This window comes from Vulpes lagopus, chromosome 11 (genome assembly GCF_018345385.1).
Source record: "Vulpes lagopus strain Blue_001 chromosome 11, ASM1834538v1, whole genome shotgun sequence".
Classification (NCBI taxonomy): Eukaryota; Metazoa; Chordata; class Mammalia; order Carnivora; family Canidae; genus Vulpes; species Vulpes lagopus.
The window spans coordinates 62,931,499-62,983,654 of NC_054834.1; the positions used below are offsets into that span (position 1 = coordinate 62,931,499).

The following is a 52,156-nucleotide window of genomic DNA, read 5'->3' on the forward strand; positions in this document are numbered from 1 at the left end:
TTTAACGCCTGCCTTTGGCCCAGGGCGTGATCCTGGAGTCCCGGGACGGAGTCCCGCATCAGGCTCCCTGCAAGGAGCCTGCTTCTCCCCATGCCTGTGTCTCTGCCCCCCGCCCCCTCTCTGTATGTGTCTCTCACTGATAAAATCTTAAAAAAAAAAAAAGAGACAGATTGGAATATAAAGCGCCTGAGAAAGGTATTGTGAACTGCACGACTCAAGAATGGCACGGCTAGCGTCCCCAGCATGTGACTATGTACGTGCGTGCCCCTTTTGTGGCTGTGTTGCATCTTAGTTATCGCCCGCCCACCCGGTCCTGGACGGTTGTGCCTCACTCTGTCCCCCTCTGCTGCCTGAGCCGGGGTCTCAATGGCAGTGAACCACGACAGCAGCCCAGGTCAGCAGACAGAGGTTGGAAGTAATAGTAGAGCTCAGGGCCAGATGTCACCTTGGGAGTTTCTATTTTTTTTTTTAAAGATTTTTATTTGTTTATTCACGAGACACACACACACACACACACACACACACACACACACACACAGAGAGAGAGAGAGAGAGAGAGAGAGAGAGAGAGAGAGATAGAGAGGCAGAGACATAGGCAGAGGGAGAAGCAGGCTCCATGCAGGGAGCCTGACGTGGGACTTGATCCTGGGTCTCCAGGATCACGCCCTGGGCTGCAGGCGGCGCTAAACCGCTGAGCCACTGGGGCTGCCCCTTGGGAGTTTCTAAAGAGTGACACTGCCTCCGTTACTCGTTGTCCATCAACCTGGTGCCAACTGTTCTTTAGCTAAAGGCGTTGGCTGCCAGCTTCTCTGGATGTGAAGCTCGGAGCCATGACCCCTCTTCCTGCCAGCCCCCAGGGGGAGGATGCTTCCCAAATGCATTGGGCGAGACTCCAGGAGACAGTGTCTTTCCTCTAACGTCTCTGGGATGACACTTCCATCTGGGTTTCAAGGCACACAGTCCTTGTTTGACGACGACAAGGAGTCCGGAGGTGGGACGCGCCTGATGGCTCACGCACCCGCCACAGGCTGCGTCCTACTGGCCACCATTAGTCACCGCAGGGCCAGCTGCCGCCTGGCTAAACCCAGGACCACAGCTTTTGGTCATGCTGGCTGCTCTCCACAGCTTTTGATTTTTTTTTTCTAACCCCAAGCATATGCTCATGGGTCCCTCATCATTCTGTTTCCTGGGCCCAGTGTTCCCTCCCAGGCCCCAGGTGGACTTGTGTGGTGGGCACATGGGAAAGGCTCTGGGCCTCCCAGGCACTGGCTAGCCGTAAGACCTTGAAGATCCTAAACCCTGCAGACCCTCAGTTCCTCACCTGCAGTGGAGACGGGAAGCACCGGGGTGCCTCTGGGAGGCCTGGAGGGAACGTGGGGGATAGTTGAAGGCATAGGCTTGGCCTCTGCTGTTTGGACTGTCCACAACCAGCTTCCATCCCCTCCTCACACGAGCTCTGGGACTTAGATTCATGATGCCTCAATTTCTTCATCTGTAAAATGAGGTAACAATGGGACTATATCACCGAGTTGTAAGGATTATGTGGGTTCATGAATGCAAACCGTCTAGCATGCAGCAGGGCTGCCTGGCTGGCTGCAGGTGCCACTGGTAATGACCGTGAGCGCCGGTGGGGGACAGGGGGGTTGGGGAGGGCAGAGCAAGGAGGATCCGGGGTTCATTCCTGCTGGGGTCAGCCTGTCACCAGCCGTGGTTCAGGACAGGAAACGCCCTGCCAGGCCAGTGTCTGCCTTACAAAACAATACAGATTTCCTTGTATTGTGTAGAATGAGATTTCAGAGACAAAAAAAAAAAAAAAAAAAAAAGACTATCCCATTACCCAAAATCTTAAGCCAAAGTCAATGAAAAATATTAATCTTTATGTTCAATGTTTGCAATAGACGTTATTTCTCCAGCAGTGAGGGCAGAAATGCCAGCTGCCAGGGGCGGAGCTGTGTATTTCTTCCTGAGCCCGGGGACTCGGGGCCAGAGACGGTGGGGGCCAGGGGAGAGTGTGGACAGACAGCGTGCACCCTTCCCACAGTGCCAGGCAGGGTGCCTGAGCCGGGCCCAGCCTCTCGTGCCTGTTTCCTCACTGCATCGGGGCTCTAGTGCCCACCCCAGGGAGTGGTGAGGACCCACGAGGTTCCATGAGAGAAGTCCTTGGCCCCGGCACACAGTAGGTCTTCATAAGCAGCTGCTGTTAATTCCTATTGTAAGTGCAAAGTCATGTTAAAAGCTGAGGGTACTGTTTATTTAGTTATTTATTTATTTTTTAGAGAGGGAGAGAGCAGGGGAGGTGGGGGTAGAGGGAGAGGGAGAGACAGAATCTGAAGCAAGCTCCACGCCCAGGGCAGAGCCTGATGCAGGGCTCCATCCCACGGCCCTAAGATCATGACCTGAGCTGAAATCAAGACTGGGATGCTTAACCGATGGAGCCCCCAGGTGCCCCCCCCTGACATGCACTATTTTAAAACCGAAATGGTGGGGTGTCTGGGAGCTCCATCAGTTAAAGCATCTGCCCTCGGCTTAGGTCAGGATCCCAGAATCAAGCCCCACATTGGGCTCTCTGTTCAGCACCGAGTCTCTTTCTCCCTCTGCTGCTCCCCCTGCTTATGCTCTCTCTCTCTTTCTCTGTTGAATAAATAAATCAAATCTTAAAAAACAAAACAAAACGATTTAATTCTCCTTGCTTGGAGCGAGTGCCACCCAACCACAGTTAGCTCCACAGTTTACTGCTCTGCTGGCTCAGCTCCACCTGCCTTCCTCTCCAGCCAGTGACCTCGACAGGGCTGCACGGTACCAGGCGCCTGGCCCGCCCAGAGCTCCCCACGGCTGCAATGCAACCCGTGGACTAAAAAGAGAATTAACTGGGAACTCCGTGCGGGCAGAAAGTGTATCTTGTAATGTTCACTGTAACCCCGGGGCTTTGCACCCTACCCTGCTGTAGGATGGGAACTCAAGAAATACCAGATATATATGAAAGAGTGAGAGAGACACGCAGACAGGGGAGAGACACACCGACAGGGACAGAGAAAGACACACGTGCACATATGCACGCACAGACCGGGAGGGAGAGCAAGAAGGAAGGACGGAAGGAGCTGCCTCCACCTCCCAGACTCAGACTCTGTCCCCATTCATGGGGACTTGCTTGCAGAAACTGTAGGATAACTTGAACCAGGAGGCCTCGGAGAGGTGTGGGGTGATTTCTGGGGCTGTTGTATTGGGGGAGGGAAGGAGAGGCGGACAGGTGGAGTCAGAATGTGGTCCCCTTTCTGCTGGCCGGGAGAGGATGGCCTATCTTGGAGGAAAGCCTGAGGCCTGCTGCTCCCTTCCCCTGCTGTTGCCTCGTTTGTCTCCAGGAGTTGACGGCAAGAGCTGCTGCTGAGATACTGTGTGTGTGGCCAGTCTGGTGCAAGACCAGTAAACCTGAAAGCTGCTGGCAGCCGGCCTCTCCCATTCGTGGCCTCCTGCCGGGTAAGCACTCTGGACAGACCCGCCTCCCTCTTTGTGTCTGGGAAGGCACCCCGTCTTCCACCCTCAGGCCCTTCCCACCCAATGAACTTCAATCACAATCACCATCTCTATCTTAGGTCTGAGCTCCCAGCTGGAGAGAGCGAAGCTGCTGTTTGGGGTTCCAGGTGCTCTTGGCTTGGGTCCTCTTGGTGGGCTGTGTGTCTGTCCCACACAGTGAGGAGCACACGAAAGATGCTCCGAAAGCTCTCCTTGAGGATGGCGGGAGACTTAGACTTCCTTTTCAAGCTGCCATCATTTGCTACCACGTGAAATTTGGGCCATCCTTTCACCTTTCCAAGACTGTCTTTCTCGGTCCCTAAAATGAGGATACTGTTTAGGGTTGCTGTTCATTGAGGACCTAGCAGGTGCCAGGCACCTCCTGGACTCTTGCATGACCACCTTCCTGGCTAGGCTTCTCCAGACCCCGTAAGGTTGTCATCCCTAACTTAGCTCATGGATGAGCAAATGGAGACGGGGGAGATAAGGAGTCTGCTTGTCCAGGGAGCACACCCCCATCCTTCCCGTCTCCTCACCTGCCCCCCACACAACCTTACAGGGCCGCCTTGAGCACCGTGCACACTGGGGAATGAGTGGGCGTGCTTTGAGGTAGTTGCTCACTGCCACGGAGGCTGAGTATGGATGGGAGGAGTGCAGGCTCTCTGCTCAAATCCTGTTTTTTATTTTTTTAAGATTTTATTTATTTATTCATGAGAGACACACACAGAGAGAGAGAGAGAGGCAGAGACACAGGCAGAGGGAGAAGCAGGCTCCATGCAGGGAGCCCCATGCGGGACTGGATCCTGGGTCTCCAGGATCAGGCCCTGGGCCGAAGGCGGCACCAAATCGCTGAGCCACCCAGGCGTCCCTCAAACCCTGGTTTTGATGCTTACCTGACAAGTACCCATTCTGAGCCTCAGTCTTTTTGTCTGTGATTTACGGATGACAGTGGTGTGTGCCTCACAGGATCGTAGATGAGATTAAATGACAGCGAGCGCATAGCACCTGTAGCCCATGGGAAGTGCCTCCTGACTTAGCTGGTGCTGTTGTAATGGTTATTAGAATTCCTGCCTAGGGTCTCGTTTCAGATAGTCTGTGCCCTGCTCAGTCTGTGGAGATCTTAAACAAGAATTGCTTTCCTTCACTCATTCACCTCACTGGCAAATACGAATTGAGCCCCCAGCGCGTGTCCATATAACTGCACGGGTACCAGAGATATGCAGGTGAGCGTGCCTTGGTCTGCTGAGGAAACAAAGCAAGATGAGAGCTGCAGTGAGATGGGATGGGGCTGGGATAGAAAGAGATTGAGCCCCATTAGGCTCCCTTCTATCTCTTCCTGGGAGAATCAGGGCAGGCTTCATAGGGGAGGCAATCCTTGGTCGAAAGGTAGACAACAAGTAGGGGTGGCACAGTGGTTAGGGAGGAACGGGCATTCTTGGATGCAAAAGTCTGACGCCAGAGAGATCACATGTGACAGGGAAACACCAGGGAGCCTCCGGACAGTGTATCAGGGGCAGGGAGAGGTGGTAAGGCTGGGGGCAGGGAAAGTAATTTGGAGCCATTGAAATGATCCAGGTGAAAAATGGTTAGTAGGTGATTGGGAGAGTGGCAGATGGGGCAGACGGGTGGTGCTGGGGTTTGGTGAGACGCTGAAGAAAGAGATGGCCCCAGGGTCCTAGCGTGGGGGTCTGGATGCAAGGGGGTGGTTTCTCCTGAGAAAGTGACCACGGGGGAGGGGCAGGGTTGTGTGTGTGTATGTGTGTGTGTGTGTGTGTGTGTGTGTGTGTGTGTGTGTGTATGTAGGGGTGAATTCATTCTGGCATGTGTTGAATTTGTGATGCTTATGAGACATTCAGGTCAGGAACTCGTTGGGTGGCCATATATGTGAATCTGTGGCAGTGGCCAGACCTGGTGAGGAGCAGGACTGGAGCTGGAGTGCTCGGTGCATATTTGATAGCTTGAGACAGGGGCATAGATGAGATAGCCCATGGAAAGTGTGTAGAGTTAGAAAAGAAGGCAAACATTGCCAATATTTAACTTTCTGGGAGAGGAAGAGGAGCCTACCAGCAGAAACTGGGAAGGAAAGTTGCTAGGACAGTTTTTGAGAAGGAGGAAGTGGAGCGGTGTCATGTACCATAGAGGCCAAGTGGGATAAGAACCTCTTCCAGGATGCCCTCTCTGCCCACCCTCCGGTAGCACTGAACATGTGTAACTCCCAATTTGTGTAAGTTCTGTGCTTCTAAGTGTCTTGCTTTATTGACTAATAGGCTCAACACAGTGTTTTGTTTTATTGACTAATAGGCTCATTCTGTTTGTCTTGCTGTCTTAGCTACATTAAGCCAGAGATGATCTCTGAGTATTTGGTGAATAAATGAGTGTGAGTGAACAAATGAATACATACACGAATGTCACAGAATACAGAGCCTGGCTCAGGGTTGTGCCCATGGCAGGTAGAGGTCAGAATGTTAGGTATACACGGAGCAGAACCCAACTGGACTTTCTCCATGTGTAAAGTTCAAGTTGATGGATTAATGGGACGTGTAATTGGAAAACTCCTTCCATGATCTGAGTAGAGTTCTCGGCAGTAAATGAGAGAGACAAAATCCCTGTTCTTGTGGAACTTACTTCCTACTGGAGGAGACAGACCATGGACAAGAAACCAAGAGAGAAGCAAGATCGTGTGATTTTGGTAAATGCTTAGATGGCAATAATGGAACAATGTGGAATGAAATAACTTGAGGTGAAAGTAGGATGGGGGAGAGTGTTTCTTTAGAAAGCATTCTCAAGGAGGCTTCTCTGGGGAGGTGGCCCTTGATCTGAGACCTGATAGACAGAAGGAGCCAGTGTGAGGCCTCAAACTTGGCCGATGGAGCAGAAACCAGCATGACAAGGGTCTCTCACACCAGTGAGGTCGAGCAGGTAGATAAGAGCCAGACCACCACTTGCAGGCAGTGGGAATGAGTTTGGATTCATTGTTGGTGCAGAAGGAGGACACTGAACGGGGAGCATGGGAATGCCAGGCTCTCGTGTATGTCATCCAACGTGGTGGCATGGGCTAGGGTGGTGGCAGCAGACATGAAGGGATGTAGGTGGACGAGTGAGATCCTGAAGGGTGGTGAGTGGAGTGGAGGAGCCATGCAGCCTATCCTGCAGCAAGTGTCTAGAAGGGGAGGTGCCTGGAGGGGATGGAGGGGAGTCTCTTGAGGGAGCAGGAAGAGCAATGAATCTGGGAATGGGGACATCTGAGCCCAACCTGGGGCACTCCCCATGGCTGAGACGTGGACACTGGACTGGGTCATTGCCAAGGGCCCTTTCGGCTCTAGCATTCTTGGTCCATGTCAATCACTGGGACATCCAAACAGGGAAGTGTCAGAGCAGCTACTGTTGAGGCTGATTTCACAGAGCAACGGCCTGGGTCCCTATCTCCCGGGTGCTTAGCCCTGGGATGATGTTATAGACCTTTCTCCATCTCTTATCTGCCCCACAGGGATGTTGGCCAAGCCCAGTTATCAGGTAGTTGGTTAGCCCAAGAGGTCTAGCTCCTGGAGGACATCACTCCTGTGGGGGCAGAGCTTCGAACTAACTAGAAGGGACTTCCCAGCCTGTTATGGTCTAAGGGGAGAAGTGGCGGGGGACCTCTGGCCTGGACTGAACCTCTCTTTCTGTGTTCATATTTCCTGACCTGCTGACCCTGGATTCTTTTCTGGGAGGTCCTCAAGCCCATTCCTTTAGGACACCCCCCTTGTGCCAACCCCCAACCACCAATGGCAGTAACTGTAAATTTCATCTTGGGAAGGAATGGGTCTTGATGCTCCACAACATCTTCTTATTACTCTTCTATGCTGTATGACAAATTGACACAAATTTAGCAAAATTTGTAGCTTGCGAGGCAGGGAGAGAATGCACCGGTCAGAAGGCCCTAAATGGGCCTCATGTGGGTTCAGGTCAACCTAAATTATGTCATTGGCACCAAATATGGACATTGGTCTCTTGAGAGTTTGATTAATGTGGGTCAGTCCCAAAGACCTCCATCACTTCTAGACCTAGTAACGCGAGTAGTTGTCATTTATTGAGCAGTGACTAAATGCCAGTTCCTGTGCTAAATGCTGCATTAGTCAGGGCTCTTCATGGCAGGCAGACATACCTCTCCCTGGCTGATCTGAGCAGAAAAATGAGTTTATTAAAAGGGTACGAGTTAGCTCATACAATTAAAGGAAAGGCTAGAGAACCAGAGCCAAAACCAGGCCACAAGATGGGTGTGGAGAGGCCCCGGCTGCTGCTGCTGCTGCTGCTGCTGCTGCTGCTGCTGCTGCTGCTGTGATTCAGGCTCTGTGGCTGGCAGTGTAGTGCCTGGACCCTGGATCCCTCTTCCAGTGCTGCCACCCCAGGAACTGGGTCTCACCATTGCACCACCAGGGAGAGGCCTTCTTGGTCATGAGCTCCAGATTCGAAGTCGTGGCTGGGTGGTCCCATTTGATAGAGCCTAGTCATTTGCCTGAGCTGCAAAGGAGGCTGGGAATCTATCTGGCACTTTCTTTTCAAGAATGAGAGGCTTGCCCGCTCCCCCAAGATTCACAGGAAGTGGAATTCTAGAAACCAGGAGGCAGTGAGGGGGCTGGGTAGCTCGCAGCATGTCTGCGACACATACACACTATCTCATTTGTTCCTTCTGACTACCCTGTAAGGTAGATATAGTTACTCCCACTTTATAAACAATGATCATGAGGTATATAGAGAAGTTAAGGAACGTGTCCAGGGTCACACAGCTATGGAACGGCAGACCCTAGATTCTTACTTGGACTGACTCCAGCACCCACAACCTCATCCACTGCTCTAACCCCTCACTGGATGTTGATGAAATGGAATTTCTAGGGTCACTAAGCTGTGGATTTCAGGCCCCGGATTGTGTGACCCAAAGGAGAGACTTCCCTCGCAGTTGAGGTACCTGAGCAGCAACTGGCCTCCAAGAATCGGCTCGATTCTGTCATCGTCTCACTCTAATAGCCTTGTCCAACATGTGAAGTGGCCCTGCAGGGAGGGCCAGGGGCTGGGGGTGAGCAGAATGCAGCTCAAAGCTCCTTGATAGGCTGTTTTTGAGTTATTTCCTGACTCCTGCATTCTATTCCCTTAAGTCAGTGGACATGGTGGGAAGGATATCTCCATTCTTTGGCTCAAGGTGGGATGTACTCAGGGCACCTGGGTGGCCCAGTCGGTCAAATGACTTGATTTGGGCTCTCGTTGTGATCTTGGGGTCCTGGGATCGAGCCTCGTGTTGGGCTCCGTGCTCAGTGGGGAGTCTGCTTCTCTCCCTCTGCCCGTTCCTCTGCTCTTACGTACACACACATTCTCTCTAAAATAAATAAAATAAATCTTAAAAAAAAAAGATAGGTTGTGCTCCTCCATGTTTTCCTCACCCCTTTCCAATGTGTACTCTGTTAACTTTAGTTGTGCAAGAGAGGACACTGTCCCCAGCTTAGGCCAAGGTCATTCTATCGCCACACCTTTGCTCATGCCCAGAACACTCTGTGTCCTTCCCTTTTGTTCACCATCCATCTATCCGGAGGAGAGTCAGCTCCTTGTTTTCATGGAGATTTTTGTTTCTAAAAATGGCAAAGTGAGACGCCTGGGTGGCTTAGCGGTTGAACATCTGCCTTCGGCCCAGGGCATGATCCTGGAGACCCCGGGGTCGAGTCCCACATCGGGCTCCCTGCATGGAGCCTGCTTCTCCCTCTGCCTGTGTCTCTGCCTGCCTCTCTCTGTGTCTCTCATGAATAAATAAAATCTTTAAAAAATGGCAAAGTGATACACAATCTTGTAAAAATATTCTTACTTATAGGTGCTTTTATTTCCAAAGGAGAGTCTCCAAAGAGTGAAATTGAGCAAGTGATATATGCACCTTTAATCTTAATAGATATTGACAGATTTATTTCCCAAATGTCTGCAGCAGTTCACATTCCCATGGGTGAAGCAGGAGAGCTGTGCATTTTGGAAAAGCTCCATGGGAGATTCTGAAGTGCAGCCCAGGATAAGAACCCCCAGTTCAGAGCAGTCCCACAGTGGCCCCCAGGCTCCTGAAAGGGGTGTCAGAAGAGAATCTGGAAGTGAATGAGTGGGCTCTCTAGGGAAGTGAGGAAACACTTCTTATCAGCCCTCTCATATCCCTCAGGCTGGGGCAAACCCTCCTGTCTCTGGGGAACTTCCTCCAAGACTCTTCTATAAAACATAACTATGATATGGAGCAAAGGAGAGTCTGAGCTTTGTGAATTTCTCAGGACCCAGGAGGACCTCTGAGTGGGTAAGTGCTTTCCCTGTTGCAGTGGAGCTGACTTTGGGTAAGTGTTCACTCTCTGGGGAGGCAACTGGTCCAGGCTGAGAAGTTAGGGAGGGCTAGCTGGGACTGTGTGTGGCTTCCAGGGGTCAGCAGGGATGAGACTTCCCATCCCTGCCTTTCATACTCCTTCTGAGGCATGTGAAAGCTCTCCCTGGCTGGGGAAGGCATGGCAGTGTGTGTGGCTTTCAGAGCTTTGAGCAAGGGACATGCTCCCTAAGCACTATGTGCTCCTGGAAAGGCCAACCAACACTGATTCTCGGTTCTCTTTTGTTTCACAGACTCTGAAGGGCCTGTTAAGTACAAACATATAAAGGTAGTACTCCCTTCTTCATGTGAGGCCCATAGGAAAGCCAGCCTTGGCTACGTGTCCATTCAGAAAGGGTCCCAGCATCCTGGGGCTTCAGGGGCTTCTTGTCATGCCTTCTCTTTCTCTACCTCACTCCCAAGGTGTGTGACTATGTGTGTGACACACTGTATTCTTCATTGCAGGACAAAGCCAAGATGAAAGTCCCCCTACTTCTGGCTCTTCTATTTGGGGCAGTTTCAACTCTTCATCTGAGTAAGTCTCTTTGGCCTTCAGTCTTTGTCTGCTTTGCTCTTTCCTAGGGTAGATGGGGCTAGAGACATAGAGCCACTTCCTTCTGTGGCCTTCCTCTACATCAAGATCTTTGCACACCCAGAGAAGAGAAGCAGAGGCTCTAGAGCCAGGAGCTGAAGGGACTCTTCAGGACATCTGTGTCTACGGTCTCGATTCCATCATGACATTCTCATTGTTGTCCTTTCTGTGTAATACCAATGATGAATATAATCATAGCTTCCTTCTACTTTGAGCTCACTGAGTGTGTCATGCTGAGTATTTTCTATACATTATCGCCTTTAAACATCGTAGCATCCCCATGAGGTATATGGTATCATGTACCCATATCAGACACGAAAATATAAAGCTTGTAGGTGATGGGCCCAGTACCCAAACCCACAGCTGCCTGAATCCTTGCTCTTAACACCGTGACCTCTTGTGGGTGTTTTGGGTGGGGGGAGGTGTCTCCTGTTGGATGGGTTCCAGGTTCCTCTCTTTCCAGGAGTGAATGCCCTGCCGCCTGGGGCCAGGCGGACGCTGTCCGTGGTGCTGGGGAGGAACAGGGGTAGATGTGAAGAGGGCACTTTAGGCCTTTCTCCTTGCTAGGGACTGTGAAATCTAACTCTGAGAGCTTCTTGGGAGATGAGATCACGCCTCAGGATGGGGAGATGCCAGAAAATGAGCCAAAGGAGGCCCCTACGGGGGAGCTGACGCCGCTGGAGAAAGAAGAGGAGTGGTACTCTGGAACGGAAGATGACCCTGAGGAGGAGGGAGCTGTAGAGTGTGACTCAGCCCTGGATAAGGAGGAGGAGGACTTTCAGTGCCCTAAAGAAGAGGACATAGTGAGACTGGAGGGCAGCCCTGGGTGCAAAAACTGTCCACGTTTCCTCCTGGTGGGGCATTTCAGGACATTTAATGAAGCTCAGGTGAGTGGTCTGAGGCTGAAGCTGGGGGTGGGGGTGGGGATGATGTCTCCAGCCTCTGCATCACTATTTGCCTCACTGAAGAGCCCCGGCAGTGGCGGCGGGGGGGGGGGGGGTGGCTGGGGCCCGCACAGGTGTCAAGGTAAGAGGGGAGAGGCATGTAGAAACAGAAGTGGCATTTTGACCTCCAGCCTTGAAATGGCCGTGGAGGCGGGCATGGGGGTGGAGAAGATGAATTTTGGAGGTTTAGAGACCCGAGACTAAGGTCACATGAATTCCTTTGAGGGGGCACTCCATTCTTTCTCTTTTATTCTGCCCTGCAGTGTGTTTGCCAAAGGTGCTACAGAGGCAACCTCGCCTCCATCCACAGTGCCAGCTCAAATTGCCAGATTCAGAACACAGTCAGAGGTCTCAACCAGGGCCAAGTCTGGATTGGAGGCAGGGTCAAAGGCTGGGTAAGAGGTGTTCTAGCTCTAAGTGGGGAGCACTCTTAACCCCAGCCAGTGCTCACCTTGCTGCAGATCTGTCTGTGCTTCCCCTCCGATCCTCCAAAGAACTGGGGACAGACAGACAGCTCGGGCAAGACACCCAGGAGGCTGCCTAGGCCCTGGAAGGAGCCAAGGATTTGGGGCCAAGTTCTGCTCAGCCTCTGACTCACACCCTATATGACTTGGGTGAGACCATGAGCCTGGCTCTGCATCTCTAGGCTGGGGCTGGAGGTCCTGCTTGCTTCTTGTTAAAGCCAGAAGGATGCGCATGTCCCTGCCATGCATAGAATGTGATGATGAAGATCACTGTGGATCAGCACTGCAGTTGACCAGGACAGTGTCCATCATGGCCCAATAGTCAAGGGCATATGCCTGGTGGGATAGTTTTAGCTCCGCCTATCTACTTTACCTTTGCCACCAGCACCCCTCTCCTGCCCCCACCACCTCTTCTGCTCCTGCTTCCTCTAGGGTCTCTGCAGACGATTCTTCTGGGTTGATGGCAGTTGCTGGAACTATGCAACCTGGGCTGCTGGCCAGCCTTCATTCTATGGTGGCGGATGTGTGTCCTTCTGTACCCAAGGTGAGGTGGGAGTGGGGATGAAGGATGGGAAGGCTGGGTGGGAGGGGGCCCTAGGAGGGCCTCATGGAAGGGGTGCCGGGAGGGGCCTGCACACCCATGGGAAGGGCCTGCTGAGTCTTGAGACTCCTCGCTGGAGGCAGGAGTGGGTTGGGGTGGGGGAGGGGTTGGGGGAGGCCTTTCTGTGGCTGAGTCAAGGGGAACCAGAGGCTTAAGTCCCCTTCTTGTTTTCTTCACAGGAGGCCGCTGGCGTCTAGATAGTTGTGGAAGGCAGCTCCCCTTCGTCTGTGCCTACTAAACTGGACCCAGCCAGGAGTCCAGAGCACCGGCTCCTGGGTAGCTGCCTCCTCTCCCCACGTGCTGTCCCTGCTTCTAGCCCCCAGCAATAAAACTGCTTTCCTGAAACTGACTTCTTTTTTCCTCTGGTCATCATTTTCTCTGCTTAGCCCCACCCATGAACTTTCTGCCCTACGATGACTGCCCCTCCCCACTCCACTGTCTCTCAGAACAAGGAGGCTGGAACATGGGGTGGGATCCATGGGGCCTTCCTGAGGATGGAAGAATGGGCTCACTTAGCTCTTTTTACACAACAGCCAATTACTGGTGCCTGCATAGCAGGTGCTATCAGGACCCCACCAGTTCCTTCATTGCAGGTGGACTCTCTATGTCCCCCATGCTTGCACTGCCACACCTAAGGGCCTTTTTTCCTTCCCACAGACTGTGGCTGCCTGAATGAGCCAGAGAAGTAACATGTCCTTGGAACAGGCCACAACTCACAGGAGTGGGAGTAAGAGTGCCTCAGTCCCCTGCCCTCACAATGAACTAATCCTAAGGCATGTATTGGGCACTGTTTCCAAGGGTTTCCCAGTGGGATTAACTTCTAGTTGTCTGCTGAGGCAGCTGGCTTTGTAGCACCCATGTTTTTGGCTGTTTTTCTCATCCATCTGAATTCTCCTCTTCCTTACAAATGTCCTTGCACCTCCCAAATAAGTTACTTGCACTCAAATCTTTGTCTCAGGGCCTATATCTGGGGAAACTCAGTATAAGACAACATGCTATTTGTCCAACTCTATATAAAGATGTGGACACATAAGACACAGGTTCCTGCCATTCAGGAACATATAGTTGTTTATTTTTTTTAATTTTTATTTATTTATGATAGTCACACACACACACACACACACACACACACACACACACAGAGAGAGAAAGAGAGGCAGAGACACAGGCAGAGGGAGAAGCAGGCTCCATGCACCGGGAACCTGATGTGGGATACAATCCCGGGTCTCCAGGATCGCGCCCTGGGCCAAAGGCAGGCGCCAAACCGCTGTGCCACCCAGGGATCCCTATGGTTGTTTATAATTGAAGCACAACAGCAGCTACTAATTTTTACTGCTTATTGCACACTCACCAAGTACCCTCTGCTGTGGCAGGCACTTTAGAAAGATGACCTTGTGTGATCAAGAATTATTACCCCAGGGCAGCCTGGGTGCCTCAGTCGTTTAGTGCCGCCGTCAGTCCAGGGCCTGATCCTGGAGACCCAGTGTCGAGTCCCATGTCGGGCTCCCTGCATGGAGCCTGCTTCTCCCTCTGCCTGTGTTTCTGCCTCTCTCTCTCTCTCTCTCTGTGTGTGTGTGTGTGTGTGTCTCTCATGAATAAATAAATAAAATCTTTAAAATCTTTAAAAAAAAAGAATTATTCCCCCATTTTACAAAACCAGGCTCAGAGAAATTATGGCTGATGCAAATATTTGCCCAAACATCCAAATGTGGCTGATGTTGTGACTTGGCTATCTGTTCCAGAGTGTGCTCTTTCAATCATTAGGATCCTGTGGCTGGTAGCACCGGCTGCTTCCAGGACATGGTGGTCTAGGGATGGAGCATAGTGGAGAGGCAAGACACACTCCCTTACCCCTGGGTTCATCTTGAAGCATAGGACTCCAACCCAGCTGGACATGAGGGAGTCCCAATCAGAAGTGGGGAGGGAAAGCATTCCGAATCCTTGCTCCACCAAGGAGGTGGGCAAAAAGTAAGGCGTCAATGCCCTAAAGCTCCCATTCCTCCTGGGTTCCTCATATACAGAGAATTACAGGTGGCTCTAGAGTCCTAGAGGAAAATCAAGAACCTTAAAATGTTTTGAGAGTGGCCCAGATTGGAGAAGCCATTTGCTCAAGGTTACACAGCTAATGGAGAAAGACAAATCCAGCTGAAGCCCACTGTAACTGCTGTTCTATGACAGTCTGCTGACTTCAAAGATGGTGGAATTCTGGAAACAGTCTTCCCGGTTTAGCCTTGGGCTGGGTGCTCCCGCCGATGCCACTGAAGTAGAACTTTCACTTCTTGTCCTCATCAACTATATTCTGCCGTGGGAAGGCATGGCTTCCCCTATTCCAAAATGTGTAATAAAGAGTAACAGTCTTTCCCATTTATTAAGCATTTACTAGGAGTCAGGCTTTATGCTAAGTGGTAAGAGGACTTTGTCTTGTTCCTCGTCTCTTCTGTTGGGGCTGTGTGTTGTGACACAAGCGGGTCTTCTAGTCCATGGAGATCCTCTGTGGGGGGATTAATGTCAAGAAGGAGCCATGAAAGAACCTTTGGGTGCCTGGAAACATTCTGTGTCTTGACCTGGGCATGATCCCACAGGTATATTCACTCTGTAAAAGTCCCCTAAGCAGTCCACTCTCTAGTACACTTTATTGGATGCATGGTATATGTCCACAAGGAGAGTTTTTAAAAAGTAAAAATAAAATAAGAGGACTGGCCTTACATCCCCAAGTATGGGTTTGTGTGTCATTTTCCATCTTCAGCAAGATGCTAACTCAGCTCTGTAAAGCTAACTTTCATCATTTAAGAATCCCTGGAGTTCCTTACACTATGCAAAGCACAGAGCAGGAGCTCAATCAACATTCAGTGCTTATTTGTTGGTTGGGGTCACATTTCCAGTCCTGGTTTCCTGATAAGCACCACCTCCCAACTCCATATGCCAGGCCCTGTTCTGGGAGTTTTATTCATTAGATACAGGTGCTGTCATGAGCCTTTGCTTTCAGATGAGAAAACAGAGCCACAGAAGGGCTGGCTTTGGGCTCATGATTCCATGACACACCACACTAAACTGCCCTTCAAGAGAAAGAGACCCACCCTCTGCACAATGTGGAACTGGGCTGAATCTTGAGATGAGAGGCAGTGTCTGAAACCCCTGTGAATACAAATGGAAACAGTAAGGCAGAGGATTAGAGTCTCATGGATGCTGAACACGTTGGCACCACTGGCTAGAATGTCTGAGGCTAATCCAGTTGGGCATATCAAAGAAAGCAAGGATGTGGGAGTCAAACAAGGGTCACACATGCCAATCCTTACCAGTTGCGTCTACTTGGGCAAGTCATTCAACCTCTCTGAGCTCATGCAGTAGATATATAGACTAGAGATGACAATACCTAATTTGCAGGATGATTTTAAGACTTAAGTAAGTAGAATCGCGGATATAAAAGCCTTGAGGAAACAGTGTTTTGTTCATGGTGGACTTTCAAAAATATTATTTTTTAACAAGGCAAACCTCACTGTGGTCGCTGAAGAGGTAATTGAAGTCAATGGACTGTCTGCCCAGGGTTTGTATGTAAAGAAAATGGGGGAGAACACAGAGAGGGGCGAGTTGTAGAGAAGGGAGGTCCGAGAGAGGAAGCAGAGGGAAGACAGCTATGGGACACAGCTAAGAAGCTGGAAGACCTTGGGTTTAGGCTTGTCTCTGACTTGCTATATCTCAAGCCCTCTGAGCTGTCATTCCTTCAGCTATGTTGGTTAAAGGTGCTAGCTGACTTTACTGGTCACCCCAAAGGGTGCAATGATATCTCTGGCTGGGCCCTGGGATGGGCAAGAAAAATGGGGAGGTGGTCCAGCCCTCCCACTGAGGAGATTACAAGTTCAAAATCTGGAGATGGGGTTTTGGGAGCTTGGAACTGGCCCAGCCCCCAGGCCCTGAATTAGGAAGAGAAGCTAAGAGTCAAGTCTGTTGGGCCAGGGAGATAATGGGCAAGGCCGTTACTCTGCAATCGGGTGCAGAAATGAACCCTCAGGCACTTCTCCATTTGCAGGTATTCTTGAGACAGCAGAGGAGGGGAGGGCCCAGGCCTTTTCACCTTCTGGGCTACCTGTTCCTGGTGCTCTGTGTACTGGAGGGCTGGACTGGAATCTGAGAATCAAATATGCACACCCATGAGGATGTGGCTAGGATGGCACAGAGTTGAGACACCCACCCCGACAAGTCCTCTAGCCCTTGGTGGTGATATCCAGCAAAATCAGGGCTCAGAACTTGCTGGTCTCTCCTTGGATTGCAGTGAATTTGGCCAGAGCTTGATTGATTAAAATTTTACTATTTTGTTCATCATGGGGTTTTTGCATTTATTTTCATTTTTAAGAAAGATTACATTGAAATACTGTTTCTCTTGACTATTGTTTCTCTTGACTACTCTTGCCCTCTTAAATTTTACAACTGAGACAAATGCCTTGCTCATATCCCCCCAGTCCTGACCCTGGTGGTGGTAGAGAGCTGGTGGGAGATGGGGAGTAGGGATGGGTTGAAGGGTGGCCCAGAGTGTCTGGATGACTCTGCATGAAGTTTCCCATTCCAGCTGCTGCCTCCTGGCCAGAAGATATGCCTTGAGATTGGAAACAAATGGCATGTTCTAGATCAGTGATCCTCAGCTGGGGCAATTTAGCTCCCCAGAAGACATGTGGGAATGTGGGAAGACGTTTTTGATCATCATGACTGGGGGAGGTGCTACTGACATCTGGTGGGTAGAGGCCAGGGAGGCTGCTAAACTTATTACAATGCACAGGACAGCCTCCCCCACAGCAAAGATTATTTCACTCCAAATAGCAACAGCGCAAAAGTTGAGAACCTTGATCCAGATCCACAGCCTAAAAGGATGAGCATAATTTTTTACATATTAGAGATGAGAAAGAGAGGGAGAGAAAGGAAGAAAGTGAAGGAGAGAGAGAGAGAGACAGAGATGGAGAGTCAGAGAGAGAGAAGAGTTTTGAGCCAAAAAGACTTAGAAATACCCGTTCTCCTAATTCCTGTGCAACTTTGGCAAGCTGTTTTCCCTCTCTAAATCTCATTTTTTCCCATCTGTGAAGTAAGGGTAACCATACCTTCTCATGGTATGAAGGTGAGGAATGGAATCAGGGATGTGATGCATGTAAGTACCTGGTCTAGATAAGCATTCAGAAGGGCTGAGGCTCCCCTGGCCTCCTATCTACTCCCCACATGGTCTCCCAACAACCTGGGATTCCCCCTCTCTCATTAGCTGGGGTATTGACCAGAAGGCTGCTCCTGGCATTAAGGAGTATTGTTCAGACTGGGGCACTTTAGAGACAGTAATAATGCCTGTACTGGGGTCTTTCTGAGCACACCAGCGTGTCTGGGTGCCCACATATGAAGTGGGCCCCAGGAGGCAAGTCTCTGCAATCCCAGCAGACAGCAGAGCTCAAGGGTGGGGGACTGAGCAAGACTTTTATTGGCTCTTCTGCTCCTCACCCCAGCCTGGGGCAATCATCCTGGTCACTTCCCACTTCCCCAGAAGCCCAGTATAAGAGCTGCCTCTGGGGCGCAGTAGTCAGACACACTGACAGAGGAGGCCTCAGACTCCTGAAGGTGAGTTCTTGGCTCAATATGGCACGGACCTTGGAAGCCTGTCCTCAGGACTATATTGACCACCATCCTTTCCCCTCATCCCCCACTGTGAATGAAAGTGCTCTGACCCTGAGCAGGCCTGTTCCTGCAGGGGCAAGGGTCTGAGCTAAGGGCTATCCCAGGGAACTGTAATGGGGCTTTCAGGAAAAAGGGACTTTTGTACCTGAGCTGCTATCCCATGTCCTTTTCCTAATTCTCTAGCTTGGGGTCTGTTCACTGGGGAGGAAGGAGTGCTCTAATCAATACTTTGCCTCTTAATTAAGCAGTTAAACAGCATTTCATACACTGTGTGCCAGGGGCTGCACAGACACACAGGACACCCACGAGGAGGGAAGGTGGAGCTGTGTCCCTGTCCGAAGCCTGAGTGGAAATGAAAGGTCCCTTCCTTCTGCCCCTTCTCCTGCTGGGGACAGTTGCTGCTTTCCATCCGGGTAAGCCTCCTCTTCCCATCTCCCCTACCTTTCTATTTTCTCCTCTTTCCTGCACCTTTTTTTTTGCCTTATGGGGCCAGAGCCACAGTTGTCCCCCTACAGTTGACCCAGCTCATCTCTGATTAGATTTCTCAAGGACTTGGAACTGTGACCTAAACTTTCTGTCAGGGCTAGTCCACAGGAAAACCCACCCACCTGTGAAGATGAAACGCTTTTCTCACAGGTGCCTCCTCCTATCCCCACAGTACACACCCACGGGGTCAGCCAGAAGTCAGGATCTCATCCATTTGTGCCTATAATCCAAGTGCTATCACCTCACCCAATGCCAAGGAGATCCTTCCAGGATTGGCTCCAGATGGCAGCTCTAGGAAGGTCATGAGAGCTGTCCATGGTCCTGGAAGAAGGGAGGCCCCTGACCTGATGATAGCAGGTTATCTCTTCTTCCCAGGGAATGATGCCCCCAGTCTGGAAAGCCAAGAGACACAGGCAGAGCTGAGTCAGAATCTGGAATGTTCAGGGGAGCAGGAGGGAGACTCGGCCCTGACCCCGGAGGTGATTCAGTCAGAGGAAGAGGAGGCCAAGCCTTCCAGCTATTGGGACACATTTGAGGATGAGGAGGCCATGGATTCTGACCCAGCTGCTCTAGACAAGGACTTGCAGTGCCCCAAAGAAGAGGACACAGTTCAAATTCCAGGCAGTCCTGGGTGCAAGACTTGCCGCTTCCTATTGGTGCGGAACCCCGAGAGATTTAAGAACGCTCAGGTAAGTGGCAGGGGGCTACCGTGGAGGACTGGGGGTGGGGAGGAGAAGACACTGGATTCAACCTTCTCCTCCCTTTTAGATTAGTGGTTCTCAAAGCCTAGTGTGCATCGGGATCTCCTGTAGGTCTTGTTAAAATACATTTCTGGCTTTACAAACCTGGAGTGGGACCTGAGAGTTGGCATTTATAACGATTCCCAGCTAACATTGGTATTGTTGGTCAGGGGACTGCACTATGAGATGCTGGATGAAAGGCTTTGGTATTGGATATACCTGTGTTCAATCCTGGATCTGCCTTTCACTGGCTGTGTTATTGGGAAAGTCACTTCACTTTTGGGTGCTTCTGAGTCTTCATTTGTAAATGGAGATATACAGTACCAACCTGTTAGGGTTGTTAGGGTTGAGGATTAAATGAGATAATACACAGAAGTATTTGGAATAGCCCCTGGGTCACTAAAACTCTCAGCAAATGATTGCTATGATTATTCCAAGTATTATTGGCTTTTGCAGAAAGTTCCTGACCACAGAATAGGGAGTGCAAGATGGGATTGAGAGGGTCTCTGATTTCTGAGCAAAGGGATAAGAGGCTCTCTCTTGGAGACTCAGAGACTTGAGAGAAACCAGCAAATTCTCTACCCTACTTTTTCTTCTTTCTGCAGAATGTCTGCAGAAGGTGCTACAGAGGCAGCCTCATCTCCATACACAACTACAATTTAGATTATCGCATCCTATGCACAGCCAGAGGAGTCAACCAAGGGCAGGTCTGGATTGGAGGCAGACTCTCGGGCTGGGTAAGTAAGGCAGCAACCACCCTGGGGACAGGAAGCTCTCTTTGACTGCCTCCAGGGAGCCCCTGCTGGCAGCTCAGCAGCCCAGGCCAGCTTCAAGCAGCGAGCAGTGCTGTACTGGAGCTGGCTTGGACCTGGTTGGGAGGACTGTTGATTGTGGGCATCTCATCCTAGCCTCTTGTTCAGTGACTTAATGCCTGTGACTTGAAATCTGCCCCAGTGGATGTATGCACACCAAGGAAATGGGCGACTGTTGTAAACCAGTGTTCCTCCCTCCCTCTCTATTCTCATCTTCTCCCAGAGCTGGCTGTCGAACATTTCCCAGCACATCACTGGAGTCAGGAGATAGGCTCCATGCCCAGCTTAGTTACCTACTAGCTGAATGATTTCTTTGGGGTCTCAGTTTCTTCATCTCTAAAATGGAGCCCTTCCCTCAAGGTAGCCCTGGGATTATGATGAATAAGTGCCATTACATTTGCTGCTCGAGGGTGGTCCATGGGCCAGTAGTATCAGCACACCGGCACACCGGGTGGCTTGTTAGAAAGGCCCAATCTTGGGCCCCACCCCAGAGCTCCTGAATTAGAATCTGCATTTTTAAAAAGTCCCCAGGAGATCCATGTGCACAGTAACGTTTGGGAAGCCCGCTATGTGTGATGGCTGGGAGTGTTGGCTGCTCTCGCATTGTCATTGTGTACAAACTTTCAGGGATGGGTCTTGGGCATATGTGGCTCCTAGCTGGGTGGGCAGTGAGAATTTTTTAACATTATTTTGTTAAAAAATCACATATTCAGTAAGCATTTTCTGGGGCCCCTGGAGCTGTCTCCCTGGACCTCTGCCCTCTGACCCAGCCTGTCACTTCTTCAGTTCCTGCACCGGAGATTTCGGTGGGTTGATGGGAGCAAATGGAATTTTGGATTCTGGGCCCCAGGGCAGCGTGTGAATGGGCGAGGCAACTGTGTGGCCCTGCGCACCAGAGGTGAGAGAGACTGGGACCGGGGCAGGGGGCAGGGGTGGCAGGGAGACTCTTACATACTGTCCCCTTGAGTTACTTGAACACACCTCTCCAAACTGACACCTTCCCCCTACGGGAGAAGCCATGTCCTCTGTGAGGAGGGCTGAAATGTAGAGATTCCTCCAAGAAATCCAGGTGCTGGGGTGCCTGTATAGGAGCTAGGCCAGGGGCCTGGGGGCCTGGGGGCTGCTTTCCTTCCTATGATATGAGGGCCATAGAGTGACTGATGTGATAGGTGAGAGTAGCAGATATGAATGTATGGTATGGGTGAGGGATGAAGGAAAGACGTGGGAATTAAGCGAGCTGATAGGTAATTCACCAGCTTTGAACAGCATGGATGCCAGATGTGAGGGAGCTAGCACCATGGGTAAGACCATCTGTGCTGGAGTAAGACTGCTGCCAACCACACCCAGCTCTGCCTCTTGCAGGCTGAGACCCAGGCAAGTTATTACCCCCACTATGCCTCAGTTTCCCCATCTGTGAAATGGGGATGATGATAACACCTACTTGTTGGGGTCATTGTGAAGATCAAGTGCAATAGCCCATGTGAAACTTAGCAAGCACACTGCCTCCTTGGGGAAGAGCCGGATGCCCCTTAGCTGCCCAGGGAACACATGGGAAGCACAGCTGGCAGTGCCGACCACTGCCAGCCCGAGGAAGACAGGAGGGCCACACGCCACACCGGCTGCAGCTGACAACACTGTGCTCTCCACTACTAGGGGGACACTGGAAGCGGACCCCATGCAAAAGGCGTCTGCCCTTCGTCTGCTCCTTCTAAGCCCATGGCGCAGAGTCCCTGCCTCGGAGCCCCCTCCCTTTGCACACCCCTTGGCTGCCCCCAGACTCCAGGTTTGGTCCCCCTGCTTCATCTGGCCATAAACCCAGACTTCCCATAGCATTTCCTGACTTGGTCTCCTTATTGCGCCCTTCACAGTCTTGGGAGGACTGCCAGTGGGGGGTGGGGAGCTGCAGGGCAGGCCCAGGAACTGCAGCTGGAGCAGCGGGGTGCCAGATGGGCTCCCCCTCGCCCTCCTCTACCCCGGGCAGAGGCACCTGGGGAACGCCTCATTGGTGGGTGGTGCCCTCCTGCTTTGGCTCCTGTATAGGGGGCAGGGTGGGGTGGGAGTGGGGCGGCTTTCCAACGTGGAGGCAACATTGCCTGTTCAAGACTTGCAGTGTGTATGGGGGTGTAGTGAGATCCCGTGTGGGCGGGGCAAGTCTAGGGCACATGCGCCTCCAGCCCTGGGTTTTCCTGGCCTCTCAGATACTGGTCCCCGTTTTCTATTCTCCCAGCCACCAGTGGGTGAGTTCAAAGTCCCCAGCTTCTGAACTGTGTTCCCCACTCCATTCTGAGGTGTGGTCCCCACCCCAATTCCTTCTCTCTCTCCCCCCCATCCCCAGGTTATCTCCCCAGAGGGATCACATTCCCAGGATGGAGCTACCTCTCACCAGGATGGCCTTGGGGCAAAAGTTACCGCATCTGGTAGCAGTGTGGCTCCAGTCCTGATCCTACAGCCCCAGGCCCCAGGCCCCAGGCCCCTGCTGTGTTCCCTCACCCCACTTTGCCAGGCCCTGGGGCCACTGACAGAGAACGCTACTGTGGCCCTCTGTTCCAGGCAGGATGCTGGGCTCCAGGAAGGATCTGGGGTTGATGAATAGGAAGCTTGGACCTAAGACTGGATATTAAGAGGGCAGAGAGCCCTGGGTTGTTGGGGGTGGGGTGGGGATGCAGAGAGAGAGAGAGAGAGAGAGAGAGAGAGAGAGAGAGAGAGATGGAGGCACAGAAGTAGATGGATGATATATACTTCTTGAGAGTGGGTCTTACATGGGGTACAGGGAGAAGGTACAAGTATTTTTGCGAGTGCACACGTACACGTGTGTATATGGATCTTGGTGTGTGTGCCGGAGTGAATCTTTGTATACCTGTGCATATCTGTGTATCTGTGAATCCTTATTTGTAAATATGCATAAATCTGTATGAGTCAGTATGTATCTGTGTGTTGCGTGTGTGCACATCTTAAACATCTTTGTGTATTTACGGATATGCCTGGATGTCGGTGTATGTCTGTATAGCGCTGCTCCCTCACGTGCCTGAATCTGTGGGCACGTGAATATGTGTGTACCTGTGTGTCTTTGGCCAGCACGTTTGTGAGTGTGCATATACGTGTGTGTCTGGCATACATGTGTACAGATCTACGTCTAGTGTATGTACATGCGTGTATCTGTTCAGGCATGTGGTGAGATGCAGGGTTTCAGGAACAAAAAGAACAGTATTCTCAGAGGGGCCTTGCTGCTAAAGATGCCAGAGTTAATGAAACAGGATGGGAATGGAGACCCCGGGGTGGGGCAAGTAGGTGGTAAAAAAGCAGGAGACAAATCCCTTGACCGTGAGCAGACCCCTGGCAACAGGATGAGGGGCCTCAGCGTAGCAATGAACATGACCAATGCTGGGCCCAGGGACTGCCTCTAGGCATCTCTCCATCTGTCTTGGATGGACACTGGGCTGGGAAGCTAATCACAGCATGTTGGTCTTCCCAGGAGCAAAAAAAGGGGACTGTCTGGGGGGTCAGACCCCCCAACATCCTTCCCCCACTGCCTGTTCCTTCCCTGCAGACTTTAATGAGATAATTCTTAATGCTCTGCTTCTAAAAGAACAGTGGAATCCGGCTGTGGTGGTGGGAGGATGGTCCGTGAGGGAAGATCTGCATAGGGAGCTCTGGGGCTGGAATTTGGGCTGAATGGCAAGCTCCTTTTTATCAGCCTCCACTTATCTCCTGGATGGGGAATGAGCTGTGGCCAACACCAGTGGCCCGCTATCTGGCCACCCAATGCAAGAGATAGAGGGAGGGGAATGGAGTGGGGCTCAGACCCCTCCAGGCTGCCGCTTGCTTGAGGCAGAACAGGGTAGATAAGATATCCCTTAAATGTTCAGCACTGTCAGTTATTGGGCCTCCACTTCAGCCATTATACTTTCACATCTTTGGCTGTTTAATTAAGGCCTTTCAGTCTTGAATAGCCCTTGATTAGAAAGCTAATACTCTTGGGAGAAGGAACTCCTGAGGATGTTATCTATTAAAACCCCTGGGAGGTTGATGGGTAACTTGTCAAGAACAAGGTTTTTTGAGAAAGAACACAGATGGGAAGGGTGTGTGTACCTGTGCGTGGCCGTGGGCTGGGGGGATTGTGGAGAAGAGGGGACTGACCCGGCAGAGAGTGTTGTGTGCACCTCTCCCCCGAGGACGGACGCAGGATGACTGTCCCCTTCACTGTTGCCATGAAGTTGGGCTCTGCTGTGCGCTGTGGTTGCAAGTGCTGTAAGCCTCTTGGGGGGGGGGGGGGCGGCGCGCTCCACCCATTGCTCAGCAGGGCTAAGTCATCACTAAACGTTAGCTTTTATGCTGAGTGATTAAAGACAACAGCCCACTTAGCGAGTATGGGCTCCAGCTCAAACTGCCCCGGATTCCAGATCTCTTTTTCCATCCAATAGGATTAGTGACAAGCCTCAGCAACCGTACCAGGGTTGGCGCCTGGTGGCGTTGGTGACTGTGCTGATCCGCCACCAGGCAGCAGGGCCCGGCCAGCTGCTGTTACTACTGCAGACGACAGCTGTCAATCTAGCACACAGAAGCTGCGGCTGGGTTCCTGGTGGCTCGCATGGCGGGCTCACTGTCTCCAGTTTGCACACTTGCTGGCAGGCCCAAGAGGAGAGGCTGCTGCACCTGCGGGAGGACCACCCCAGTCCGCAGGAATGGGGGGGCGGGGAGGAGGGGCGGGCGGCGGTGTCCTGTGCAGGGGGCATCCCTGTGATTCCTGCCGGGGATGCCTGTGGGTCTCCCCGGGGTGCAGAACGTGGCCTCCAGTCATGTCTCTGCTGCTCAGATCTCTGGACACTGCCCGATGCCCGAGGCCACCCCTGGGGAGCGGTGATCCCACCAGCCTGAGGATGGGGGTGGGTGGAAGCCGAGTGGGGGAAGGGGTGACGGGCCATGTGTGAGGGAATCCGACGCCTTCTCCCTGGGCGTCAGGCCTTTGCAAGTGCCCACTGTTCCCAAACAAGTCCCTTCCAAGTGGGTCCCAAAGCTGCCCCCGCCCCCTGCCATCTCCCTGCCCCTTTATGGGCCCCTCCTAATACCTAATTTTGTATTATTTTAAAAAGAAGCCCCAAATTGTGTAACCTTCAGGCTTCCGGGGATCTGGATCCACTCCTGAGCTCTGCCCTGGGGAGGTTCTGGGGCCTCTCACCAGAGGAGAGCCCAGAAAGGGGAGGGGACGCCAGGCTGACAGAGGTGCAGGGGGACTTGATGCTCCCCTGCCTCCTCCTCTCAGTGCCAGGACACCCGGGTCCTCTTGGCCACTAACTGTGGGACACCAGACATTTCCCTTCCCTTGCCTCAGACTGCTCATCTGTAAACAGGAGAGTGCGATGAGAGGGTTTCTAGCATTGGAAGACACCCATGAGGACCCTGTGGGGGTGGCCTGGCTGGCCAGCTGCTCAAGAGGCAATGGGCCTCATTAGAGCCTGTTCACCAGTGTCGCAAGGGGTCACTGCCCACTGAGAAAAGGGCCCTGGGCCTGGGAATCACACTGCATCCTAGGGGGGCCTAATTCCACTCCTGGGGTAGGGGTGCCCAGACATGTGTGAGTATGTGGGGGTCCCAGAGGGAGAACAGAATGGCCCTCCCCTGGTTGAGGACTGAACTAAGTCATGTCTCTTGGGTCCTTCTGAACTGGGGATCTACCCAAGTTAGAAAAAGGGACCCTGCACCACTGTCTAGCTGGTCTCCCCCAGACTGGGGCCTGGGTTCCTGTGGAAAGCATGGGGCTTACTCTTTATTAGCTGCACCTAATCCTGGTCACTGTGGGGAAGGCTGAAGCAGCAGGGGCAGATGCCCCCTGGGAGTTCACTCTTCTTTTGTGGGGTATGGGTGACATCGTCAGATCTGAGTTCAAATCCCAGCTCTCTTGCGGCCTGGCTGTGTGGCCTTGGGCAAAGGACTCAACCTCTCTGGAACTCAGTTTATCTTCAAAACAGGGAAACTAATATCTACCTCATTATTCTAAGGTTTAAATGAGCTAAGGTGTGTGACACTGCCTGGCACGGGGTAGTACCTGGCAGCCACTCGTTATGACTATTATGCTCTCTACTCTTTAGCAGGGGGACTATACATGTGCTGCTGCCCTGGGGGTTCCAGGAAGCAGACAGGGGCAAGGCAAAGGGCGAGGGAGAGATGGGGGTCTTAGCAGGTACCCCTATCTGCTAGACACTGGGAGGCCCAGACACCTGGGTCCAGTGTGGCTTCATGGGGTGAGCAGCAGAAATGAAAGCCCCTTCCCTTGCCCAGGTGGGGTGCCCTACGGGGAGGCCTGGAGCCCAAGGATGAGAATGGGGCCCCGGAAGAGGCCTTAGTGGCCGATGGAGTAGGCCCCCGAGTCCGTGGACTGCTTCTCCTCGGTGGTCTGGTCACTGGGGTACACGGGGTTGGCCGAGGCAGTGACCTTCAGTGTTGTCTCGTCCACCTGCAGGTGGAAGGGGTGGCATGATCGTGCTCTAACTGCAGGCATGACCCCCACCCCCATCCCAACAGGGGTCTCTGCTTGGGCTCAGGGCCTCCTTGTCAGGGAGACACAGCCAGTCTGTGAGATCCCAGCAGTCTTTCCATGCACCTCAAGGGCAAACAGAAATTTGAGCTAACCCAATAGCAGGACTTGTCCCACCTCAGAAATGGAGAGGGGACATGAGTGGGTGGGGTGTGGACAGTGATGACCCACAGAGTCCCCACAGAGCCCATTCTTGACCAACTACCTCTCTCTGGGCTCCCACTTTGCATGGAGGCCCTATGAACTCCCCTTATGAAGCCCCCAAAGGGGAAGCCTCTGGGAGTCCCCAGGGTCTAGCGCCCCTCCCTGTCCTGTCGGCTACCTCTCATGCCCCTCTGCCTGCAGCCCTCTCCCCTCCAGCTTACCTCCTCAAACTTCTTGGCTTTGTACTGGTCAGCACCCTTGAGGAAGTTGAGTAGGATGATGTCGCAGAGGACAGTCCCCTGGAGGAGGAGAGGCAGGACGGGCTCAGTGTGGCAGGAAGTGAGGGGCTCAGGTGGCTGCTGAGCCACCTGGGCAGTGGGCAGGACTGTCCTCAGGCAGACAGCAGGCCAGGGCTTGGGGTGAGTCCTCCAAAGACACCTGATGTTTCCACTTGGAAAAATGTCCAAGGACTTTGGAGAATGTCTTCGTCACCCACCTCTCTGGCTCTTGGCAGTGACCGCAGACCAAAGTACAGAGAGAGGACTTGGTGGGAGAAGAGGTGGGTGAGAGGGTAGATGTCCCTGGGAGCAGGGCTCTGGTCTTTAGGTCGTTGGAACCCTGGAGTCTCCTCCCTCCCCTTCATGCTGGGGAGCAGGAATTTGTACAAACTCAGGTGGAGCCTCCTGCAAATGGGGAGTCTGCTTCGGGAGGTAATGAGCTCTCCGCGACTGGAGGTGCTCACTCAAGGACCGACCTGGCAGGGAGCTGGTGAGAGAGACTGAGGCACCTGGCAAGAAGTCAGGCTTTACATTCTAGGCAGAAACAGGACTTCCCTGGGCCACTTCCCAGCCACCCACCCCCAGCTGGGGCCCCACCTTGACTGGCCTCCTGTCTGAGCCTGGGGAGGGGGGCTGAACTCACCACTCCCACAGAGGTGAAGGCTGCCACAGAGCTGATGATGGTGGGGATGATGTTGAACTTGCCAGCCTGCAAGCACAAAGACCGAGGCTGAACGTGGACTCCCAGCCAGAGGTGGTGGAGCAGGAGGCCCCAGCCCTTCACTGTACCAGTGAAGAGACGAGGCATGTGACCAGCTGAGGCCCTCAGAGCTGCTCAGTGGCAGGACCTCACCCCCTGACTGGAGGCTCTTGAGGACCCAAAACTGGCCTGGGTTCCGCACTCCCCCCCCCCCGCCGCCCCATCTCCCCATCCACCCCACCCAAGGACTCACGTTCCCATACACCAGCACATCAAAGCGGATGCCAAAAGCCTTCAGGAGGGTGCGGTACTCACTGCCATTCTCCATCTTGTAGTACTTGGCAAACCTGGAAGCCAGAAGCAGAACGTGGGTCCCACTGAGGGCTCCTACCTGAAGTTTCAGGGTCCTTCAGAGCCCATAACCCCCACTTATTAAGCAACTCTGACCGATGGTTTGCTGGACACCTGCCACAGGCCTCCCCATGTGGTTAGCTGACTCTGCGCAGACATCACCTTGAGGGCTCGTTACACAGGCAGATCCCCAGGCCCAGCCTGAACCTGTACAGTCCACATCTCTGTGGGTGGGGCTCTGAACTCTGCCTTTTAAATAATTTCCCTAGATGATTCTGATGCATGCAAAAGTCTGAGTCCCGCTGGACTCCAAGTCTCTTCGGTTTTATTTGTTTGGGTACCCCAGGCCCCAGCTCGCTGCAGATGCGTCCCTCCCCAAAGGCTTCTCAGCCTACTTGGGTTCAAAGCCTGGATCACCACTTACCAGTGGCGCAGACTTGGGCCAGTTACTCAGCCTCCCTGAGATAAATAACATTTTTTCTTTTATTACTGAGAATGATATGGAAGTCCTGCTTCACAGGGCTGCTGAGAATTGAGGGAAAGCTCACACACCAGGGATCTAGAACAGTGCCTGGAACACGGTAAGCACCCAGGGAGTGCTCGCTGGTGTTGGCCGTTATTATTGCTGAAGAAAGACATTTGCATTTGTAGAGCAGTTTCAAAAAGCCCTTCCAGACACCTCATGTCATTTCACCCTCATCACAGACCTGCGGGATAGGGATATGACGGCCCTATTTTTCAAGTGAGGGTCTGAGGGGTTAAGTGACTTGTCCAGGGTCACCCAGCTGGCTGAGACTGAATGCTAGATTTCCCTAAAACTATATCCTCTCCCCCTTCTCCGCTGGGGCTGCTGGGGACAGATTAGAATAATCACCTTCAAAATGGGGCCACGAGTGCCTCACCGTGGAGATACCCAGGGAGGGGAAGGGACCGTCAGTGGCTTCGTGGTCATTAAGCATGCAAATTGCATGTGTCTACAGCCAGTACGTGCCCTCTCCAGCTCGGCCCAGTGTAGGCAAAACCCTAGTATCAGCAAAGTGTAATTTCTCAGGGCTACCATGGACCCACGGCGGTAAAACGGGCTCCTGGGTCCCAGAAGCACGGGGAAGGTTAAGTGAGATGATGGCGTGATGGGGCTCGGAAAACCCCCTAACAGTGTAGGGTTGATGTGGGTCTTATTTGGTGCCAGCCGGCTCCCCACCAGTGTTTCTGACCCCCAGATTCCCAGGCCTCTCCCAGAGAGAGGAGTCTGAGAAACTCCTTTCCCCGTTCCATGGCTGTGTGACGTCGCTCCCAGGGAAAGTGCATATGGGAAAAGGGGCCCAGAGACGGAAATGCTCGACCCAAGTACACAGATAGCAGAGGGAGCACAGGCATGGGAGCAAGATCATTTTGGGGAAGAGTCATCTAAGTGCATAAAATGTCAGCCAGTGTCCGCTCTGGCTGTGTGGAGCTCTGGAGTTGGGCAGAAACGAGTCCAGATTCTTGCTCCAACCCTTGCTGGTAGTGCGGCCTTTCTTTGTGACTCAGCCCTCAGGGTTTCTCTGTCCATGTCTATGAAACGGGGGTGCTCATGCCTCTCCCCACCCCCGCCATGCACAGATCTGTTAGCGAGACAGGTAAGCATCGAGACCCATCCTTCAAGACGGGCACTGTCACCAGCCCCGTGCTGGACATTTTGCCTGTTGCTCCACACCTGTTCTCTGCCCACGCTCCTCTGCAGGGCCTGGGAGCCGGGTCTGCAGGCACTGCCTCTGCCAAGCTCCCTGCCTCTGGCTCCCGGGGGGTTATGCAGTGGGAGGCATCCACGGGCGATCAGAGGGCAGCGTCAGGAAGGTGTCCAGGCTGCATGTTTTTGGGTGCGCCTCTGCCTGGGCAGGGCTGAGCATGTGCACCCCGGTGGTGCACCTGTTGCCTCAGGCCTGAAAGTAAGCCTGAAAACTGCTCAGTGAGGGAGAGCTTCCCTGGGGATCCCGACCTGGGAAGGTGTGTCCCGTGGACTTGGCAGCTGAGGGCTGAGGCAGGGGCTGCAGAGGAGACAGGATGATCTTCTCAAGACTGAGACCCACAGGAAAAATAGGAGTGGCCCCAGGAAGGAGGCTGAGAGAAGCCCAGCTACCTAAGCCTGAGAAGCAAAGACTCGGAGGACCCACTGCAAACGAGGTGGAGAGTTATGGTCTGGGCAGTGGTGGCAGAGGGCTTCCCAGACCAAGGCACAACGGAGTGGGTTGGGCTGCACCAGCAGGAGATTGAAAAGCTCGACACCAGAAAGGAAGTCACTCATATGATGACGAGGACACCCAAGAACACGGCTCTCCAAGGAGGCCTCTCAGGGGACTGTAAAGAAGTTTCGAAAAGGAGCATCCGGACTGGACAGAAGGAAGTCCTCAGGGTGGCGTGTTCAGGTTGGCCTGAGGCTACATACAGACTGCCACGGTTTCCACACCCACGATTACAGAGCACCGGGAAAAGAAGCAAATCTCTCAATATGAGCATCTCACGCCATTAATCTCACAAAGGTGGCACACGGACCCATTTTATAGATGGGGAGACGGAGGAGAAGGTGACTTGCCTGAGCTGGGATCCTAGTCTCTGCCCTTAACCCTGAACATGCTGCTGCCTCTGGGCTCCGGGTGGCCGGTAAGGACACTGGCAGCCCTGGAGCCAGACCTCAGAGCCCTTCCTTGTTCTGTTCACATCACTGAGAACTCAGCTTCCCTGTCTGCGAGATGTGGCACCTGATGTCTACGGGGGCAGGGGTGGGAGGGTGGGTCACAGATGCTTGGGGCCAGGCAGAGGCTGGGACCGTGCTCCCGAAGTCTGCGTTCCGGCCTGAGGCTGCAGCCAAGAAAAATGCTCTCGCCTCGACTTGGAGAACAAAAAGTCAGCATCCTGGGCACTGTGTTCAAAGCGAAGCCTGGCTAAATTTATCTTGGGAAGGAATGTGAAGGAACAGGGAGAAAAACCAAAGCGGACTTGGTTTTTCTCCAGCACCTGCCTTCCAAGAGGCAATAAGTATGATAAAATCATTATCTCACCAACCACCCACCCTCGGAGGAGGGTTGGCAGGGACTGGTTCTCTTCCTGGGTGGGAGGGAGGAGGAGGAGGAGGGCTCAGGGAGGGGGGGCCTGGAGTCCTGACTGCTGCACTCGTGTGCGGCTAGTGAGGGCCACAGAATCTGGCCCAACCCCATGGCGACGGGGCCTGGGTTGTCTCTTCTGTGGGCCCATACAGACTGTCACTAGACTATACTGCTCACCCCCTTGCAGTGAGCGAGGTGGGCCCTTGACTAGTTCTGGCCAGTGCGATGTGAAGGGAAGTGAGGTCCGCCTGTCGCCTGTGGGCTGAGGTGTCAGAGCTGGGTGTCTTGTACAACCTCCCTGTCCTCATGGCCACTTCCTCAGGAGCTCTGGGTGAACTCGGGCCCTAGAGGAGACTGATTCAATAGGCAACGGGAACCCAGCACCTCAGTGCTGCACCTCCAGCAACTACACGAACATTTGTGTGAAGCCTCTGAGCTGAAGGGGTTGTTTGTTACAGCAGCTAGCAATGCTTACCCTGACTGTTACAAACAGTCCTAATTGTCTAGCCAAGAAGCCTGAGATTCAGGGAGGAGACATTCTCGATCAAAGGACAAAGAATGAGCTAAAATTGGGGAGTTTTTCAAGATGAGCCAGAGAGAGGGCAAGTTCCCATGAGTCCACAATTTTAGGATGATTCTCTAGAAGAGTCGTGGAGACCTGGGTGTGGTTCTGTTATCTTCAATTAGTTTTTCCACCCTGGACAAGCAACGCCTCTCTGAGTTTTCTACCTCAACTGGGTGGTGAGATTAGAAAGAGCCGCAGGGAGGATGGATGAGATAATGTTGATATATAGAAAGTCCCTAAAACTTGTCTCTTTCTTTTCCCAGGATCGCAATAAATTAAATTCTGCCTACAGTCCCCTCAGCCGCTGCAGTGTCCTGCCTCCTGGAGAGAATCACATCCACCATGAGAACAGCCAGTGGATACTGAGCACTTACTACATGGTGGCCCTGTGCCAAAGGCTTTATTTATACCTACTACCTCTTTGCAAACCCAGCCCCATGGAATCTTTTGTTGCTCTTCCCATTTTACAGATGAGGAACCAGGATCATACAAATTAAGCAATTTGTCTGAGGTCCCCAAACCAACAGTCAGTGACCAAACCTGGGATTTGAACTCAGGCAGTCCAGGGTCAGAGCTTACCCTCTGAGCCAGCATTCTAGACTGTTCTTTCTGATGCCCGATTTCTGGGAGGTCCTGGCTAATTTCTTTCAGTTCTCCAGCCGGGGGCCCTTTTGCCTTGGCCAGATGAGTCCCAACACCCAGCATCGCTGGCTGGGAGTAGAATGGGAAGGGCCGTGGAGTGTGGGAAGAAGGATCCCCAGCCTCTTCATCTGAAAAGGGGATGATGAGCTGAGCTACACCATGGCCAGCCCTGGTTTCTCCCAAGTCCTCCGATTCCTACCTTTCCAGATTTGGTTTCCTTGGCTGGGAATGCGGTCGATGAGAACAATGCCGCCAGCACCCAGCCTGGCCCAGTCCACCTTCCTCACCTCAAGTGCCAGCCACGCCCCACGGCCCACTTTCTTTTGTTTCCTGAATACATGTCACAGACACCGACCTCTTGCTTGTCTGTGCTTGTCCCCCCTCCTCCCTTGCCCCCTTTGCAGGCTCCTATGCACCTACCTGGCCCAGCAGATGTCTAGAGCACAACAGCCTTAGCTATGCCAGGCACTGTGCTTGGCACTGCTGACTCCTTGGCAAGCTCTGCTCTCATCAGAGGGGGAGAAATATTAATAACCACCCACTCTCATCAATAGCTAAGATCTGACCTAAGGACTGAAGAGGAGAGAGCAGCATTCGACGAGCACACTTAGTGAAGACAATCTGACCTGGGCTGGTGGGTCAAGGAAGGCCTCATGTAAAGTGTGGTTACAGTCTCGGCCCAAGGATGGACAGTTGAAAGGTGAGATGGCTAGAGGTGGGGGCGGCCGTCCAGGCTGAGGGAGCTGCAAGCCCTCTCACAGGCAAGGAGCTGGGTGGGCTGCAGGACAGGGGCGGGTGGAAATGGATCCATGGCATCCCGGCTGACAGAGCCAGTGCCCACATCTCTTTCCATGTCCACTTCGGGGCATGTCATGCCTGTAGCTTGACCAGGGAGGTGTGTTTCCACCACAGAAATTGGCAAACACCATGACCCGGGTGTCTCCTTTGTCTGTCTGATTCCTTTTTTTCCAGAGCTGGTTTCTCAGTGTGGGGCAGAGGCCACCTGTCCTGCCTCCACTTGGCCCAAGCCTCCACCTCAGCACCTGTGCACCAGACAGCACTTAACAGTTTGGACTGTGCGCCGGTTCTTGATGTTGGCCTTTGCCTGCCTCCCTAGGGAAGGAATGAGGCCTGCTTGCTGAAAGCATCAACGAGATCCTGAGATTCCTGACATCTCCCAGGTTGAGTTTAGCACTGTTGGCCTCCGGGTTTCCTCCTCCTGACTTGGCTTCTCTAAATCCTCGCATTCTTTGGATGGAGCCAGTATAAGGCAGTCACATCAGGCTGTTTCTCTCCCAAACAGAAAGCATTTAGATCTGGCAGGTGGGAGAATAGGTGCTATTGGTGGGAACTGGCCCCTGTGGAGGGGAAACAGGGTACGGGGGGCATGGGGACAGTCGAGACATGATATGTGTGCAGCACTTAATCCTGCTGAGCGCTGGGCTGGAGGCTTGCACCTGTTACCTCATTCAGGCCAGGTGGTACAGCTGTTGGCCGAAGGGCTTTGAAATGAGACAGTCCTGGGTTCGAATGGTGGCTCCAAATTAGCTGACATCAGCCGAGGTAAAGCCCTGAGCCTCAGTCTCTCCAGATGTGAAATGGGGGTACTAGTGATGTCCACGGGCTGTGACAGAGGATTCTGTGAGCTGCAGAGCTTTCAGTGCACAGCACCTGGTGCTGCCCTGGCAGGTGGCTGTTGAAGCTCCTGGGCCTGCCAGGGGCACAGCTAGGAACTGTACTCTCATGCCAACCCCTGCTGCTCCCCTGACAGACGAGCCAGAAAGGACACTTCACGGCAGCCACAGTGGGCAGGGACGTGTGGCGCTTGGGACCATGGGTACGCACAGTGGGCAAGAGAACCGCGCCTGCCACCTGCAGCCACTGGGCCCAGGAGGGGTGGGCACAGGGCAGGGCTGCAGCTTCTCCGGTGGGCCCAGCTGCGAGGAGCATTGGAAAGGGGTGGATAGGTCCTGGTGTGCTCACCATCCTCCACTTTGACCCCCACAGGCCCCTTCCAGCCTTTCTTTCTTCTTGACGCAGGGCTTTGGTAAATGGGGGCACTAGGGAGTGCAGAGAGGGTGAGAAGGTGGCGGGTATTTGCCCACTACTTCCCTGTGTGGCTGTGCTTCTGTCCGTGGCTGTGCTGCTCCCATCAGGGACCCCAGCTCTCAGCCGGGCTCCTGCTCCTCCCACTGGGGCTGTGGGGCTTGGGGTGGGAATGGTTTCCCACTCTGTTAGGCCCTAAGCGTCTCAGGGCAGGTCTCAGCTCCCTTGTTGTATGTGTTTCTTCACAGTCCCCCACCGGGGATGCATTCCCACCCGGACCCTCCTGGAGACACCCGTCCTGTGACCAGACAGGACGACCCCAGCAGAGCACCGAATCCAACAAGCTGAGGCCTGACGGGGCTGAGACACGTGTGCGTGTGTGTGTACACGTGATCCCTCATGCCACGAGCAGCGATAGATAAAGGATGCGTAAGTACAAACACCAATTACCATAATAAATCATTTGTCAGATGCGTGTCTGCCGGGCAGTGTGGAAGCTACGCTCCAATGTGACAGGCCTATAAATAATAGTGCACGCGTCAGAGGCCCGTTTCCCAAGCCTTCCCCCAGACACCCACATGCACTCATTCAGACTGTTAGAGCTTGAAGGGACCTCATCACCTTGAAGCAGCCCGTTTCACGGAAGAGGAAACTGAGGCCCACGGAGGGGCCGGGACTTGCTGAAAACCACACTGAGCATTTATCTGCAGCGAGGCCTGAACCACAGCCTCCTGACCTGAAGCCAGGGCCCTGTCTGCTTCAGCTTTGCTTCATCTTCATTCTGGTTGGCTTGCTCCAGCACAAATTATTTTCCGCATAAATATTTTGTTGCTTGGGTTCAGGGCTATCCGTCCCACGTGATCACAGGAACTGGCCTCGCTCACGTTTGTATCAGCCACAAAGCCTGATGTAATCTGGAACTGGAAGAGATCTCTGGGGCCCTCCCTTCGTTAGCCCTGAGAGGTTTGCTGCTGGAGCCTGGATCTCCCCAGAGAGGGGCAAGGCGCCACCCCTGCCTGGGGGAGCAGCTGGATGTGAGCCTCGGGAGGGAGGCCCGGAGCCTCAGGAGCATCCCCCGAGCAGGGCTGACGTTTGCAGGCAGTCCACACGCATCTGCTGAATGGAGAAGGCTTTTCTCACAAAGTACGAATCCCTTGGAAGCTCTCAGACATCTGTTTAGAAACGATCCTGTAGAGTGACGGAAATCCCTTCGTACAGCAGGGACACTAACTGTTAGAGCCGCAGGGAAAACAGCAACAAAGTTTGCCGGGATCCCGGTTGGACTCGCTGAGGGAAAACTTGGGCTGGGGATCTGAGTGTCTGAGTGAAGGAACTGGTGTTCTCGGCGAAGCTTTTGCCTGGCGAGAAGTGATTTTGCCAGCTGAGAAATACTTTTACAGTTGACTTTCTACTGATAGGAAAATATCTGCTGGCAGGCTCATTGCGTGGGGGTGGGGCGACATCCTTGGAGCAGGCTGGGGCATCTTCCCTTAGAGGGGACCCCGAGCCATAGCGACTTACTCAGATCCCGGGGACCTAGTCAGCCTCAGGGGAGGATGTTTTAAATGGTGGTTGGTTGTTGACCTTTTTAAACATATTACTTTTAATACATCTTGAAAGAGGCGGGGAAAGATCAATGGACGTGGAGCTGGAAGGTGTACCTGACAGCCAGGTGGCTATCGCTGCTTGTTCCTGGGAGTGACGTTTTTGGCCTCAGTTTCCTTGGCTGTGATGGGGTGTCACCGGGCTTACAGGGGCCTTGCGGTTACCAGCATAGGCTGTTGGAATTTGAAATCCTAGCCAGCACCGTTTGCTGTGTGCCTTCAGCAGGTCACCAAACCTCTGAGTGTCAGTTGCCGCAGCAGCAGCAGCTGGAAGATTCTTTCCCTTCCTTTCCCTTCCGAGGTGATGAGATAATCTGCAAAGAGCACATGCGGAGTCCCTGGCTCCCCGGTAAGCGCTCGATGAGGGTTAGCTGCTGTTTTCCACCAAAAACGCTGGTTTGTCGTGAGGACAGGCTAGACATGAAAATTATAAAAGGCTGAATAAATTCAGGATCGCTCTGATGGCCTCTCCTCCCACCTCAACCTCAAGAAAGAGGAAGATGGATCTTAGCGACTGCAAAGCAACATACACCCCTGTCAGAGGGGCCTTCAAGCCTCTCTGTGGAGATGAGGGAGGATGGCTGCTTTTTAACACATATTCTATGGCTTTTGGAAGGAGAGAGATCCAGATTGCAGAAAGAATGATCAAAGCCAAGGGCGCGCTTTCGATTCCGTCTCTGTCAATTGGCCTAAGATCTTGCTGAACTGCACGTTTCTGCGTGGAAGCGGAGCGGGCGCCAAATTTCAGAGCTCCAGGAAAGCTGCTGTGGGTACATTTCCAACATGAAACCATCACTAGAAACACCTACAGCACGAGGAACATCTAGCAGCTGAACAAGTGTTTTTCGTCCCAGACACCAAGATAGGAAATCCAAAACTGCCTGGCCTTTTAGTAGCAAAGCTGCCTTAGTAGGGCTCAGGGTGGGAAATAAGAATCAGACATCGCTGGACCCACTGTTCTGCTCCTGTGCCATCACCCCAGCCATCACTGCTGGGTCTGTCTCTTCCCCTTGCTCCTTTGTTGCAAACGATGTGGTGGTGGAAGATGTGCTAGAAGCAGCGGCTATGCAGCGGGTCCCTGGGTTTGAGTCCTGATGTCCCTCTGAATTAAGCCGCATAATCTTGGGCAAGGCTCCATCTTTAGGAGCCTACTATGGGGGTGTGGGTGTGGGAGCTGTGAACCTGTCCAAATAGGCGTGAAAAGTCTTTGCAAACTGACCTCTCCATCTGAGGTCTGGGGATGGGCTTTTAGAGATCTTCAAAGTCTTCAAATTCTTTGCTTCCTAAATGCAGAGAAAAAACACTGGAGGGAAAGCCCACTAAAAGGTCCAAGATGTTAACTTCCATGGAGGGGAGGAAGACTGGAGCAGGGAAAGGGAGTCTCCACATCATTACTCGTATGCATCCGTATTGCTGGGATTTATTACTCTGACGATGTATTTATATCTTATTTGTAGAAATAAGTTTTTTTTTTTTGAATGAAGATGTCTGCCAAAGTGCTCATGTCTATGATTATGTGCATCTTACTGGGCATTTATTTGGTCCATGAGTTCATCGGGGGCATAGAAAGGGTTAGAGACCTCCAAGTGCTCACGAAGGACACCCTCCTCCCCACCGGTCCATGCTCCTGCCTTCCCCACCCTGCCCAGGGCTGCCTCCATTGGCGGTCTCTCCAGGTCACAGTGCCTGTCACCACAGCGGTGTCTCCAGGTTCCAGTAACTGCTTCCTGCCCTCACCCCTTCAGACCTGGTCCGTCACCAATGTCCTGTTACTGGTCCCAGGCCCTGCGCTACCCTTCGCGGTTTCCCTGCCCACACCTTTGAAACAGTCCCTTTATTAAACTCTCCTCAAATTACCCAGTCTGTGTGCGCCATCTGTTTCCTGCTGGGACCCTGACTGCTACAGTATTTTTAATCTGTCTTTGTACCATCTCTGCCCGTACACTCACACGTCCTCGCATACATTCCCTGACACCCTCACGCACGCTCCACACGCAGGCACACACCACACTTACACACTCACCCACAGACTTGCACTCATCTCCTCACAAACACACTCACTCGCTCAAAGACTTGCACAACATTCACATTCACAGGCACCACCGGCCGCTCCCAGCACCCCAGGGAGATGTAGCCGTCTGGTTAAAATCCTGCTCCCGTGAATGGAAGGTCCACCTGTGATGGGAGAACTGGCCCTTGTCTGCACACCACCCCCTGCCTCCCGGGTGCCCATCACCGATGTGCCACTGAATTGTGACTCTTGCCAGTTCTTCTTTTTTTTTCTTTAGAAATGCTGTACTTGGCCTACTACTAATCCGGATGGACCCACCAATGCCAGACTCTCAATGTACTTGGAAAGAGGCTTCGTAAAAGTACCAACTGAAAGTGGCTTCTGGAGAGGTTAGCCATACAGAATAGATATAGGATTAATAACAAAATCTCTCCACCAAGTTTCAGGTAGGGACAGAGGGCAACTTGAGGAGATCATACCCAAAAAAGATTAATTTCAATGGACGGCACCAGGTAATATGGGTGAAAGTTGAAGGGAGACACATTCTGGCTCAATACAAGGTCATCTTTCCAATAATGGGAGCTGTCAAGGAGAGACGAGCCATCTTGTGTAGAAGGGCCATGTCACAGAGAGACTGATGCAGAAAGAGCTGGCACGAAGGACCTCAAAGTCTCCCTAGATGCCCCTGTAACCTTGGGCAAGTCACTTCCCCTCTGAAATTTCCACTTCCTCACTTGTAAAATGGCCACCTCAGTCTAGGGGTACCCAAGGAGTCCTCGACGACTACGAATCCTCTACATCTCTGATCCTACAGGCAAAGAGCTGCAAGAAGTGGGAAGGGGGGCGCATTTGGAAAGGAGCTGCAGAAGTAATTAGTGATGGAAATGCGAATCTCTAGCTGCCTCCCGTCTGAGTGTGCAGATTAAAAAACAAGGCTGACTCTTGGCTGAATGACTGCGTTCCCTCCAGAGCAAATGGCAGCAGTAGGATGTTGAAAAAAATCTGGCCTCTGTTAGAGAGGGAGCAGCAGACCAATTTGGGAGACAAAGGGCCAGACCCTGAATTGTGCCTCGGGCAGCCAGCTTGTCCTTTAAGGGTCTATGGGCCTCAGCTTGTTGGTTTTTTAAGTAAGGATGAAAGTTATCAGCCACATGGGCATGTGGGCATGCCTTTTTTTTTTTTTTTTTTTTTTTTCGGATTAAGACATACGAAAGTCCCTAGCCTTCCTGGCTGCATGGAAATCATCCAAGAAAATGTGTTTGGGTCCCAGTTCCCATGTCTACTGGCCATGTGACCTTGGGAAGCTGGTTTCACCCCATCAAGCCTTTTGTTTTCTCATTTGCGGAGGGGATTGCAGCATGTACTCCACAGAATGGGTAAGGGACAAGGCGCCGAAGCACACGAAACACCTGGCACACAGAGTGGCGAGGATTGTGCCCACAAATAAGGAGATTTGTGGGATATTAAGTCTGACTATCATCAGAAACTGCAGTGTGGCCTGTGTTGAACCTGGCTGTGACCTTTATTCTCTGCAGCCTCTGCAACATGAGGGTGGTGGATGGGCACCCAAGGGAGGGATCTGAGGGAGCTTGGGCAGAGTCCTCAACTTTATCAGGACTCCCAGATATTCCCCCATCCCAGGGCTATTCTTTGGGCCCTCTGGAAATTCTTTTAAACTACGGGGTGATGGGGGGCGGTGTCAAAATAAGCCACTTTGCCCATTCTTACTCTGGCCTAGTGGTCTTGGTGAGGGGGTTAGTTATCTGGGGTCCGCACCTCTCAGCTCCCCATAGGCCCCTGGGGGTTAGGCTCACAGGGTTCTTAGACATCCTTGGAACTGTCTGCCCAAATACAATCTAAGCTGATTTAGGACCGGGTCCCCCTCAGGTCCTGCTGTGTAGGGGTGGCGGTGGGGGGGCCCAGTAAGGCGAATTGGGGTGGAGAGGCAGCCAAAGCACAGGACCCCAAACCATTCCTTCTCTAAATGAAAGAGCTTGTTCTAGGGGCACCTGGGTGGCTCAGTGGTTGGAGTCTTCATAACAGTTACATCCTTCATAAGCTCTCCTGCCAAGTAAGTTATTTGGGAAACTCAAGAATTCCCACTGGCCACAGGGAAGTTATGAAGATGAAAACTTTGCATTTTAGATCCTGAGAATTTTATTAATATGTTGCTATTTTAAGCCACCATACAAATATCCTTTGTATTGATTTCTGTGCGATGTACCCACTGAATAAATATGCCAATTTCTGCCAGGGAGCCGAACAGTATTTTTAACCTACTTTAAAATATGTGTTGTTTCCTATGGTTTTTTAAAGTTTGGAGTTGATTATGAAAGCACTTTCAATTTTAAAAAATTCTTCTTTCCAGAGAATATACATATATATTTTAAACTATTAAATATAAAGTGTAATGGGATGTAGTTTCAGATGCAGTTTTGAAACCACAATAAAGGTAAAGAAAAAAAAAGAAAGGTAAAATGAATTTTTTTTTTTGCTGTTGTGTGCCATTATATTGGAAAACACTACCACCACCACCACAAAGAAAGTTCAAGTAATAATTCTTTGAATATATAACTGAAATATATTCTTACATGTACTTTCCCCCCTCATCACTGCCTATTTAGCCAGTGTAGACTGTTTAGTGTATGACACTATTAATGTAATCAGGGCCCTACTAGAAGTTTCAGTGTCTTCACAAATCAAGGGAAAAAACCAAGCAGAGGACTGAAGCTTTTCACACCTTGGCTAAGGATCCTCATGATAATGACACGGTAGACTGGGGTAGATCAAGGGCTCGTTCAGGGGCTTTTGTTTGGTTCCAAATAGTTAGCCCTGGGTTATTCTCTTTCCCTTTTTTCAAAACAGGTGATTGGTGGGGGCTTCGGGGAGAGATTCCTTATGTCTCAGGGCCATTGGGAATATAAACTGGATGATATTTAAAGACTGGTTGGAAGTTTGGGTTGGAAGCACTGAAGGCCATGGTGGTTATTATTTGTGACTCAGAAGAAACTTCCTGGTGATGAACAGAAATACAAAGTTTCCATCTTGTAAACTGATACCACTGTTGCCTTTGCTTTGTGGATGGAGAAGCCTTAGAAAATCCAGGCACAGGAGAAGGGCTGCCCTGGGAGCTCCTGGGGCACCTTACAGCTTCAGAGCCAGAGCTAAGAAGGGCTCAGCATCATAGGACGCACGTTCTGGGAGACCTTGGTCACGAGGTCTGACTGCTGATTAGAAAGTCCTCAATTTTGAGCCTAAACCGGCCAGGGGGATGCATGAGGTCTTTTCTTCCTGGTAGGCTTTGCGGCTGCTGGAGGTATGACTCTTTGGAGCAGCCCGTGCTCCTCCTCCCCACATCCAGGAAACCCATCCCAGGAAACCCGGGATTACCTGAAGTTGTAGCCTGGGGACACGCTGCTCTTCTCTGAAACACCATCCAGCCGGGTGAAGGAGTACTTGGGGATGCACTGGTCCCAGGCCCTGTCCAGGTCACACACCCAGCCGATCTTAATACCGAGGACTCCACCCTGTGGAAAGGCGCCAGCTGTGAGGAGGATGCGCTGTCTCCACGGCCCGCCAGGGTGGGGACTGGGGGTGGTGACACACAGACACCAAATTCTTCCCATCCTCTAAGTGGAGGGAAAGTGATTTGCTCCCCCCGGGGGTTGCTTAGGAAACAAAGTGCTGCAGTCTGGGGTGTGGACCTTTGAGTCTCTAAGTCCTGCTTTTGTCTCGCGCCCCTTAGCAGCGATCCAGGATCCCTTAGCCATTGGGGGGGGGATGCTTTTTCAGGGTGCTAAGGTGAAGTGTGAAGGCCCGGAGGGGAGACGGAGGCTCGGCGCCCCGCAGCCCCGGGGCGGGAGACCGCGCTGAGGCTGCAAGCCCGGTGCAGGCCCGCGCGTGGCTCAGCTCCGAGGTGGCGCTGCCTGGCTGAGGTGCCCTCCCCGGCCCTTCCACCCTCCGCCGGCTAAGCGGCCCCCAGCGCTTCCTTAGGTCCTCACCGTCCTGGCCAGTTTGGCGAAATCCTGCCCCGCAAACTTGACCACATCCCCCACCCGCAAGATGGGGCAGAAGGGGGCCTTGTCAGGGTGGAAGCGGCACGTCTTCATGTCAGCAGCGGTCAGGTTGGGAAGGAGGTTGCCCCTGCGGAGGAGGAGAGGACAGAACCAGGGTAAGGGGATGGAGGAGCGAAGACAGGTGCGCACGAGTGTTCCTAGGCTTCCCGGTCCAGGTGGGAGGACCCGGGAGCTGTGTCTTGGACACTTCAGGTGGGAGGACCCGGGAGCTGTGTCTTGGACACTTCAGGTGGGAGGACCCGGAGCTGGTGTCTTGAAGACTCCATGTGGGAGGACCTGGGAGCTGGTGTCTTGGACACTCCAGGTGGGAGGACCCGGAGCTGGTGTCTTGAACACTCCAGGTGGGAGGACCCGGGAGCTGGTGTCTTGGAGACTCCAGGTGGGAGGACCCGGAGCTGGTGTCTTGGACACTCCAGGTGGGAGGACCCGGAGCTGGTGTCTTGGACACTCCAGGTGGGAGGACCCGGGAGCTGGTGTCTTGGACACTTCAGGTGGGAGGACCCGGAGCTGGTGTCTTGGACACTCCAGGTGGGAGGACCTGGAGCTGGTGTCTTGGACACTCCAGGTGGGAGGACCCGGAGCTGGTGTCTTGGACACTCCAGGTGGGAGGACCCGGAGCTGGTGTCTTGGACACTCCAGGTGGGAGGACCCGGGAGCTGGTGTCTTGGACACTCCAGGTGGGAGGACCCGGGAGCTGTGTCTTGGACACTCCAGGTGGGAGGACCCGGAGCTGATGTCTCAGACACTCATGGGCTCCGACACCTTGTCCCTGCAGCTCCTTGCAACCCCGTCCCCTTCCCTCTGTATTAGGGTTGAGTGCTAGCCCCTGGCTCCCCAGTGTGGGTGAGGGGGGCGCCCAGGTGGCAGGAGTCACGCCTGATTCCTCTGGCAGCTCTGTGGTGCCTGGTGTCACCCTCTCTCTGCATATGCTTGATGTCCACCAAGGACTTGCCAGATGAAAGAGTCACAGAAGTCCTAACTGGCCAGTGGAGAAGGGATACCGCCCTTGGGCTTGAGGTGCGAGGGAAGAAGTGGGATGGGTGCCTTGGGCCCCAACCTTCAGAGGCATCGGGGCTCCAGGCCCAGGCTGAGCCTGTCCCTCACCCACCTCAAGCAGAACTCCCATCTGGGTTCTGAGCACCAAGGCGGGAGGCTGGTAGAGAGGTGGACCTCAGAGCCCACCTAACACTTGGTGCTCAAGACCAGCTTGGAGATTGGGAACAGGAACCCCAGGGAGATGGGGAGAGGGCAGGAAAGCACAGAGAATTGTGTGGATGGGCTTCTCCACCCCTCTGAAAACAGGCTGGCAGGGTGGGGTGGGTGCCCTGCTTTATGCTTTAGGGAGGGAGCTGGGACTCACTTCTCAAAGTTGAAGAGGGGGAACCGGATGCTGTTCTTGATGAAAATGGTGAAGTTCTCGGCTTCCATCATGACAGGCCTGTGGGTGAGAGCAAGGCAGCCTTCGCTTCTTGGGAAGAGGAAGGGGAAGCAAGGGGTTTTCCCCCAAGGGACCACCTCTCCCCGTGGATGTTTCCCACCAGACACCTGGTCACAGCCTCTTGGGAGCCCAGGGCTGGAGGGTGGGAGGAGGTAGGAGAGGTGGGGGCAAGGTGCCATCCTGAGGCCACTTCCCCAGGGGCCTAGGAGTGGACACTGCTGGGGGTGCCCACGAGACCCTGTGCAGGCTCAGAGATGCAGAGCTGCGCCTATGGGCAAAGCAGAGCTGGGGTGGGGGCCTCACATTTCCACTGTGTCCACCTCGGTGGGGCACCAGCCCTGGATCTCACAGGTCCGGAGCGTAGAGCTGTAGTTCACGCAGCGGCCCGTGAGGATCCCTGTGAAGGGGAGCCACCGGGCTGGGTGCCTGCCTGGCCCTTTGCTACCCTCTTAGCCCACCCCACCTCTCATTGGAGACCACCTCCATTCCGGGACCCCACAGGTGGAGGGGAAATACAGGGAGGTCAAGGGAGGTGGACCTGTGGTACAGGAGCCCTGCCCAACTCTCTCCCTCCTCTCCTCCTGAGCTCTAGACCAGGCCAAGGGGAGGAGACAGCCTTCCTCTGACACGTCCCAGGCCCAGCCACCCCAGCCACCCCGAGGGCCCTGTTTCCTTGCTCCCCAGGCAAAGGGTGCCCTTCCTTACCTCTGAGTCTTTGCAGCAACTGTTCCTTCTGCCTAGAATGTTCTTTTTAAAGCCCTCCTAGTTGGCAGCTGCCAACTCTTTTCCATCCTTCAGGGCCCATCTAAAATGTCACTGCCTCTAGGAAGCCATTTGGAGCCACCTACCTGGAAGCACTGTCTCTCCCTTCCCCAGCTAGCTCCCTACTGTTTCCTCCCTGATAGTACTTGCTCCCTCCCAGGGCACCTGTCTGTCACCAGCATCCCCGGGCTGTGGGCTCCCCTGGGGGCAGCCCCCATTGGGTCTGGCACACAGTGAGCACCAGTACGCGCCAGTTCCCACTCTTTCTCCCCCATGGGGGATGTGCTGTCCTCCAGGGTCCCACGAACACTCTGGGGGCGCGAGGGGGTGGGAAGGGCTGCACTCACCCCCACCCGGGAAGCGCTGAGGCCCACACTGGCTGTCCGACACACAGCGATACTTCTCCTCGCTCTGTGGGGAGACAGGTCTGCAGGTGGGTGTAGGGCCCTGAGCTGGCCCCGGATGAGCCCCTTGGCTCCCAGCGCTCCCCCATAACCAGGGGCCTTTGGGAGGTGGCAGGGGCTGGACCACGGACCTCTGCCTACACTCAGTGTCCCTCCCTGCCACCCCTCTGCACCCCCACCGTTTCCTTCCTTGACCTGGTTCATCCACCCTCCCTCCTCCCCTCACCTCTGGGCAGAATCCTTGCATCTGGTTTTCAGTGACTATCATCTTGGTGATGATGACAAAGACAGAGGTGCCCTTGGTGGGAGAAGGGAGAGGAAAAAATGCACCAGTGGCAGCCCATGAGGCGAATAGTACTGTTATCCCCACTCTACGGATGGGGACACTGAGACATAGGGTAAGAGATGAGGCCAAGGTCACAGGGCTAACCAAGGGCAGAGGGGGGTTCAAGTCAGGTCCTACCACCCACCTTGCCTCTCTTGCTCCCTCTGTGTGTGTCCTGCTGATCTGCAGGCTGAGTGTGGCAGGGCCAGAGGGGACCCTGCTGTCCTGCTGCCTAGTGATGCACTCTGGAGGGCAGCCGTCCTTCCCCCCACCCTGCACCTCCCAGCCGCTGGGGAAGGGGTTTGCTGGTCCCTGATGCCACACAACCTGGCTCAGGGATCTCACTGGGACTCTCCTTGCCTTGGCCCAGCATCTGGGCAACCACGTAGCGCCCTGGGGTAGGGGGGCCATACCTGGGGTGGGGTCACATAATCAGACACGTCCATGACTCTGTTGGCATAGCGTCCAAAGCCTTTCACTTTGGTGACGACCGAGGACTCAATGGCTGTGTCCCGCACCTGGTAAGCCTTCTCGTGCAAGAAAACCCACCTGGGCAGGAGAGCAGGGATGGAGAACGAGAGAGAGAGAGAGAGAGAGAGAGAGAGAGAGAGAGAGAGGGAGAGAAGGGTCTAGGCCCATGGTGCAGAGGCCAGAGGGCTTTCCTGCCCCCACGGTCTACCGGCCACACTCGGTGTCTGGCCAGGGGAAGGCTTTTGCTGGAGGGGAGGGACTTCCCCTGGGTTAGCTTACACTGGTGTTTGTCCATCTTTCCCATTTCCTGCTTTCTGAACATGTTTAGACTTTTTCCCCCTAACCTCCCCAACATGAAATTTTAATACTACAGATATCAGCTTATGTGCTGTATGTACATTTGTGTTTTACATATGAGAAGAGTGAGATTTTTTTGTAATCCCTCAAGAACAGATTTTCACCCCCTTGAGGGCGATCGCCCCTCCACCAACGCACTGTCCTTCCCACGGACCCCCAGGCCACCTCTTTGGCAAGCGACGGGAAAGAGGACCCCCAGAGGGTCCTAGGCCTCTGGCCCTGAGCATCCCAGGCTTTGCTCGGGGCGGGGGTGGGGGGGTGTCCCAAGTGCAGGCACATAGTAGTAGTTCAGTAAGCAAATCAGTGAAGGCGTCCGGGAGCTGAGCCGGGTGCTTGGCAGGGGCTGCATCTGTGCCGGCGCCAGGTGGGAGGCGGGAGGAGGCAGGAGCGGCGGCTGCCCAACCCACCCGGCAGGTGAACGGGAGTCGGAGCGCTGGCCCGGGCATCAGGGCTATTCCTTGGGCTGTGCTGCCACCCCGTGGACGTTTACCTCTGCCTCCCTCCTGCCGCACGCCCGCCCTCCCTCCCTCGGGACCAGGAGGGAGGGCCTCCTTGCTTCCTTCCACTCGCACCCCCTCCCGGCTCGGCAGCCCTTCCCCAGCAGCGAGAAGAGCCTCTCCGGGCCTGCGAGGGGCCGCCTTTCCAATCACAGCCCTCCAGGCTACAGCCACCCGCCGCCTCAATAGCACATTTCCACCCTGCGGCCCGTCCCGTTAGCTCCAGGCAGCAGATACTGCTGCGGTCCCCGGTCCCCACGGTGCGGCTGAGAGGAGGCCATCAGGTGGGTTTGGGAGATGCCGCACCCTCTTGATTTTGGAGAGACACTGGTGACGTTTTGTGGAATCCAGGAGCGCACTTTGGGAAATGCTCGGCCAGGGTCATTTTCTGCCTGCCAACCAGGGAGGCACAAGGTTGAGGACGAGCCGCAGGAAGGTGCTGGAGACCAAGTAGTGGAGAGAACACAAAGCTGGGGGAGCGCGGGTCTGGGAAGCTGACCTGAGGACTTCTAAGGAGGGAGTTAGGACTTCAAGCCCGGGAGCTTTCCATTTAATTTTTTTTTTTTTAAATTTATGATAGTCACAGAGAGAGAGAGAGAGAGAGAGAGAGAGAGGCAGAGACACAGGTGGAGGAAGAAGCAGGCTCCATGCACCGGGAGCCTGATGTGGGATTCGATCCCGGGTCTCCAGGATCGCGCCCTGGGCCAAAGGCAGGCGCCAAACCGCTGCGCCACCCAGGGATCCCCCGGGGAGCTTTCCAACACCAGAAAGTTGCCCAAGAGCGGGCTGCCTGCAGGAGGTGGTGAGCTCCACGTGCCCGGGGAAGACTCAAGGACACGCGTTCTGGTGGGGAGCGGTTGGACTGGATGACCTCTGGAGTCCCCATAGAGGGGAACAGCTCCCAGGTCATGCGGGGAGGGTCACAGCCACTTGTGGGACGGGCACCCCTCTGTCATGTTCATGTGCACACAGGCTGACACTTGCAGGAGATTCTGTTGAGTGTTACGCGAGAGGGCTGGGAGTGTCCCATCGTGAGGCTCTTGAATTCCCAATGTTCTCTCCAGTGGGACAGGAGGGGAGGAGTCACAGCCGGTGGCAAGTGGCTCCTAACCTGTCCCCCATTTTATTGAGAGCAGGCTGCGTCCTGAGGCACGCACCATTAGGAACAGTTCACAGGCTTCTGTGAGGCTCTTATGAACACCTCGCTGGTGTGGACGCGCCTGTGGTGCCGAGTGCTTTATATATATATATATATAGCACTTTTCTCTCTCTCTCTCTTTTTTTTTTTTTGGAAGGGGAGGGGTTTTGTCAAGGTCTCCTAAGGATGCATAGCTCACATAGAAATCTCATCCACCTTCCTACATCCAAATGAGTATTACCAGCTCCTGGGGGGGGGGGGGGCCACCCTGTGCAGTGGAAAGCATGAGGCCAAGGGCCCAAACTCCCTGCTCCCAGCTGAGCGCCCCTCTGTCCCCAGGACAAGCCACAGTTGCAATCTGCCCTCTGGAGCCTCAGTGTCCCTGGCCACAGAATGCACACATCTCTTAAGGGGGGGATGGAATGCCATGGTTTCCTAAGGTCCCTTACCCAGGAACTCTTGCAGATGAGAAGCAGGGTGCAGATTATTATCACCAGACCAACATAGCCCGCTAAGTGCTCTCTGTGGTAAGGGTTCCTGGAGTCCTTAGCACAACCCTGTGAGACACCTCTGTTGTCATCCTTATGTTGCAGATAAGGAAACAGAGTGCTGTGCTGACTTGCCAAGCTGGTACGTGGGTTCCAACTGTGGGCATCCTGCTCAGAACCACCTCGCGCCTTGACCTGGATCCTGGTCCCAGTGGTGCTGGTCCTGCCTGTCACTAGGGAGCACATCTCCAGCCCTGGGAAAGTCTCAGGAGGAAGGGCGATAGGGTTCAGGAAGACCAAGGAACCTCTCCTTCCTCCTCCTTCAACGCTCCTCTTTGTGCCCAGTGGGTAGGAGAGGCCACATCAGAATCTCTCTCTGAGTTAAATAATAAGCGGAAGAATTTCAGTGGCCCCTTGGGGCCCAAGGACGTCACTGGGGCAGCTCAAAATAAGGGAATGCTTCATTTCCAGAATAGAGGGGCTGAGTCTGTCTCCAGAGGCCAGGGCTGAGGAGATGGGGCAGGACCAAGTCTTCAATTCTTGGCATTTACTCTGCTGCTCTGACTTATTTTTTTCTCGTGTTCCTGGTTTATTATTTATAGAGCGGAAGGCGGGTGGCAGCTCCTTGGCAGGTGGGATATGCAGGAAGGAGGCCAGCACCCTTCTGTCCACCCCCAAGGAGTCAGGGAGGAGGCTGGGGAGGGGGCGTGCGGAGTGTGTGCTGTGTGTGCCAGGAGGAGAGGGGCCTCTGAGGAAGGTGTGAGCCCGATGGCGGGGAAGCAGGAGGTGTGTTGGGGAATCTGGGGAAATGATGATAGTTGCCGCCTGTTAGTTGGTCTCCCATTGCAGGCAAGGCACTTGGCATGTTAGTCCTCCTTGCTGCACTCCGAAACCCACTTTCCAGATACAAGGACTGAGACTTAGAGACATGAGGTGACCCGTCAATGCCCTGCTCCTAGCCGATGTCACAGTGAGGCTTCCAAGTAGGGGGTCCTCCTCCTTCCGTGGTCTCTCCATCATGGGGCTGCAGATGGGGGCAGGTAGGGGAGATAAGAGTGAATGCCGCTCCTCTCTGCATCTGTAATATGGGGGGGTTCCAATAGGTCTTCCCACCACCCTTGTTGCCGAGTGTCCCATGGGGCGCCTCAGGGTGCTATCCTGGGCTGAGGCGATGGGGCGGTGGGCCAAGAAGGTGGGATTCCAGGCCCCTCCCTTGAAACCAGAGCAGCTCCCCTGTGTAACTGCCTTATGTATTGAGCTTCTTTATAGGATTCAAAACGAGGCTTGGGGCCCCCGGGTGGCTCAGTAGGTTGGGCGTCTGACTCTTGATTTCGGCTCAGGTTCTGATCTCAGGGCTGTGGGATCGAGCCCCACATCTGGCTCATGCTCAGCATGGAGATTGCTTGTCCCTCTCCCTCTGCTCCTCCCCTTGCTCTTCCAACCAACCAACCAAATAAATAAATAAATAAATAAATAAATAAATAAATAAATAAATAAAATTTTTAAAAAGATTCAAAATGAGGCTGAGTATTATGAACTAAATGGGACAACTGTGCAAATAGTGAGTCTGTGGATTGGGCCTTGCGGGGGGAGGATGGGACAGAGAGGGCAGGGCTGTGAGGAGGCCGAGGCACCATCAGGCACCGCAGGTTCTTCTGATGACAGAGCATCAGACGGCCAGTAAAGTCCCTCTGTCAGGAGGTGGCTTCCTTCAAGGACCCTGCAAACCAGCTCAGGCCATCAAACAGCCAGCAGTTCAGGAAACTCAGTAAACTCAGTTCCCAGGGGTCTCCTATTTTGTCCTCAGCTCCCATAGGATCCCCAGAAGAGACTGGCTCTTCGGGAGTCCCACCGCACTGAGGAGACTGGGGTCACCACCTAGATCCAGGGAAAGCCATGAGAGAAACACCACTGGCCTCTCTGTGTACCTGGACGGGTAAAGGACACCAGGGATGAAGTGGGGTCAACTCCAGAAGGCAGCTGAGGCTGGAGCAGGGGTGAGAGCACGTGTGGACACGACTAGCTGGTGTGCTGTTGTAAATGCATGAGAGAAACAGTTGGCTCATGGGACATGTGTCCTAGGAGGGCTGTGCATCGGGTCTACCTCACGGGGATCATACTGAAGACATTCAAGTGCTACTTAATATCACAGCGTCACAAATCCTTCTCAATTCTACTGAGTCAGGCCCTCATCATCTCTCTCAACAAGCCTGCACCACCCTTCACAGGGTATCCTGCCTCCACTCCTACCCACTCCCATCCCTTGGTGAGTTAGCCAGAGCAATCTTTCCAACTCAGATCTCATCATCTGTCTTTCTCTGGCTCTTCCTCTCTCCTTACCTGCCTCCCCCCTCACACACACACACACACACACACACACACACACACACACACACACAGTTCCCATCCCATCCTTTGCTCCTGGTAAAAGTGAAAGCTCTGAGGGCTTCTGAGGTCTGGCTGGGTCTGTGATCCTACCCTCATCTTACACCACCCTTGGCTTTACTCCCTCTGCTCTGCTGTGGCCATACAGACCTTCTTTTCCTCTCCCCATTGGCCTGGCTCTTTCCCTTCGCAGAGCTGGTGTCTCTGCCTCTGAAGAGGAACCCTCTTCCTTCCCTTTCTTTTCCTGGGTTGTTCATACTCATCCTTCAAATCTCGGCTTGGGCAGCATGTCTCCAGGAAACCTTCTCTTAGGTCCCCGACTGGGTCAAACACCTCCATACCAGCAGCTCTCCTTGCACTCCCTGTGCACGTCTCCTTCAAATCTTGAGCCACTGTTAAACTGTATATTTGTTTGTGGACATGGTTTGATTTATGCCCATCGCTTGCATTGCAAGCTCCACGAGGGTGAGGGTGCTGTCTGCTTTTGCCCGTGTTCTATGCTTGGTGCACAGTGCCTGGAATGAAGAAATGCTCGAGGAATTTCTGCTAAATCAAAGACAATGGATTCGTGAAGTCCTAATGGTGCGCGGGCTCATGTGCACAGAGATGGGGCTCAGGCCAGGGGGCCGGGCTACACGCTGCGAGGATGTAACTGGAAGGAGCCTCTCCGTGGGGAGCTGTCAGGCTGGGAGATGGATGGGGTTGGATATGGAGACGCCAAAGAGCCTCTCATGCTTGTTCCTGCAGGCCGGGCTCCAGCCCCAAGGATCAGGGCATCAGATCATATCACGGCGAGGGAGGGACAAGGGGCAGTGGGAGAGCAGAGCAGGCGGGTCCAGGAGCCACTGTCTACCCTCCATCAACCTTCTGCCCGAATCCAACAGAGCCAGAAATGTGCTGAGGCAGACTTTGGACTCACCCGGACCACCACACCATCTCGCGGCTCTAAACAGTTATAGCCTCACATATATGCGTGAACGCAGAACATTTAGGAGTCAGCTCCTAGCCTGGCTCTGGAGATGAGGACACGGCACGTTTGCAAACATTCCAGCTCACACAACCTCGAAGCTGGAAGTAAACTTCAAGGCCAAAGCTCGAATCTCTTCTCTCACATCCCTGAGAGGAGCACCGGCTGCGTGGCCTTGCCTCCAGCAGCCACATAAACGAGTCCTACCGGCTCCCGCAAATCACACAGGGAAAAAAAAATCCCTTAATCCATATGTGCCCACTTTTCCACGCACACACCACTCTGACCCTTCAGGCAAGGGGGCCCATGCACACGCAGCTCCGGCCCACACGCACGCACACCGGATGTCTTCTTGGACTGGTTTGAATTAACTCATGACAGCCGTCAGTGGTTTGCTCTCTCACACACAGAGCCATTGTCTCAAGGGATGGCTTGAGACTAGAGGCAGGCGCACTGGGAAAGAAAGATCTAGAGGCTTCTGCCTGTCGTTTCTGGTGTCCAGCAGTGTGTGCAAATGACCACAAGAAGGAAAGAACCTGTGTCCCACCCCCCCCGGCCATTGTCTCCTCCATGGCCCTTGGCACACACACGCGTGTGTGTATGCATGGGGGTGGACGCCTCTGAAGGTGGGTGCCGAGAGGGGGTGTTCAGACCACCGGCTCTCAAGCAACTCCCGGGATGGGTTATATGGCGCAAAGTTAGGCAGCGGCAGAGAATTCACGCTTTCTGACAAAGAGGAGTG

At 53.5% G+C, this 52,156-nt stretch overlaps 3 protein-coding genes across 12 annotated transcripts; 2 read left to right on the forward strand and 1 right to left on the reverse strand.

Moving 5' to 3' along the window:
* The first annotated feature begins 2,198 nt into the window (after window positions 1–2,198).
* On the forward strand, window positions 2,199–13,158 carry LOC121501386 (bone marrow proteoglycan-like). 7 transcript variants are annotated; one of them, XM_041773377.1, is made up of 8 exons: window positions 5,295–6,199; window positions 9,677–9,805; window positions 10,120–10,400; window positions 11,025–11,344; window positions 11,665–11,796; window positions 12,298–12,409; window positions 12,646–12,742; window positions 13,124–13,158. In XM_041773377.1, the coding sequence occupies exons 3-7, from the start codon at window positions 10,343–10,345 to the stop codon at window positions 12,702–12,704; spliced, it is 681 nt and encodes a 226-aa protein (XP_041629311.1). In that variant the 5' UTR covers window positions 5,295–6,199; window positions 9,677–9,805; window positions 10,120–10,342; the 3' UTR covers window positions 12,705–12,742; window positions 13,124–13,158. The 7 variants fall into 7 exon arrangements, 5 of the variants coding, with proteins under 5 accessions (XP_041629308.1, XP_041629313.1, XP_041629311.1 ...); XM_041773375.1 differs by lacking the exon at window positions 13,124–13,158 and having other exon boundaries at window positions 5,296–6,199; window positions 10,120–10,154; window positions 10,331–10,400; window positions 12,646–12,815; XM_041773374.1 differs by lacking the exons at window positions 5,295–6,199; window positions 13,124–13,158 and adding an exon at window positions 2,199–3,474 and having other exon boundaries at window positions 12,646–12,815.
* Window positions 13,159–16,796: 3,638 nt separating this feature from the next.
* On the forward strand, window positions 16,797–21,940 carry PRG3 (proteoglycan 3, pro eosinophil major basic protein 2). 3 transcript variants are annotated; one of them, XM_041722460.1, is made up of 6 exons: window positions 18,038–18,055; window positions 18,391–18,525; window positions 18,974–19,287; window positions 19,944–20,075; window positions 20,937–21,048; window positions 21,804–21,940. In XM_041722460.1, the coding sequence occupies exons 2-6, from the start codon at window positions 18,465–18,467 to the stop codon at window positions 21,860–21,862; spliced, it is 678 nt and encodes a 225-aa protein (XP_041578394.1). In that variant the 5' UTR covers window positions 18,038–18,055; window positions 18,391–18,464; the 3' UTR covers window positions 21,863–21,940. The 3 variants fall into 3 exon arrangements, with proteins under 3 accessions (XP_041578393.1, XP_041578392.1, XP_041578394.1); XM_041722459.1 differs by having other exon boundaries at window positions 16,797–18,525; XM_041722458.1 differs by having other exon boundaries at window positions 16,797–19,287.
* A 950-nt stretch (window positions 21,941–22,890) lies between these two features.
* P2RX3 (purinergic receptor P2X 3) lies at window positions 22,891–45,748 on the reverse strand. Of its 2 annotated transcripts, XM_041773248.1 has the most exons (11): window positions 45,525–45,748; window positions 45,013–45,084; window positions 44,730–44,793; window positions 43,924–44,017; window positions 43,543–43,620; window positions 42,108–42,249; window positions 41,497–41,633; window positions 28,058–28,151; window positions 27,748–27,813; window positions 27,048–27,125; window positions 22,891–26,601 (listed from the first exon to the last, which is right to left on the reverse strand). In XM_041773248.1, exons 1-11 carry the CDS (start codon window positions 45,555–45,557, stop codon window positions 26,488–26,490), a joined length of 972 nt encoding a protein of 323 aa, XP_041629182.1. In that variant the 5' UTR covers window positions 45,558–45,748; the 3' UTR covers window positions 22,891–26,487. The 2 variants fall into 2 exon arrangements, with proteins under 2 accessions (XP_041629182.1, XP_041629183.1); XM_041773249.1 differs by lacking the exon at window positions 45,013–45,084 and having other exon boundaries at window positions 45,525–45,746.
* Window positions 45,749–52,156: the final 6,408 nt, after the last annotated feature.

Coding starts and splice junctions, on each gene's coding strand:
- LOC121501386 (XM_041773374.1), top strand. CDS start 10,343: ATGAAAGTCCCCCTACTTCTGGCTCTTCTATTTGGGGCAGTTTCAACT. Junction 11,345..11,664: donor GGACATTTAATGAAGCTCAG/GTGAGTGGTCTG, acceptor TCTGCCCTGCAG/TGTGTTTGCCAAAGGTGCTA. Junction 12,410..12,645: donor TGTGTCCTTCTGTACCCAAG/GTGAGGTGGGAG, acceptor TTTTCTTCACAG/GAGGCCGCTGGCGTCTAGAT.
- PRG3 (XM_041722458.1), top strand. CDS start 18,901: ATGAGAGCTGTCCATGGTCCTGGAAGAAGGGAGGCCCCTGACCTGATG. Junction 19,288..19,943: donor AGAGATTTAAGAACGCTCAG/GTAAGTGGCAGG, acceptor TTCTTTCTGCAG/AATGTCTGCAGAAGGTGCTA. Junction 20,076..20,936: donor GAGGCAGACTCTCGGGCTGG/GTAAGTAAGGCA, acceptor TCACTTCTTCAG/TTCCTGCACCGGAGATTTCG.
- P2RX3 (XM_041773248.1), bottom strand. CDS start 45,557: ATGGACGTGTCTGATTATGTGACCCCACCCCAG. Junction 44,018..44,729: donor TCAGCGCTTCCCGGGTGGGG/GTGAGTGCAGCC, acceptor TCCCCTTCACAG/GGATCCTCACGGGCCGCTGC. Junction 27,814..28,057: donor ATGTGCTGGTGTATGGGAAC/GTGAGTCCTTGG, acceptor TTGTGCTTGCAG/GCTGGCAAGTTCAACATCAT.